Source organism: Parasteatoda tepidariorum, chromosome 4 (assembly GCF_982258835.1).
Source record: "Parasteatoda tepidariorum strain Cologne lab strain chromosome 4, Ptep-v5.0, whole genome shotgun sequence".
In the NCBI taxonomy this organism is placed as follows: Eukaryota; Metazoa; Arthropoda; class Arachnida; order Araneae; family Theridiidae; genus Parasteatoda; species Parasteatoda tepidariorum.
Genome location: NC_141758.1, coordinates 3,926,866 through 3,998,954, shown reverse-complemented (window position 1 = coordinate 3,998,954; position 72,089 = coordinate 3,926,866). Strand labels below are relative to the sequence as shown.

Sequence of the window (72,089 nt, the reverse complement as noted above, 5' to 3'; positions counted from 1 at the left end):
GCATCTGATTTTGTTACTAAATTTAATCGTCTAAAATCTATACAAAATCTATTTCTTTTTCACTCATCTTTTCTAGTAACCATCGTTACAGGGGCTGAATAGGGGCTATGTGAAGGCTTAATAATATCATTTTCTAACAACTTTTTAATTTGTGTCTCAATCTCTATATTATCTTGAGGAGAGCAACGATATGGATGTAAAGATATTGGCAATTCAGAAGTAAGAATAACCTTCTGAGGCTCTAATCTTATGAGTCCAGCATCATATCTATCCTCACTAAAAATATCATTATACTTTTCTCTTAATATAAGGACAGTCTCTTATCTACTATTTCCTGTGGTGAATAACGATCCGCAGATTCAAGTGATTTAGAATATTTGCTCGTTGGTGATGCGCAAAGACTATCCTTAACTACACTGAGACACAAACATTTTGACTGAGTTATAATATTTTTAGAGCATTTGAGTTCATTTTCACCTTGAATAACAATTCTTTTATCAAAATCTATTTTAGTAATAAATATGTACATGTCAGGCAGTGATAGCAAACAATAATTCAAATCCGTATTAATACTATACATTTTAATTTTATTTGTCAATTTACCGATACAAACATCTATTTCAATTAAATAAAATTGTGCCTTGTGTTTGTTGCAATGGCACTTTATATTTTTCTTCAATTTTTCTATATTTGATATTTTTTAATAATTTTGATGTAATGTCTTTCTCGTAAACTCTTGAGCCGTGGCGGTTAATTTATCATTATATTGCATTTCGTAGAATTTGCAGTCATATTTTAATTTTTTTTTAAATATCCTTTTCTATAAGGATGACAACATGATGAATTTTCTATGCTTTTATTGAGTAAAGAATAAGGAATCTACTTACAATTTATATACAAACGGAGCAAAAGCTCCGGGACGTATCTTTACTGTTTCATTTCCAAAATATAAGTGTACACTTTTTTAACGTAACATATGTTCACGTCATGTGTTCCATAGAATCCATCCAGACCTTTTTGTTTATATCTTCTTTGTTAGAAGAGACACGCCGTGAGATCTGAAGACCAGATGGAAATGAACTAATATCTCAACATGGTCTTGATTTTAATGGGAATTCGGCTTCGTTACGATATTTTACTGCGAGGTGTGGATTCATTTTACAAATAAAGATTTCATCGCTATTCAACGGAACTTACTATATACGCGAAGGGCTAAGTTAAGTACGTGAAAGAGAAACTTAATATTCTCAGAAACCAGATAAGCTTATATGCAGATAGATATAATTCTTTTTGAGTTTAGTCTCAAAAGATCCTTTTAATTTTATTAAGGTTGCATTTTAGATATTACACACACACACGCATATATATATATGTGTGTGTGTGTGTGCGTGTGTGTGTGTGTGTGTGTGCGTGTGTGTATACACATATATATACACACATATATACACACATATATATGTATATGTGTGTGTGACATCAAGTCACAAGTTTAATTTCATTTTGGTATAATTTCGTTAATTCATGATACAAATCCTTATTTGCTGATCTAATTCTTCTCGCCCCTTAATCTGTAGTGCAATGGGGACTTTCTCCCCCTGACTTTACGTTCACATTCCTTTAGCCCTACCTCTTTTTTTTCCTTAGAAAGACACATGTTTGCCGGTATCTTTGATGTCAGCGTGTCTTACAAAATCTGAGATGTGTTCCTTAACCGTAACGCTGGTACAATAATAGTGATAACATTTCAACTTTTTGAAAATAAGTAATTTAACTTTAACTTTAAGCAAGAGGATAAAAGGGAGAGCGCGAAAGGTGATCGCGGATTCGATTTTTTTGATCGTCAAACAATTTGCAGACCTCCGCTTAACGGAGTTTTATATTTTTGCACCCTCCTCCCTGAGGTGGAGAACTTTTTAGGAAGAATGACTTCCTTGCGCCATCTTTATTTTTTTGCAAAATGGATTTTGGAATTCTCTATGTTAGTCATTTTAACAACCAGTTTGTGAGCTACCATGCTATGACTTGGTCTACAAAATGTTTTTTTTATGCTTAATCATGCATCTATTTTAATGTGGAAAATTTGAACTTAATTGTAAATAGAATTATTTTGGACTGACCATGGATTTGCGACGACCATATGCAAGGATTAACTTAATTGTAAATAGAATTATTTTGAACTGACCATGGATTTGCGACGACCATATGCAAGTATTAAAATGAGGCCACGCCGGCTAACTTTTCTTGAGCTGATCTGATATCCATCCACTCTTGTGTTTTGCTTGGGGCTTGCTCAGTCTGAATGGAAACCACGAAACTCCCAATCACTCCTGACCACTTCACTATCCATCCGCTGTACCGCCTGTTATTTTGTTTTTTGATGCCGCCACTAAGCTAAATATTCAATAAAACGAACTTTATTCATCAACACATGACTCTTTTTTTAGTGAACTCTTAGTTTCTTTAGATAAATGGGCCTACTCTCTCGATCAACATCTTAATAGGAATGTGTCTTCTTTTTTGTTTTTATTCAGTGTTGTTTGGTTAAACACCTCCTCTTAATATGTACTTCCACTGTCAGATCATGTGCCATATTTACAGTTTACTTTTGTCAAGTATTTTTTTAAGTCAACCCTTTTTTTTTTTGGTTTTCTTGTCAAATAAAAATTCCTTAGTACTTTTTCAATACCCAACCTTCAACAGTGCAATATATATATATATATATATATATATATATATATATATATATATATATATATATATATATATATATATATATATATATATATATATATATATATATATATATATATATATATATATATATATATATATATATATATATATATATATATATATATATATATATATATATATATATATATATATATATATATATATATATATGTATATATATATATATATATATATATATATATATATATATATATATATATAGAGAGAGAGAGAGAGAGAGTACACTCTTGATTATCCGGTTTGCGGATTATCCGTGCTCATTCCGGAGTCACACAAAAAATATAAAGAGAAACATTTTCAAGATTAAAAATATTTGATTCATGAAGTTATAACACTACTAAATTTTTGGAAGCAATATTCGTTATTGGATTGCAGTATATGGAATATTAGCAGCATGGTCAAAGGAAAATCGTCTACTTTATCACGATCTTGGAGAAAGATCATACCGCTTGATGAACAATCCTCTTCAGATGTTCAAGAAAAATATGATGATAGTATTCTCGAACAAGCAAAAGAAATCGAAGGTTTCGAAATTCTTGATGAAGAAAATTTAGAAGATTGTTTTCAAAGTGATGCACGTGAGCCTGGCTTCCAGTATTTGACTGATGAAGACATCGTTATGTTGTTAAATTAAATAGTGATGATAGTAACTGATGCAGAAGATGTAGTAAATGAGGGAAATACAATTTCTCATTCTGCTGCTCTGTGGAAACTTTATTAGATTATATGGGAGGATTTGATTACAGTGACATTACTGCTGTTCTTAAAATATGTGTATCGATATATGGCGAAGACGCATTACACATTTTTTAATAAGAAAAATTTCTAGTTTGATGTTATGCATGCAAATGTCAGTAATTTTTTGTACTGATATTGAATTTTTCTTTAATAAAAGGAGTTTTCGGTTTATCCGTGTTTTTCGATTGTCCGTGCGACCTGTCCCTTTGATTAACCCGGATAATCGGGAGTGCACTGTATATATATATATATATATATATATATATATATATATATATATATATATGTATTGTAATAATCACGTTACTATGAAAAAGCATTTCAAGGACTTAATAATTATGATCCATAAAACTGGTAACCGTGAGTTCGATCCTGGCTGCAGACAACACAACTGGCGTGTGCATACTCACCAGAGTGTACTACGTTAAATCTGTCGTGGTTGAAAGTGCCTCTCGTTGGTCGTAGAGTGGTTGGAGAGAGGGATATCAGTTCAGCCACTGTCCAAACTGTCTGACCAGTGTTAATATGATTCGGCATTCCTACCATCCCTTAAGAGATAGAGCTCTAAAAATGGAGCTAGATTATGATTGGATGAGGTTGTGTGATAGATCGAATATATGGGAGCATTTTTCAATTTAGAAAGCATTAGCGATAACAACAGCCAATTCTGAATTCGATTGATGTAATATCCACTAAATACTCACTACATATGCCAAACATTTTTCTTTTTAAATAAAATTAACTATACAATCACTCCCTACATAGAACATTAGATTATTTTAAATAAATTAATGGGAAAAAATATGGGCGTGGCGTAAATAATATTTTTTAAACAATCCTCGTTTCACGAGTTAAAAACTGGCCTTATGTCGCAAAAGTATTTCTTACAATATTAATTAAGAAAATGTTAAAAATATTGGAAAATTTATTTTAAGGATGCATAAAAAAATAAGTTTAAAGAACTTGCTTCAGTTTAATATCTGTTAAAACAATAACGTAATCCCTTACTTTAAAATTTTGGACATGCATCTAAACTCTTAATTGATTTTTCTGTATGGAAAGTAACTTATTTCCGTCGTTAAAGAAATTACTATGTAAAAATTCTACTTATTTATGCTTTTGATTTGATTAGTAAACTTTCGCTCAGATTGGCTCTTTTAATAGGAAAAAAAATATTTTAAAGGTATTTAATAGAAAGTTTTTGCAATAATTTGTGTCAACTTTTGTCACTAGACAGAATTATAGATTTCATCTTAATTAGGGATTTGGGTACTTGCACTTCAAGAAGAAGATCATAATACCCACCTATGACGTCAGCTCCAGCTGATCGCCTATAAGCAAAATAGCAAGTTAGTTATGAGCTAAGTTTCTCCACGTGAGTCAGAATTGTAATTAATGTAAAGTTTATTAAGTACGAAAATAATAATATCCTTGACTTAAGTAAAATTCATTTTACTTGATTTAGATTCATTATTTGTTTATGTGTTTTATTGTATCCGTGATATATTTTTGTTTCACGTACCCGCAACTTTGACGCATAATTAGTTTATGTTCTACATGGTTTCATGCCTGCCTTTGTGTTAATTGAAAAAAATTGAAATCATTATGAAGGAATCTTTGTGTAAGAATATAGAATGTGTCACTTATGAGAAATTATACTTGACGGGCTTACTCGAAATAGAATGGAAAGAACATCTGCAAACCTAAGCAAATGCCACATTTCAATAACCCACCATGATAGATATACACACACTACGTCACTTGCAGGTATCCCATTATCGTCAGAACATTCAATTGCAGCTTTGTTTAATGTTCTTACATTTTCAGTGTTGCCAATAGCTGAAACAGCTTAGTATTGTAATTGCAGATTCTATTCCAAAAATATTCTAATGAGACATTTATATATTTTCAGATCATCCCAATGCCTATATCCCTAATTGCTATCCCAATGGTGAATATAAACCGCAGCAGTGCGAGAAAAAGGACGGAACATTGTTCTGTTTCTGTGTGAACAAAGCAGGAGAACGTCAAACTCCATCCAAACAGGGACACCGACGTGACTGCCATTAGATGTCTTGCTTAAGAAGAAAGAAATCATCCAAATAAACATTGATTTTCTAAAACAAATCGTTGTCTCGGATTATTTTAGGGGGAAAATTTATTTATTTTTTACATATTTTAGATACTATCGCATCGCTGATTTCAAATCTGCAATCGGTTTCTCTCCACAAGCTACTGTTTTTATACAATTCGATAATATATTCATAACCAGGATTTTTCAAAATTCTCTCGAGTGTCATTCTGTCATTACTTCTCTAACACGTAGGAAGAAGTAAGATTCAGTTTATGATGCAATACATTAAGCTCATATGTTTTTAATGTTGTCTTAAATGTTTTCAAAGGCGCAGGCAAGTATATATCTATGTATACAACTCATACGTTCTTTATATACTTGAAAAGTGCGTATAAAATCACCCTGAATAACCATCGTTCTAATGATCAGATTTTCACGTACTATGTAATCTTAATGGCTCCTAAGCTGACTTTAAGTATGTTTATTAACAAATGCTAACTATTAATTAAATTACGAAATCAAGCACAAAAATGCATATTCTCTAAATAAAAATATATATTTTTTACACATTGGGAGTCCTGACTCTCAAGGTACGTTGGCAAAATCTTTGAAAAACTGGAGAGAAAATTTGGGTGCCAAGAAGATAAATATATATGGCGTTGAGACCATGAACTATCGCCATAGAAGGAGGAGAATTTTAATATAACCCTAGTCTAACCAAAGAATATATAATGTGAATGAACACTTATATATTCTTTGGTCTAACTGCGCAATCTATAAAAGAGAGAAATACTCCATTGCTAGTAACCAATCTGTAAGAATAAAAAAAGAAACAAATAAAAAACTGATTCCATTCATAGTTTTGTGTTATCTCGGGTCGGAAACGTGTGTTGCAGAATGATTCAGTGGTGAATGGTTGTATTAAATAACCCATTGGAGGTTCAGCAAATGGACAAAATTGGATGAAGGTTTCTTTCTTACGCACTATTTCCCAATGTAACTACATCGCAAAACCGGTTTTGCTATGCAGAGAAAACTGCATGTCAAAATACGACTTCTTACTTGCAGAACCGTCAGTCGGTTAAAGAAGCCATATTTAATAACAAACAAATTTAATAAACGAATAAAACAATATGATACGAAAAGGGGCTCGCCAATGACTCATCCAGTTCAATCCATTGCCTGCCACATAAGTAATTAGAGAATTATTGTGAGTGATTACAACGCCCTCTTCTGATCAGGCAGAAATTCGTAACACACTCCCCACCTGAACTCTTTTTGAGTTCATTCACCATAAATTTGTATAACAAAATGTTTTCAAGAACAAAATTAGTTGAAATATGAAATCAAAAATTTATCCTTAGCAGTAATTTACAATCATAATAAATAAATGATTGTACAATAATTAAGATAACAATCTAAAACAATCAATTATAACTTGTGCATATTATCAAAATATTTTTCTTACACTTTACAGACTACAATGAACATTTTTGTTTAAGGGTTAATTTCTAAATTACTTACAAATTGAACTGAGCGTCTTATATCTCTTTTAGGGGTTTCTATCAAAAGAGAACGAATGTTCCCATCTCGTCCCTGATACACTTCCAAAAATCTTCCCAGCATCCACATACTATTTCTGGGATAAAGTTCATCATTGATTAAAACAATATTATTTACCTTAAATGATGCTATCTTACCTGGTGGAGAGGTATGCAGATCTTAGAAGCAGTAAAAATTCCTTCCTCCACCGATTCCAGAAATGATGCAAAAGTGTTTGTTAATATTTTTACCTTTTAGTTAATGAATCTCTATTTACAATGAAATCATTAGGTTTATACTTAACAACAATTAAAGACATCAATCTTTTACCATTTAAAAAATGAGTAGGTGTAAGTGGAGAAGATTCCGAGGGTTCGTAATATAGATGCGTAATAGGTCAAGAAGTTATCATGGCTTCGATTTCCAAAAAGACAGTTTCTGATTCTTTAAGATTTGGAAAAGATTTATCAATAATTTTCTTTAAATAAATTTTTCTGTACGTATCTGTCGCTCCCAGAAACCTCCCAAACATGGACTTTTTTGTGGAGTAAATTCCAAACGATATTTTTAGATGCAAACATATTTTTTACCTGAAGATCATTAATTTGTTTCCACTATTTTTTTAGTTCGCTATCTGCCTTTTTAAAGGCTCTTGCATTATCTGAATACAAAATTGAACACAGTCCTCTACGATAACAAATCTTCTAAAGCCCTATAAAAAAGAATCAGTATTCATATTAATAGCCAGTTCAGAATGCACAGCTCTAGTGACTACACAGGTAAAGATTGACAAATAACACTTATTACTAGAGTCAGTAAAAAAAAAAGGTCCAGCAAAATCTACACCAGAAACATCAAAAGGAGGTTGTTCTCTAATTCGGTCAGGCGGTAACGAAGCTACCACTTGAGCACCTGGTTTTACCTTATAACGTCTGCATCTTAAAAAGTTTTTCAAAACGTTTTTGACAAATTGTTTACCTTTGATTATCCAATACTGTTCCCTTAAGTGAGTTAAAGTAGAATCTACACCTAAATGACCCATTTTAACAGGAGCCTCTAATATAAGTAATTCAACAAATTTATCATTAGAAGAAAGCAGTTCAACACCTCCTAGCAAGCAGTCCAGGCCTCAGCACGGGTTACCATAAATATCCTTTAGTAGTCCAAACGTAATGAGATATTTCGTATTTTCAACCACTGCGCAGCTTAGTACCCCGAACGTAATGACATCTTTCTTATTTTTCATCTACTGCGCAGTTAACTTCGTCACATCGGACTACTAAATTGATCCGTGCTGAGGACTTCCTTTTTCTAGGAGATGTTGAGCAGTTTCGGATGTTTTGTTTTAACATCATCACTTGAGAACTGCATTTGTGAGAGAAATGGCAGAAGTCTTGTTTTGAGTCCCAGTGCTCACCGCAACAGCTCGTTGTTCGTTCTTCCCCAGTTCACTATAATTGTCATCAGGATGGTTGCTAAAATTTACTACAGACCACAATTCGACCGGATGGGTCAGCCAAACTGGTCCAGACCACCACAGGGACACGATTTTAACTGCAGATTCTCTCTTCTAGTGATAAAATCAGCAGGATTTTCCGCACCACTGCAATGGTTCCAGCACTCTGGGAGGAGCGTAAGTGTCTGCACTTCAGCCACTCGATTAGACACAAATGTTTTACTTCCAAAGTTTTGGAGATCCTTTCACTCAATGAAGAACAATTTTAGAGTAACTCCAACAGTATATTTGTTGAATGAAATTAGAAAAAACACGCTGTAAATATTTCCCTAATCTAGCATCGACGAGAGCTGCCATTAGTACCAATCTGGCCAAAGTTTTTAATAGAGCAACCTTGCGTTTAGAAATTATGAATTTAACTTCGATATGTCCTTCCATTGTGGTAGAATGAAGGTATGCCGCAGCTCCATAAGCCTTCGGACTTGCGTGTACAAATATGTGAAGAAAAACATCAATAATATCCGTCGTTGAACATAGTTTTCGTTCTATTATAACATAATTGTCCAAATCATTAATTTCAGAACACCAATTTTCCATTTTTTTACTAAATCACTAGGAAGTTTTCGTCCCACTTTAGACCTCGTTCCCAAATTTCCTGCATAATTATTTTAGCTCTAACTACAAATGGACTAATGAATCCGCATGGATCAAAAATTTTAGAAATTATTCTCAACACCTGTCTTTTGGTGTTTCCTGATTCCAAGAATATCTTAAATAATTTAAATCTAATTTAATTTTATCCTCAATAGGATCTCACTTTACTGCTAAAAAACCAGTTCTTTTCCTAAAATCAGTGTTTTTCTCATATCCGATTTTACGCCAATGCTCATTAAGTTATACAAAATTAGTTTTTAATTTACTTAAATTAAATCCAGCGACGCGTAATATTTCAATTGCCGATTAAGATAACTGAAAGGTATCCTGAACAGTTTTAGCACCGTAATACAAATCATCTACATATAGAGAATTCAATATTTCATAACAATTCGGTTAATCTTCTTTTATTTTCCTAAAATGAAATTTTAATACACAAGCAAGAACAAATGATGACGTAATAAATCCGAAAGGAAGGCAATTAAATTGAAGTATTATTTTTAAATTATCTGTTACATCAGAAAACCATAAACATTTTAGATAATTTCTATCCCGTTCCGAAATTTCTATCACGAGATAGGCTTTTTCCAAATCTCCGCAAAATGCGACTTGATTTTCTCGAAATTTAAGAATTATATCCAATAAATTTGGACAACGATTAATTCCCGATTCAAGCGAATCATTCAAAGATTTTTTTATTTTCATTTGCTTTACTACTACAATTGTCAACATTGCGAATGCGACTTGTTTCTTTATCATTCCTAATTACTGCACGATGAGGCATAAACTATCCTGAATTTAAATTTTCATTTACACTATTCCCAACAATGTTACATTTTATTTGTTCCGATACAATTTGCTTATACTGGTCTAAAATCTCTGGATTTTTATTTAATTTATTCTCTAACGAATCAAAACGCTTTTTCACAACTTCATAATTAGAGTCCATTTCCAAATGGGGTCCCAAATTTTCCTTCCACATTAATTTGCATACGTAACGCTCGCCATTAAATCGCAAGGAATCCTCGAAATTTTTTATTAATTGATTATCTTTTTCAGAAAGACATATTTTCTCATTCGGAAACTCTTCTATTTCCGAAAAATAAAGATCAATAAAATAGAAGATGAGTTAGTTAAGCATACATTCTCACAACTTTCGGCTAAGTCATGACCCAATTTATTATACCCAGATAGTAACCATCCAAAATGGGTATTAAGTAAGCATACATCTTCGTTTAATTTCATCCTTTCATTGTAAACAATTTTTCAAAAAATGTCACTCCCTATCAATAAATCGCAAACCGTGGTTTCAAATGAGTCAAGCCAGTTCATATCCTTTAGTTTTTAACTCATTCATTATGAGCGCATCTGGCTCATATCCTTTAGTTTTTAACTCATTCATTATGAGCGCATCTGGCTTATTCAAGGTTAAATTCGAAATAAAATGTGTTACTGAACATTTGATTTCGATCCACTTAGAGCTATCACTTTTATTTATGAGTTTCAAAGAAAAAACAGGATAATCTTTTTCACATGTTTTGGTTTGATCAAAAGAATAAATTGCTTATTTTTCATAGCGTACGGGTTTTAATTTTAATTCCTTAGTTAATTTAGAACTTAAAAAATTCCTGTGAGATGCATTGTCAAGAATGGCGTTCGCCAAAATCGAATTTTTATCCGAACTAGCTAATACAGAACATGTTTGAAAGCTTTATCTTTGCAAAATGTATTATTGGCTGAAACAGAAATATTTTCCACATTTATTTTTGAGTTAGACTGAGTGATTCGAGATCTTCTGAATCTTTCGTTTCATTAGCTCTATTTATATAATTTGGGGGTTTAATTGTTTACCTACAAACCGATTCGTGATGTTATTTAGAATTACATATTTTACATACAATACCAGATCTACATAATTTACTGAAGTGGTTCCTTTTGCAACAAACCCAACATCGTCCGTCAGACATAAGTTCGCGAAATTTTGTGTCAGCATCCAATTTTTTGCAATCAACAGAATCATGCGAATTTATCAAACCACAAAAAATACAAATATTTTTTGACTGAGTATACAAAGTTGAAGCTGTGACTACGTTTTTGGGTTTAGAGTAATTCTTTTGACAAGTGTGTCCGCTTCGATAATTTTGAAAAGGGGTGCGTTTAGTATTGTAATTTTTGGGGTTACTCATTATGGATTCACAAATTTCTCTAGACTCGACCTCGTTTTTTAAAAATGTCATTATTTCCGAAACTTCACAATTTTTATTTTTATCACGTTTCCGATGAAATTCTAAAACAAAATCTTGGGGCAAGAATTTCAATAACAATGGGTTTAATAAATGACCATACTATCCTTCGGTAACATTTAAAGCACGTAAATTTCTTATGTTTACCTCGATTTCATCATATAGCTTACGCAAACCTCTAACATAAAGATGAGTTTCTAACCGGCTCCAAATTTAGTGATTTAGTCATAGATAACTTTATAATGAAATCAGTTCTACCATAACGCTCTTTTAATAGTTCAATACAAGAATCGTAATTTTTATCATTCAATTCAAATCCATCAACAACATTATAGGCGGGGGGAGAAAAAAGGGATATTAGGTACTGAAATTTTTCAATTTTAGAAAGGGAATCATTTGTACCTATCGCGGTATTAAAGTAGTTAAGGAATTGCGTGAAATTGGAATCACTAGAAAAAAGGAGAGTTTTTAATTTAGGTAATTTAAGGGCCGAAAAGCTGTGTTCTGAAGTTTCAGTAGAAGTGTTGTGATTTAACTCATGATTACATGTTACATGATTTATTTTCTTATTCATTTCTTTGATTTTACTTTTCAGCTTTATTTTAGAAGTAAAATTTTTTTCCTCGTACTCTTCTGATATGTACTTTAATTTCAATTTCAAAATTTCAGGATCAATAATGAGGTCTTCAATATCAGAATCGTGTTTTTCGAGAATTCGTTCGTTTGTTTCTAAAAGTTCGAGCAATTCTTAAAGTGGTGTATCAGTTTCTGCTTGCTCGTCCACAGAATTTATTCTCTTAATTAATTTTGTTATACCGCTTCTTACACCGCTTCGTTTTTCTATAAGTTTATTAATTTTATCCATTTTCAAAATAATAACAATATAAGTGCTCTCCTACCTTGCAAATCCAAATGACTGTACCAAAATCAATAAACCGATATTATAATTCATCATTGTTCGAACAGCCTTTTGTTGTAAAGTTCCTTTTAAATGAGCGATATTCACGGCCGGTATGTTGCAGAATGATTCAGTGGTGAATGGGTATATTAATTAAAGATACCATATTTAATAACAAACAAATTTAATAAACAAATAAAACAATATGATATGAAAAGGGGCTCGCCAATGAGCCATCCAGTTCAATCCATTGCCTGCCACATAAGTGGTTGCAACGCCCTCTTCTGATCAGGCAGAAATTCGCAACAGCGTGTTTTATTTTAAATAGTTAATGGAAAATTTTCTTTTTCTAAGCTACAGATTTGTATTTACTTGATTTCTACCCAAAATGCAAAGATTGCTTTCATTTTCATCCACTTTAAAAATAAATAAAGTTTAAATCCATTTATAAATTATTCATAATTTTCCAAGATTTTAGTGTATTTGAATACATGATTTTTCGTAAGGCATTATTTGTATTTTTTAAGTTGTTTTTAACTTTTTCAAATATGAAGATTTTATACTAAAACCAAAATTACATTATTTTAGTTATATACAGAGCAAATCACGAAAAAGATACCGTAAAAATGTAAAATATCTGGAAGAGATTATAATGCACATTCACAAGATCTTATACAATACTATATTTCTTTTTTGTATAATTGAAGAAATTAGTGAATGTTAAGTGACGTTTTAAAAAGATTGAAATATGTTAAAGTATGTCGTATGATTCATTTCTTAAGAAATCGTTTTATTCTTCCAAATATGTGACTTACGTGACTAATTTTCGATGTTAATTTGTTATTAGATTTTTTTTAAAGTAATAACGGAATTTTTAAAGCCATTTGCAGTATAATTTTCATAAATTAAAATTTATTTGCGATTCTAGTATCGCCTAATTAAGATTATTATTGTAAATAGTAGGCTTACTCAATTTTTTGTAAAATTAGAATTTGAAAATTTATATATATACTACATACATAATAACAGGGCAAAAACCCCGTTATTTTTGGTAGTGTTTTTAATTCACCTTCGTAGGAATGGTAAGCTGATAGATTTTCACTGGCTTTATTTATTGGAGTATGGTGTAAACAGAGGTCTCACCCAGTCTCCCAGCTGGAGGGGGGGGTGGACTTATATCAAGACAGTAGCGGCGAAACTTAGGTTGGCAACATCGTACAGCAAAAGTCACACAAAAACTATTGCTCCTGCATAATATACTAACGGAAAATGAGGTAAGAAGGCTCAAAGCGTGCATACCTTGTAACTCTACGCATCATCGATAATCATTTAATGCTTTCTAATATGGAAGTGAAAGAGGGCAAGATTTTAAAAATAACTCCTGCTTTGAAATATAAATCTAATTATAATTCATTGGTATGTTTTCAGCCTTGAAGTCCCAAAATAGAATATTTCTACACCTATTCTTTACCAAAGACATTTTATGAAAACGAAAGAGTTTTAATGCTTTTATTAATACAAAAGTATTTTTAAAGCATTAAAGCCAAAAGTGTGCACATTTTTTGAAAGTTTCATGTTTTTCAAATTTGTGTGCTTGTAGAATATATTGATTTTCACTTAAATACGAACGTTTACATATCAAATTGAAGGTAATTTAACGTAGAATTTAATAATAAATACAGTATTACAATATCTGTATTACAAAAAAAGTTATGCAACTAATAGTAAGATCTATCTTAGATTTGCATTTTTTTAAAGTGATACTTACACAATCAATACTTAGTAGGATAACCCTTATTTTTTAAGACAGCTTCAAAGCGTCTTTTCATCGAGTGAACGAGTGTTTGGAGATCATCTTTCGTAATCACATGGTGCCAAGAATCAATTATAGCTTCAATATGTTGTCCTTTATTGGAAGGACCACAAATTTTCAATTGGATTCAGATCAGGGCTGTTTCCTGGTCATGGTAATATATCTATGCCTTTATTTTGAAACCATGCATTTGCATACTTTTGCTGTGTGGCATGGAGCTGAATCCTGCTGAAAAACAAATGGTGCGTTGTTGGGGAAGAGATCCCTGATGGAAGGTATCGATTTTGGTTTATGATTTCAGGACAGTTTCGATGTATTTTTTGGCATTCAGGATGCCATCAATTACTTGAATTCGATCCATACCATCTGCAGACATACATGCCCAAATCAAGACATTTGTTGGGTTTTTTGTAGTTGCTTCAATGTAATCAGGATGTGGTGCTTCACCTACTCTACGTCTTACGTATTTTCTACCATCACTACCAAATACCAAAGAGCGATATTTTACTCTCATCGCTCCGATTACTTGCTTCCATTGATTTTCTGACCATTTAATGTGTTCTTTTGCCCACCTAACTCGTTTTTCGTGTTGCTTTTGATTTAAATATGGTTTTTTCCTTGGAATGCTAGCTTGTAGCCCAAATCCTGATAATCTTCGTCTTATTGTTCTTGAACTTACTGCAATACCCGCTGCTTTTATTTCACATTTAAGGGCATCTGATGAAGGCACAGCCGTTTAATTTTTCAATCGGCAGTGGCACTTGTGCATTTTTTTTCGGCCAGATTTGGCTTTATTTTCCACTGATTTAATTTTTTCATAACGTAAACAGAACTTTCGTACACCAGAACAAGTCACTGAACTACCAACTTGTCTTGCAATTTCATCATAAGAGAGGCCATTTTCTCTCAATATGACAATTCGGCTTCTTTTTGTAGATGTCCAATTAGTTCTTCTTGTTGATGACATTGTTTAAAATTAGTTAAATTAAAAAAAGGACTTTAAATATTCTTGTACAAAATTCTTGTATGAAAAAAACGTCCATCCAATAAAAGACAACTTATTGAAGCTATAATTGATTCTTGGCACCATGTGATTACGAATGAACTCCAAACACTCGCTCACTCGATAAAAAGACGCTGTAAAGCTGTCTTAAAAAATAAGGGTTATCCTACTAAGTATTGATTGTGTAAGTATCACTTAAAAAAAATGCAAATCTAAGATAGATCTTACTATTAGTTGCATAATTTTTTTTTCTAATACAGATATTGTAATATTGTATTTATTATTAAATTCTACATTAAATTACCTTCAATTTGATATATAAACGTTTGTATTTAATTGAAAATTAATATATTCTACAAGCACACAAAGTTGAAAAACATAAAACTTTCAAAAAATGTCCATACTTTTGGCCACCACTGTATGTATATATATATATATATATATATATATATATATATATATATATATATATATATATATATATATATATATATATATATATATATATATATATATATATATATATATATATATATATATATATATATATATAGATATATATATAGATATATATATATATATATATATATATATATATATATATATATATATATATATATATATACATGTGTGTATGTATGTTCTTTATAGACTCTTAAACCATCCGACAGAACAACAGAAAGCTATGAAACTTGGCATACTGATTGTTCAAAGCACGAGGAAGGTCACTGTCGACATTAGAACATTCTACGACAAACCGTTTGAAAGAGATGAGCGAAAAAAATGAAATTTTCTGATTGGTTAAGCGTTAGCCATTGTTTTAAATTTAACGATTCAATTTATCACGTATTTTAAAGATAACATGAGTGATAATTGCTAGCTTATAGCTCTATTTGAAGAAAAAATAGTTTATTGCGCAAATTTAATTATTTTATTTATATTCGCTATGTCAGATAAATTCAATGAACATTACGTAGTAGCACGCACGATTTAGGTCACCGAATTTATATTTTATCTGATACAACGCGCTTTTATTTTATTTATATTAATTCTTTCAAACGGGTTTCTAAAACATTACTTATTTAAAATCAGCGGTAATGGAATAGAAAAAAAATATTTATGCATTCAAAGGCAAAATTAATGGGAAAGGGGTACTAATTCGTTTTAGGAGAAACATTCAAAATCGACAACAATGAGGCTTAATTAAGGCAATGATGCTTAATTAATCAAGGTAATATATGCATATTGTACTAGAAAGCAAAAGTAATGGAGTAAAGGTATTTATTTTTCTAGAAGAAATATTGGAAATCATAATACTATCATTGATGACAAAAATGCTTAATAAATGTTGATAATATGTATTCATTGAAGAAAAAGAACTAATTTGTGAACTAAAAATCAAAAATAGAGAGAAAAGATACTTATTAGCGTTTTGGGTAACCATAAAAAATATGCATATTATTAAGGACGCTAATGCTCAATTAATATTGATAATGTGTATTAATTGAATTAAAATAAAATAATGTGCTAAAAAGCCAATCTCATGGAGGAAAAATTAAAATCGCCATTCACAGATGACGTTTACCTAATTCATATATATCACTGACGGTAATATGTACAGTCTGCAAAAAAAAAAAAAGATATCACCCTGAATAACTTTCGTTCTAATGATCCGATTTTCACGAACTAAGTGTCAATCTTAATGGTTCCTGGGGGTGACCTAAAATATGCTAATTAATTAGTGCTAACTATTATATAAGTTACGAAATCAGACACAAAAACGTACTTTCTTTGAATAAACATATATTTTTTTTACATATTTGGAATCTAGACACTTGAATTAGGGGGGGTAGACAAAATTTTAAAACAAATGGGTCGTAAATTGGGTTGCAATAAAGGTTTATATATTTGGCGATAGTCCAGAAAACCGCCAAAAAAGTCGCCTGCGCAAATAAATATTTTAAGATAACCCATTGACTGATTCAAAAGAGAAACGCTTAATTTTACTAGGTTGCTAGGCAACCAATTTCTGACTGTAAAAAAATTGAAATAATGTTTTGTGATTGCTCTGAGAGGTTTAATTAATAGTTAATAGAAAACATCTCGAAGTTTCTAGGCAATAACAATTTTTAAGTTCATTTATGTCCAAAAAGCAGAAAAAAAAAATTATTTTATTCTCCTTTGAAAAGAAAATTTGAATCGATTTATAAGTTTTTAGAATTTAAATACATGAACTATTTATCTGATATTATTTAGATTATGCTATTTTTGCTATGTTTATTCGAGGATTTCATACTAAAATCAAATTAACATAACTTATAAAAAATTTTAGCTATATACAAAATTAGCTATATACAAAATTTTAGGGATAATGATTTTTACAGCTTTAATCGAGTCTTCTAGGCATGAAAGTTTGAAGAAAAAAAAAGTGCTTGAAAAATAAAATGTAGATTGTATAGTAATTCTAATGCACATTCACAAGGTTTTCTATAATTTACGATATTTCTTTTTTCTATAACTCAATGAATTGCTGAAAGTTTAGTGACATTTTAAGAACATTGAAATATTTTATGTTTAAGAATAAGATATTGAAATAATTTGTTGCATATTGTATGATTCATTGTTTAAAAAACTGCTTCATTTTGCTAGATATTTACGTTACATGGTTTTCTTTGGATAAAGATGATTAGCAAATAGCATCCACATGTTTCGATACATTCTGAAACTTACGTTCGCAAATTCACCATAAAATGTCGCACAGCATATTCTTCAATTACGATAAGTTACATTTACCACCAAATACTGCTACTATAATTATTTTTGTTTTCTTACATATATATATATATATATATATATATATATATATATATATATATATATATATATATATATATATATATATATATATATATATATATATATATATATATATATATATATATATATATATATATATATATATATATATATATATATATATATATATATATATATAATATATATTATATATATATATATATATATATATATATATATATATATATATATATATATATATATATATATATATTATATATATATATATCTGATATGATATGATATGATACTCTCTTTTTTTTAAACAGAGCTCGTAAGGCCCTTAAGATACTGAAATGGGGGCACGAAAACTTAAAAGATTTTTTTTTCCTAATGCCCGCCTGTGTTAACATCCGTCAATTCAGGCATCTACAGGGCGACAGATATCTGTGTGGCCTAAGGATTCCTAACGAGCATCAAACATTCTCAAAATTAAGTGTTCATTCACTGGAAAATTTAGTGTTTATTCAATTTAAGAACTGTTCCTTCACTTGGTTATCTTACTACTTATTATTTAAACCACCTAAAGCTTAAAACAATATTATGTAAGTTATCTAAATTTTTTTTACATAATTTGCATTTAATAAGAAATATGTCGACATGCATTTAATAACAAATACGTCATTTAGCTAAAACTACAAATTTTGAAATTTTTATGATTTTTTTTTAAAGACAAGCTAAGCTTAAGTATTCCATCACTAGTTAGTTTACCCTATAAGATTTTGAGAAATTTGCGATGTTGTGAGAGATGCTTAAAAATGTTGACTACGTATTTTTATTAATATTTATAAAATATATATTCGAGAAATTGATGAATATTTCATTCCAAATTTATTCATTCGTATGTATATTATTGAAATTTTATCAGTTATTGAGAAAAAAAAACTAAAAAATAAAAAATAATCACATTAAAGAAGCACAATCTGTTGTATAATCATATTCTATCAGAAGCATGCATTTATAAAACTCCACATTCTCTGAATAAAATGTATTTTATTCAATAAAATGTTTTTTCAAATTTCTTTACTAAATTGCAAATAGAATTTTAGACGACTAGAAAAGAAACATCGTATTTTATAGCTTAAAAAAATAAAAATGAAAAGATAAGCAAACGATTATTAGCGAAAAAAATATGAATGAAATTTTATGCAAAGCGCGCGAAGTCAAGATCCTCGCAAGTTTATCACATTTTAATATTAATCGCCTCATTTAATCATTTCTTCATTGTCGCCAAATTATTTTTTTAAAAATAATTAATTTTAATTTTTCTCAGCTTCTAATAAATAAAAACAGTTGAAACTTTAGGTTTTTCCGTTTTTCAATTAAAAAATATGTAGATTAATATGGTATAAAAAAATTCATACCTTATAATTCAAAAATTTTTCATCCTTAATTTAATTAAATAATAAAAAATAATTAACAATTATTAAAAATTACATTTTTCGCGAAATTATCTTTGGGTAAATGAGTTTTATGACTGGGTGAAATTTTCTTCGAATTGCCTTATTAGTTTTTAAAATATGGCTAAAAACGTAAAAAGTGAAATTAACATTAAGGGGTACGAACTTTGGATCGCTCTCCTGACCAAACTATGGGGACCATATTTCCCAGATTGCGGCTACCCCCTATATTTTGAAGGTTAAAAATCCAAATATGTAAGAAAAAATATATGTTTATTCAGAGAAAGTACGTTTTTGTGTCTGATTTCGTAACTTAATTAATAGTTAGCACTAATTAATTAGCATATTTGAGGTCACCCCCAAGAACCATTAAGATTGACACTTAGTTCGTGAAAATCCGATCATTAGAACGAAAGTTATTCAGGGTGATCTTTTTTTTTTTGCGGACTGTACATCTGGTACTATGGTAATTTGGTGAATTGGTCGTTTGAAAAAATTCTACAACGGGTTTTACCAGAGTTTCAGAAAATATTTTTTCCAGTGGTAGCTAATATAGTGTAATAATATTTTAATGAATTAGAATTAACTTTTTTTTCACCACTACTTATAAATATTGTAACAGTAAATTATAGGTCAGATAGACAAAGGGTCATGCTCCAAAATCCTTATGAAGTTCTACAATTTTTTAATGAAGGGATATGTAATAAGTACCAAATATACTAATATTGGTATAAAATATTACATTGATACATTTGGTGATTATTAAAACTGCACCAATACTAAGCAATTTTACTATCGATACTTTGGAATTAAGTTCTTTACGGCCTCTCGAAAAGAATATGTACCCTCGAAAATAGTAGTAAATTTTAACTGTCTTGAACTGGCCGTGAGGAGTAGCCAAGTGATGCTAAATACATTTTATCTCTGTTCCAATGGTATGAATTACAAACAACGAGCTTTGTTTACATCAATAACGTAAAGGCACCGAAGATTACAACGTATATTGTTAAATGAAAAAAGAAATGAAATTATTTTACCTATATAGATTGAAAAACTTAGTGGAAGAACCAGGTAAGTGACATTTTCAAAACGAAAAAAGAAAATGAATGCGAATTATTTTATTACCAATTTATTGAAGGTGGAACTAATAAATCTTTACTTTATTTTACTTACCAGTGCCTAATTTGAAAATACAATAATGCAAGCATATTTAAAAGTAATATGGATTAGTTATGTTAAGATAAAAGTTGAAGCAAAAACAGCTATGTTACATTAAACATACCCATATTGATGCAACCACTTTTTGTTTTCTTTAATTCATTAATTCCCCTAAAAATGTCATTCACCTGGTTCTTCCGCCAAATTCTTTAATTTTGCTTTTCAGTTCTGAGCATGATTGATCAGTACTGATTAATTGATTTCTTTTTTATTCTCCCCGTGCGACGAACTGGTATTCAGCTACTCTATATGTATAAAAGTAAGTTTGATCCTGGCAGTCGACAAAATAACAAGCGCGTATACGTTAAATCTGCCGTGGCTGAAAGTCCTCTCGTTGGTTGTGGATGGTGTGTATGATCAATTGAAAAATTTAGTGGAGGAACCAGGTAAATGACATTTTAAGAACGAAAAAAGAAGAGGAATCCGAATTATTTTATTACCAATTTATTAGAAGGTGGTACTAAAATAATTCTTTGCTTTATTATATTTACCACTGTCTAATTTGAAATAAAAATCATGCAAGCATACAAAAAACTAATTTGAATTAGCTATGTTAAGATCAATTCTATTGTATTAAACATATTGACGCAACCGTTTTACGTTATTTTCTCTAATTCATTAATTCCTCTAAAAAAATGGAATAAAACCATGTGAATAACTAAATAGAATAGAAAATATGCAAGTACTACAAGATTTATGCAATGGAAGTCTCTAAAACAAAACACTCGATCAAAAAATTTTCAGAATATTATAGGAAAATATTGGTTTACCCAACCATACATATTGTGAAATTTGCACTTGTGAAAATAGGATAGATAAGAATTATAACATACTACATTGCTTTGCACTATACATTTTATTGTTTTGCACTATACTTACTCTTTATATGTATATATTTCTAGAAACAAATATATTTTTGATTCTATTATGATTATTACAAGAGTCAAAAGGTGTCATTAAAATCTGGGTCTTAGTCATGATATTTTATAAACATGTGAAGTCAGGGCCGGATTAACCTATAGGCACACTAGGCACGTGCCTAGGGCCTACGAAATTCAGGGGCCCACGAAAAACTTGGGAGAAAAAAATTTGTTGACAAAAATAATTTAGCTTTAAAAACAACAAGTGTATTTTGCGCAAAATTATAAAGATACAAATAAAAAAATATTTTTCGGTAATAAATTATTTTGCAGAATCTTATGATCTAATATATTACTTTTTTGCGATTTTTGGATTCAACGAAATTATGTATTATGCTTGTTTTTGTGATCACTCTAATCCAGTGTTTCCCAAACTTATGACTTCTGTGTACCCCTTCTAAATTTTTCGTAACACTGTGTACCACTCATAAAAAAATGACTGTATTTTTAACTATAAGAAATTGCACAAAAGTTAAAAGTCACAACTAGCTGTTGACATCACTAAATATTAACTGTTAACTCTGCAAAAAATAGCCAATAGAAATATACGTAATCGTAAATTTTCATGGCTAGCTTTGTTTTTGAATAAAAGTTTTTAAAACTTTCGTTGGTTGCAAGATATTTCTCATAAGAACGCGTACCCCCTTTAAACTGTTCCCGTACCCCTGGGGGTACGCGTACCACACCTTGGGAAACACTGCTCTAATCGATAGCTCAAATATGTATTTTTGGTAAATAACAACACTGGTTTGGACTGTAGGACACTTTATTTTTAAAAGCTCACGGACTACGTCCGCCATTCATGAAGTTCTCAAGGTATATAAAAGGTCTCTCACAAAGGGGTGGCGCGGCAGTCGCACATGCGCGAACAATGCTGTCGAATTCCAAATCGATATCAACTGCAATATCGGCAGTGTGTCGGTATTGCAGATAAAGTTCGATAAACAAATTTGTAAATTAAAATCCATATTAATAAAAATGTAAAAAAAAATAGGCAAGAAAATTTTAGCATACATTTTGAAAAGAGGGGAGGAGTGGGGGAAGGAGGGGAGGGCCCAAAAACGGCTATGCCTAGGGCCTACGAAAGGTATAATCCGGCTCTGTGTGAAGTGCAAAACAATAAAAAGCAAATAAAATTCCTCTTGCCTTCCTTATTTGATTGAATGTGAGTCTATTAGAAAATATTTTAAAATCTAAAGTAGAAAGAATTTTTTGAAAATGGAGCAGCTCACTAACGCATAGACCTTATGTGTTTGAATTATTGATTTGACATCAGATTTTTTTTATATCGAAATTTGAAAACCAATAAATACATTCAAATATCTTTGTAATTTCCACGCGGAGGATTTTTTCCTGAATAACCGTACAAGTTGACAGCAATGCTATTTAAGGTATCCGACTACCTTCAGGACAAAATTTTTGAAAAATAAATATTTTCCACAACATTATTGCAATTTATATTGTATATTAATTTAAATAAACATATTTAATAGAGAAAATTTAAATATATAGGGAATTTTTTTTAAAGAGTATTTTTTAGATAATTTTAATGAAAATAACTTATTAACGGAAAACACTCTACACAAAAAACTATTGTACATACAGCTATCAAACTTTTTGAGCCGTTTCGTATAACCCTCTGAAGTGTTATGAACCTCAACTTAAATGATATCATGAAATTAAAAAAATTTATGGAGTGTTAAGCATATTTTTCCATTTTTTTCACATTTTCTTCACATTATCTACTGCAAAATATCTTATAAAACAAAAATTAATACAGTTATCTGAATTCTGGAGGTCTGTTATATAACCACCAATACAAGAAACAATCTCTGAAAGTTTGAAGACAAATTTATAATAATTAGTTGAGTTATCTTGTTTTCGGTAGACGAAAAACAGCAAAATTTTCATTTTGAGATAAACACAATTAAAGTTTATAATTACATTTTTTCTAAAAACTATGAATGTTTGTCAGTAGGAAGTTATTATATTTTATAGGGGGTACATTCCTTCACACATTTTCATAGTTTTATTTAACGTATTTAGCGATATTTAACGAAGCGATATTTTAACGTATTATTTAGCGATATTTTAAAGTATTTAGTGAATAACATCAAAAGTCTACTACTTATAAAGCATTTAACAAAGGAACAATTTTTTATTAAACAACCATCTTACTGTATTTTCACACTTTAATATATATGTCTAAATATAGTTTTTATTAATAATTAGAAGTAAAAAATATTTTTATAATATTTATAATAGCCCAAATCTAGAATTTTCTTCAAAATGCAATTTGTTATCATAGCAAACCGGACAACATAATGAAGCTAATATCATCATCAGGATCTCAATATCAATTATTCGATTGCTACACAGATTGTTTTTATCCAAAAGGATCAGTTCTTTATTGACATCCATAGAAATCGATAATTTTGAAGATCTTGAAGTAATAGATTCATCTGCTTTACACAATTTTGAAGAAATGGTATCAAATCTTTACTCAAATCATCCCTTTTGTTGGCATGTTGATTACCGTAATTTTACCGTATATTTACGCTTCTTAGATCGAAAAGTACGTCCTTTACCCAACTCAATAAATTTATCAAAATAAATAACAAATTTTTTTGAAAGAAATCAATAAATTTCTTCAAAACAAATCAAAATCAAGATATAGAAAGTACGCTTCAAATGTAAACAAACTATCAGAAAATATGCTAACTTTTCATGCTACCCACAAACAGTAAACACGAAACGTAAAATCTAATTAAAATATAATTCAGATTATTAGCCGAGAGTTTAAGAGCTTTTAAAAATTAAATATCTCAGAAAAATAAACACACAAATAGAAATAGAACCGAAACTATTACCTACTACCGGTTTCATTTTTGTAATTTCCGGTAAGTTAGACAGCTGTCGTCTGTTACTAAAATAGCTATAACTAAAGTTCTGCTTGACGTGCATTCAAAAACAAAACAGTTTTGAAAACTAGAAAAATTGAACATTATTATAAAGCAATAAAATAAAAAAGTGATTTTTTGCGAAAATCCTCGTTTTTAAGGTAGTCGGATACCTTAAATAGTCACTCTTTATCACAACTAAACTACCTACTTTCGGTACTTGGAAGTATTAAGGTGGGGGGGGGGGAGATACTTTTCGGTTAGCGATAGATGTCTTCCTATAGGAGTTCCACACCTTTTGAAAGGTGGAGAATGTTGGGGATTGAATGTCAGCTTTTTTCCAGAAACGGTTTCAATTTCAGAATCTGAATCATTATCAAAATGCATTTAAAAGAATTTCGAGGCTTCGAGTTCGCCCAAGTTAGTATTAATTTTTATTATATGCTTAATTCATTTTTCTTCAGTTGTTTGGATAAATTTTTTCCCCGGGAGTGGCAACGTATTTCACACAATTTCGGTTAAAAAAAATGACATTGTAGGAAATACCGGGCAATGACCCTTACACTGTTCGAGAGGCCGGGAAAGTGTTTATTAAGAACTTCACCTGAAAAAAAAAAAACGTCAATGATGAGAATACGTGGTATTTCCTACCTTTCAAAACCTACCAAAAAGGGCAACAATTCGTTTACCGAAGGTAGGTAACCTGGAATTGAAGGAGTAGCTCTATTTGCTTATTAATTTGTAATCTTGCAGCCATGCGCGAGTAAATTATAAATTCTTATTTATTTATTTTTAACATGAAGTAAAACGGTAGTAGTAGTAGTATTTTATTTACGTCGCACTAAATCTGCACAATGGGCTATTTAATATATATATTTTAATACCGTCGTTGAACAACAGACCCAAGTTTTGGTTTACGACTATTACTGTTCAACTCCGTAGCCTCGTAATTTTGAACCAATCCAGAAGACAAGGAAAGTCCTGGATCAATACCCCCAGAGGTATGATTTGTTATAGGAACATGGAGGACTTTGTGACTCGACAGATTTAATTTGCGTCAGTCACCATTTACTACACGGGGAATCTTCGACCGGTGGGATCGAAACCACGACCTCCTGGACATGGGCCCAGTGCCCTACCAACCAGGCTATCCCGGATCACAATGGGCATTTTTGAGCGGTCCGGGAAATATCCCTGAGGATGATTCGAAGACGCAATTTTGATCGTCTGCTAAAGAGAAGGCTCCCCTGCTTTGGTAGCCCGACGGTCAGCGCATGTAGTCGATCACTTTACGACAAAACTGTTTAATGAGGACCGATACCGAGCACCCTCGGTTCCTACCCAGGCTACTCATAGCGGTTCACTGTCAGTTGCCGCAGCAAGTAATGCCTTTACTCTGGTTTTCTACAGATAATCGTGTTTTCACGATCTGTTCATTTCAGGAACAAAACGAAATACATGTTCTTTCCATAAAAATAAAAAAATTAATGATAAATAAATGAATGAAAAATTTTTAAATCATTTCCGTTTTGTTAACCGTTGAAGTACCAAAAAAAAAATTTCTCAAACTAGCAATTCTGTAAAGAGAAAAATGGTTTTCTTTTTTTTTTTCCAATCCAAGTTCGATTACGGCACGCAAAAAATGTATACCACCAAACGTTGGCGATATTTCGCCAAGTCAATTCTCGCGCGGCATCAGAACAAAAGCGAGAATTAAAATTTATTTGATTAGCCGAATAGAGTTGTTGATAGCTGGATGATTAAACGAGTAGTTGAGTTTCAGTTAAATAAATGACAAAGTAAAAAAAAAAATGATGTCTTAGCAGTTCAGTAAGTACATAAGTTCTTTATTTTTAGAACAAGACGGACTGTAGCCCTGATTTTCCTGAGTGTATAAATTCTTTTTTTTTGTATTTTGATTTGCTTGTTGGTGCAATTCTTAACATGACGGTTTAGCTTGTGTTACTGTCTCCTCAATGCTTCAATTTATGTATTTCAGTAAATAATTTTTCTTCTTTTTTTAAATGCTTTCTTTTTGATTTATTTTCACTTCAATACATTTGTTCAAGTTAGAACTATAATTTTTTATCGATAGCGTTAGTTTTAAACTTTAATTTAACAGAACAGAAACGAATTTCTTTTTTCGTTCATTACATTATTGTTTTTAAAATGTTTGACTACAATAATCTAACTTACTAACGTCACTCAAATTTATTATTCTGAATAATGTTATTTCGTTACTTGTTTCGCGTTCTTAGCTTTTAAGATACTAAATAATGTAAACATTGTTGGTTAATTAAAGTTAACAATTATGTGCTATTTGTATTGATTGATGTTTATTGCCTAATATTAAAATGCAGGTAAACTTAACATTCTATCAGAATTAAATATGATAAAATTGTCTAGAACTAGAATCTGACTGTTTGTTCATTATAAAAGTGTATTCCAGACATGTAACGTAAAATTATGTTCCAAATTTATTTTAGAACTATGACTATTTTTAGATCAATTCGTTATTCCAAAAATACCACGAAGAGCCATATTTTAGTCAAAATTTCACATTTTAACCTGAGAAAAAGAATGCAATAATTTGAGAGATTTTTTTTTCGTTAATTTTTCTTTTGTAAAAAAGTGAAGTACACCAAAACTTTTTTTAAGTAATAAAAACATATTGCTAACAATACTTTAAGTAATTAAATAAAATTTTCCGAGCCATATGCAGCACAATTTTCATAAAGTAAAATTTATTTGCGATTGTAACATTGTCTAGTTGTAAATAGTAAACTTACCAAGTTTTTAGTAAAATTAGAATATGCAAATAGTAGATAAGCATAAAATACAAGAAAAATATGCAAGTACTACAAGATTTATACAATAAATGACTCTAAAACGCAACAATCTAAAACTTTTTCAGAATATGTTGGCTTACCCAATCGTACATATAGTGAAATTTGCACTTATAAAAATAGGATAGATAAAAATTATAAACAAAAATTTATACTTTTAAAATCTAATTTAAAACTCACACTATAATACTTAATAAAAAAAATGAAATAAATTCATTCTTAAAGTATTCGATTAGATTATTTTAAATATAAAACTAAACCAGAAAATCAGATAATACTTATAATTAAAAAAGAAGGGAATTTGTGTGTGTCTTTATATTGTTGGTGAAAGACGTAGGGAACAATAGATTTTGTGGGGGGGGGGAGGCAAATTGCAAAATTAGCCAACTCTAATTCGCTTTAAAACTAACTATAGGTCAATTTTAAAAACTCTGATCTTTTTATTTTTTTCATAATTTATATATAATAAGTATTTTTTCTTAACTCATTTTAAACGATGTTGATAATTAAAAAATATCTGATTTGAAACCCTTGTAATCACTAAAAAACTTCGAACATTTTTGTATAAAAATAATGCAATTAACAGCAAATGATCTTAAATAAATCGTATCTTTGGTAAAAAAAATACTTTGTATTTTCAATAAATCAATGATTTGAAGAATTAAAGTTAAATGAGTGGAAATGCTGTTTTTTATACCTTTTATTCAAATTAATTTATTGATGAATTTTTATTTGCTTCCTTTATAAAGCAGTCTAATTCTTGGTGAAGTCGTTTACATTCAAATCGTCTACAACAGTGGTTCCAAATTTTTTTTCCGGATATGAAACCCTAATGGATCGATTTTTTTAGGCTCTAATCAAATATATATTTCATTAGCAATTATCAGCATATTAATCAAAGAAGTACTACTAATTATTTTAAAAATATTTAATGATTTCAATTTCATTATTTTGAAAATATTTAATGAATGTATGAAGTATGAAATTTTTTTATCATATCATTTTATAAATGCTAGTTTTAATTTAATTTTTTTATGGCTGAGATTTGAGTTTACAGGTCTGGATCTAATGTAGTTCATAATTTGATTTAGTGTGTTCAAAAAACTGAAGTTGGAAAAAAAATGCAGAGAATGGTTATTATACTTCTTAATTCTTAGAAACATACTTCTTAATTGTTATTTTCATTTGATGCAAAATACAAAGATGATGCAATTTCTCATAAATGCTTTTCATTATTCATTCAATATATTGTTATAAGAAAAAAAAAGTTTTAATTTTACTTTCACAAGCATATCAATTAAATAATTTCATAAAAAGCGGGGATAATAAATTAATTATGGATAATTAATTAAATATAAATTTAATCAACCCTTTTTACTCTTGGGTTACCTGGAACACCACTTGGGAACCGCTAATCTAAAACATCTTTTTCTGAGGAGAGAAGAATTAATTTTTTTTCCATTATTTTGTAATTTTTTCAAGGTTTTCTCTACTTTTTGAACTTAATATTCTTATGAATTTTTATTATATTTTGCTTTTTTTAATACTAATTTTAGTATTGAAAAGAAATATCTGCAAAAAATATTGTCTAGAAAAATTAGAATTGCTACTTTGAAATCTTTTATAAATTTTTTAGGTAAATATTCTTTAAACAACATACTCATTTTTTTAAAAAGTATTTTTCGTCTTTTTAATTTTTTTTTCTCTGCTCATCTAACTACGTGGAAGTTTTTAAAAGTTGAATTATTAAAATTGTTTTTCTAATTATTTTTTTTATTTCCTTTTTTAGTAACTAATATTAAATTTTTTAAATTTTCATTATTTTTTTAACTTTTAAATTTTACATTATTTAACTTTTACTAATTACATGCAAAGTACTTTAAAATCAAGAGAATTATTTTCGAAAAGAAAAAAAAATCTTCTAAAAATATTGAGTTTCAAAAATTCAGATTAATAAAAGTTTAATTCTCTCAAAAATATGCATGTGTATGCTGCCTCCCAGAAAAAGGAAAAAAAAAACGGTCGTAACTTCTTCCATCTCAATTCAGTTTTAGTGACTTTTTCTGTATAAATACTGTCAGAACAAAAAAAAAAAAAAAAAAAAGAACTTGATTACTGAAATAGATTCTTTTAAAACGAAGTGCATAAAAAGTTAATTTTAGAAATAACATGAATTATACCTAGTTTCATTAAAATATCTTTAATGTGTAAGTATAACGACTTCTTTTGAGAGAATTGGCGAATTTCTAATAGATTTCAAGAATTTTAGCAGGATTCTAAAGTACACTAAAATACAGCAATGCAAATCTCATTGTGTAATCCCTTGTAATGATTTGGTTACTTTGTTCAAGATTAACTAAATCACTCTTATTAAAAACAAATCTTTTTAATATAATTTTTCAGATTAAAATTATATGTACAAGGCTTAGTTACAAATATTTACACAGTTCTACACAGATTATATTCGCTTTTTACCGAACACTAGATTAATAAAAACAAAGAGAGTTTTTAAGATTTGTAGCATTCGAAAAATAACGAGTAGCCCAAATTCGATTTTCAGTAGCGGGGACATTTAAAAGTAGCCCAATCCGCTACTTGTAGCCCAATCTGGCAACACTGCGCTCATCATCTTTCGTCTCTCCAGGACTGCTCTGACCTCTTCTGTCGGTATTTCTCCCCTTCAACACGTGTTTGGATTTCTCAGAATTTTCTAGGAGACACCAGAGGGAAATGAAGTCAGCTGTCCATGATGTTACTTTTTTGGAGTTCTTCCTCCCTCTCTGCAACTGACCATCATTTAATAACAGATGTATTCTTTGGGGGCCTGTCTGTTTCGAGAAGTGCAATAGCTATCTTTTGGAAGATATGGGTTAATGGCATAGCTTAGCTATATGAAGAGAAAACAGGGTTCCCATGGTCCTTAAAAACTGCTTAATTTTTATTTTGGAAAATAAGGGCCCTTAGAAGTACGTAATTTTGGTAAGGGCTTTTAAAAGTGCTAAATTTTTCAGCGTCACTGTAGTTGACAGGAGCAATTTTTCGGTCTTACAAAAATATTTAAAACTAAAAGTTGTTCTTTTATCACCTAGAATTTGACCATGCATCGAGAGTAGAGCATTTTAGAGAGACTAGAAGGAAAGTGTGTGAGGGTGCTACAAGCAAGAAAATATGTCCTTTCATTAATATATTATTATATATTAATATATATTATTCCTTTTTGCCTAGAATGATACTCCATGACAGTGCTTCCCAAAGTGGTCCATATGGACTCCCAGGGTTCCGTGGTACCATTCAGGGGGTCCGTGAAAAATAAAAACTGATTTAGGGGTCCCTGAACAACGTCAGGGGGTCCGCGTGAGGTTTAATGTAAAATAATAAAATTGTGATTGGCTTTTATTATTATGGAAATTAAGATAAATAAAATAGTAGTGATTTTTACGTCCTAAGTAAACTATGAATCAAGGTTGGTGCTTATAATTATTAACAGTGGTTTGTTACAAATTAAACAGTTGATTTACAAATTTTCATATATCTTTTGTTCCCTTTTTAAGAGATAACAGTATGAATGAGTCGAAGAAAAAATGCCGAAAATACAGTGTTGATTATTTGAAGTATGTCTTTATTTCTTCACCAGGAAATTGTACTTTACCTATGTGTCTTCGATGTAATAAAACTGTAACAAGTGATTCAATGAAACATTCAATTGATAAAAATCCATAGTGATAAAAAGGATAAAGATTTAACTATTTTTCAAACAATCAAGGAAAAATATCTGAAAACACCGTCACTGCAATAACTTATAGAGACAACATTTGTTGTTGTTGTTTCTAATGCCACTTGCCACACGGACAAGCCTGTTCGCTGAAACCGAGCAAATTTAAGGCAGAGTGTGTGCTTCTTGTTTTTCAGTGGCGCCATCCAATGGCCAAGAATTCGACTTCAGCCACACACACGTCACAGCCCGTTTTATAGATCGGACCCATTCACACATCCATTCATTCATCCTCAGATCGTAATTTTGACCTGAATCAGAGAACGATCGATCTCCAATCCAGTACCCCCAGAGGTATTGATTTGTTATGGGAACATCGAGGACTTTGCGACTCGACATATTTAACGTGCATCAGTCACCATTTTATTACACAGGGAGTCTTTGGCCGGCGGGGTTTGAACTCGCGGACATGGGCCCAGCGCCCTACCGACCTGGCTATCCCGGCCGGGACAACATCGAACCGAGGTGGCGTTGGATTGAATGTTTCTGTATATAACATGATTGCAAAGCCCGGAAAGCCTCATACTATTGAAGAACTTATTTTACTAGCTGTAAGTGAGATAATACTCACCGGGTTGCATAAACCAGCTTTTAACATTGTAAAAAGAATTCCACGGAGTAATAATAATGTACAAAGAATGATTGACAAAATATCTCAGTGCGTAGAAAATTCTTTATGTGAGTACTTAAAAATATCTAAATTTTCTATACAGCTTGACGAGTACACTTATCCAGGAAACGAAGCTTTTACTTTTAGCTTATGTAAGATTTGTAAAAAATAAAGTTTTTACAAGGATTGTTATTTGCTAAATGTTTGGAAAGCGATGCGAAAGGTGAAACGCTATTGACTGAATTAAAAGCTATACCCTTGATTAATATCATTTCTGTAGCTACTGACGGTGCTCCGGCAATGGTAGGAAGATACCGAGGTTTTCTGGCTAATTTAAAACAAGCTGCAGCGAATGTATTTTCAGTGCATTTGCCAAACTTAACGAAACTAATTTGAAACTACGAGATGAACAATTAAATTTAATCAAAACTAAAATCGTAAAACTGCGTTTGTTGCAAAACTTTTTCTGTATAAACAAAATTTGGGAAGAGGATATATTGTTCTCTCAGTTTCTGTGCCGTAATAAACCTCATCACAAAAAAAAAAAAAAAAAAAAAAAATTAGAAATTAGTGCTCGCAAGCATTGGACCGGACTTAAATACACTCTTTAAATCTCATCACGTACATCCAAGTCATTAATTTTTTTATTTTATTTTAAACAAAAGATATAATTTCAATAAATAGTTCTTCAACAAAATGTTTTTTTTTTTTTTTTTTTTTTTTTTTTTTTTTTTAAATTTTTATACCGTACATATATGCAGTTTTTCACTTGGGGGTCCGTGGGCTAGTTTTGACAATACAAAGGGGTCCATGGGTCAAAAAAGTTTGGGAACCACTCTATGAGGAGAGTGGAGCATTCCAAAATAATAGTGTGTGGACAAGGGGGATACTGCACATGGAATCATGCCATCTTCTGTGGGGGGGGGGGGGTTGTTAGTTCTAAGTAGAACAACAGCTAACTAAGTGGAACCCACATTAACCTTTAAAATCAACAGAATTCAAGAAATTCGGTTTTACTGATAGCGCGCGTGCTTATAAGAACAACATAAAGCCCTAAGATAAGAAGTATCAGAAAAAATGTTTGAACTAGAATCCATAACGAAAACTAATCAGATTGTTACATAAAAATTTAAATCTACTCAATTAAAAGATTCCAAACTTTTTGTTATTAATGTCTATTAAATTAAAATTGAAATTTAGATTTTTTTAATCATTTTGTTCAATTAACATTGCAACTTAATATACTTTTTTTTTTCAATTCTTCCAATTTTTGGTTGCTTTAAAATTAGTCCATGTTTCTTGCTAGGTTGTTTAGTAATATTATGTAAAGTTCTTAATTTCTTACAAACAGCTTTGGCTCGAAATTTTTTTATGTAAAGCTCATAATAAAAGTAAATATAAAACATTTGCTGTTTAGTAATAATTTTAAAATGGTTAAGTTTATACTGTTTTCAATATGTTTGTCCAAACTTTTCAATATTGTTTTTATAAACATTACCTGATAAGGTGATATTACCGGATTACTTTATAATAAAAGAATACCACTTTCAGTTTTAAACTGTTAATTTAGGATAAAAATAAAATAACAAATCATAATAATAATAGAGAATAATATTAAGAATGATAGACGATGATAAAGAAATATTACAAATAAATATATCTGCAAATGATGAAAAAATAAATAATTTATCAGTATTTGGTAATTAAGAAACCTTACCAATTTTCTGGCCATAGGAATGTGTTGATGACTTTGAAAAATCATTTTGACCTTTTTATTTATATATTCCACCGAAAACTAATATAAAAAGCATATAGGTTTAAAAATTATAAATCTTCCCAAGCATAATTGTATTTTTATTCTATAAATTTTTTTTATAAAATATTGATTACAATGAATTTAAAAGCCTAATGGAAAAATATTGGAATGATTTAAGGTGCTTAGATATTAGTAGGGCCTGTATTTATTTGAAATAGGACTTAATTATACATGGCATAGTTAAGAAAACTACTTTCATGCTTAACTCTAATTGAACTTTTTAGTATTAAATCTTTTAATTTATACCCATGTAACATTCTATTAATAGAAAATAAATAATTTTTTTGGCATAACGGAATATTAAGCAAAATTGCCCACAACTGAAATTGTGATGCAGTAAAATATAAAAACTTGTTCTAATAATTTTTTCAATTCTTTTTCCAAATTTCTTTTTTTTTTCATATACAAAAAAAAAAAAAAAATTTGAATCTGTTTTTTATAATTTTTATTGAATATAAATATAATTTTTTATAACTTTTTAAATATTTTTTTGAGAACGGTAAATAATTGAAATTGTCACTGATTGCATATGTATATTCGATGATAAACAATCATACTATTTTTAAGGTCCTTAATTTTTCAAAAAAGTCCTTAATTTTTTCAAAAAAAATTTCTTAATTTTTGCTTTGTTAAAAGAGTGGGAACCCTGGAAAACAGCTATATCACGTCAAAAAAAAAATATTAAGGGTGTCTTGGAGTATCGAAAAAATTCGATAAAACCCTCTGACTAACATAACGAGGTGTTCTTTCCTCCAAGTACTAAGTCTAGGGGAGATGGGAAACCCACTAACACACCTGTAGTTTTGGCGAGATTTACAATGAGCCATACCCCAATATTTTGCCTAAATGTAAATTTTTCGGTAGTTGATTGCATATTATGAAAAAAAAAATTTTTTTTTTTAACAGCTGAACAAAATTTAAGTTTGTATAATTAAAAATTTGATTTTTGGCACTCGCAAAAGAAATAAGTCCTTTTTAAAATTTGAAATTTTTTTTTCATTTTTTAAAAGGTTGCATTAAGGTAAGTGAAATACTTTTTTTTTTTTAAGATGCAGAAAAAATGTTTATTTAAATTGTATTAACTACATTAATGTCTAGTAATGAAACATAATTTTATGTTACAAATTTATCCTTACTTTTTTTAACTAGTCGTTTTTTACGTCTGGATGAAACATTAGTTAATAGATGCTTTGAATTCAGAAGTTGAATCAAAACAAAAGAGTACATAAATATTGATAATAATCGAATAACCTCTTCTGATGAAATAAAATACTTCTCTTTCAATATAATAAATATCACCCTAATAAATAATTTATTTATATTAACTACGTATTTGAAAGTTAAAGTTTCTATGAGAGAAACTCATTACCATACAATCGAGAGCAATAAAAACGTATAATAAACTATGAATATTTATAATTTAATTTTAAACTGTCACTAATCTGTGTGACCACTTGTTTGAAATAAAATAAAGTGAAAAACACTTAAGTGTTCCTCGTAATTGCTATTTCACTTTTTTTTGTGATTATGGTTTTGTTGATTCGACATTTTTTTTCCTTTGGCTGTTTATTTTCCGTCTTATAAAGTTTATATTTATTCATGTAGTGCACACCTTAAATATTAAATCGTTCATTTAAAATTGTGTTACGGAAATACTATTTTGAGCACGATTCTATAATTAAATTGTCCAACGTGGCAATGACTTTCATTTTTTACCCTTATATACCCGTCCAAGCATGTAAATATTCACCAATATCGTAAAATATAGATTAACCTCAAATTTTAAAGAAATTCCTGAAAGGGGCGAATCAAAGGCACCGAAGGAAATAAAAAAAAAAATAGTGCGTGGAATCCCTCCGCACGGAAGAAGTTAAACTTCGCAAACCTGCGACGTTAATAGTAGAAGAATCAGCAGTCGTACAAGGATCACTAGTTCTGTTCAACGACTCTTTTTCCTGCTCCGCTCGCTTCCGTGCTCTGTAATCACAGTAATATTGTGCATTTTTCCCTCGTGGACCTCTTGAACCAGTGGAAGTGCTTGTGGTTGCCCTGGAAAATGTATTTGTATTAATAATGTATGTGAATGCGTCATAATGTAATTTCAGAAGAGAAAACCTAACAATCAATTGATATTCACGAGAGACGTACCTTGACATAACCTTAAATCCGTCGCATTGTCCGTGGGATTGTTTTCACTCATTTTTTACAATTGTTATCCACTAAATTTGAAAATAAAAAATACTACCCTATTAAATTATATGTGTATCAAAACAAACTAAAAAAATATTTATAGAAAAACAATACTTTTATTATTTTTATGCTAGTGAGAACCAAAACAATATGGAAATGAATGAGGGAAAACTGGATCCTACCACGTGATTTCCCGGCCAATAAAAATGTAGCGTTAAACGTTTAACGCAACCTTGTTGGAAGTCGCATAAGAAGTATAACTTCAGATAACAAAATGGATTACATTTCATAAAACTTAAGTATTATTGAATTTAATTATCTAAATAAGAATTTATTAAGCAAAGTTTAATTTTTTTTCTGTAGTAATGCTTATTTTTAATTTTAAAAAAAATTATAGTTACATTATTTATACACACATTTTGTGCCTTGTGTTAAAGTATTTAACAATTTTTTGAATAATTTGATACTTATGCACGTAAATATCAGTTGTCATAATTGTCTAAAAATTAGAGTAAATGATTGTCTTCTTTTTTATATTTATTTTTAAATAAATACTTTCGTTTCAAAATGCCCTACAGAAAAAGTAAAAAAATAAAGTTTCCTTCTTTTCGAAACTATATAAGTCCATAGAGTTTCCCTATAATATGCAACAAACTGTGTTTTCAAATCTATTTTTCGCTTCAAATCATGTTTTTGCTAGTATTTATTTCACTTGTTTTCCTATTAATGCAACGAAATATGACTTAAAGAAGGGTTTATTTTATTTTTTCGGAAATATCTATATTTTTTTCTATTTTATGAAGGAAATTTAGAAGCGCTCTTAATGGCAGTTAAATTTGCAATTAACAAAAATTATACGTTTTATAACAATAAGACTAATACTATTTCATCTCTAATTTCTCTAGTTATTTTTTGAGCTGATAAAGACAAAAAGCGCAGTTTTGCTTGAATAGAGCTTCAATACAAAAAAAAGTACTAAAGGGAGAAATTTTTAAAATTTAATGGGGCAGAAATCTGCAAATATTTTAATTTACATTAAGGATGAGGATATAAAGGATTATCAAAAAATAAAAGAAACTATTCTTATAGAGTTTGAACCAACACCGTTAGCGCGTTTGCTAAATTTTCAAGGAGCAAAGCGTTTACCGAATGAAACTCATGTTTAATTTGCTTCACGGTTTTGAGCAATATGGTAAATTGCGAAACGTTTCTGATTTTGAAACATTAAAAGAACTAATAGTTAGTGACAAATTATATCAATCACTCAATCAGGAAACCGCGACGCACATAAAACAGGAAAGAAATTTTTTTAAGCCTTTGGTTTTGGGTATAGAGTGTGATTTATATTTTGCATAAAAAAATAAATCTTTTTTGAAGTGCACTCACCTAAATCTAGATTTATCACAAACGAATATAACTCCTGATAGGAAAAGATATATATTTACCCTCAAAAACGTAAATAAGAATTGAAATTAAGAGAAAAATAAGAAGTTATATTTGTGATGAAAACCACATGACCCTAAAGTGTAATAAAAGAAAGCTCAATAAAAAATAAGTCTTCACCCATTAAAAAGAAGGATAATAAACGAGCAGAGATCGCCTAATTGATTCTGCTTGTCAATTATTTGTAATTAATTAGAATATTTTCAATAACTGAGTAGGTTAACATCTGCCTATGGAGAAATCGATTATAACTTCGATCTCATTAGGAATAGTTGATACCTCATTAAATCACCGATAAATTATGTCTCTCTATGAGTCATCATGCGAAATATCTATCGTATAATAATGAAAATAAGTAAAAGCGAGCTTTTTCAGAAGAGAAGGAGGCCCGTAGACGAAACAACGTTATCTGCGGGAGAGAATGATTCCATTTCTACCGAAGAATGTTTTATTGCCTCTGCAAGAACAAATAGTGTTCTTCTTAAGAAAATGTTCGGCAAGTTTTAAAATTAAATAAAGGAAATTTTATTTTATTTGAGAATTTAATTTATCGTAAGGATAAAAATTCTTAACGAGCCTGTAACTCAATTAGTATTACTACGTAAAAGAATGGAAAAAGTGATGAAACTCGCTAACAAATCTGTTTTCGGAGGTTATTTCGGAGTTGAGAAAACTAAAGAACGAATATAGTTTCTATTGGCCTAATATGAGAAGCGATATTTCGAAATTCATATTAACATGTGGGGGTTGTTAATCGAGGAGAAAAGAAAAAATGAGTGATCCAATTATGCTTGTTCTTCTACCAGAAGTTCCATTTGAAGTTGTGAACGTAGATTTGATAGGCCCAATTAAATCTCCATCTGGTCGTGGGCATAAGTATATATTGTGTTTAATGGACCAAATGTCTCGTTGTCCCGTTGACCCTTTCGGTCACTTTCCGCAAAAGTGACTTGTGATGCGCTTTTAAATATATTTATTAGTTTATAAAAAGAATTGGATCAAATCCTATATTTTCTTATCCTGGATATTCTGCCAGCAACGGTTTGGTAGAACGCTGGAATGAAGTTTTAAAAGACATGTCGCATCATATCTTTACAGAAGATCCTCGAAATTGGAATCGACAGCACCCATTTTTACTTTCTGCTTACCGTGAAGTCCCAAACACAGCGGTTGGTGTGTCAAATTACTGTGTGCTCGACTTCGCGCGCAGGTCGTCGGGCTACCGAAGCGGGGGTGCCATCCCTTCCGCAGAGGATCAAAATTGTGATGGCATGTCTTCGGATCATCCTCCGGGATGTTTCCCAGACCGTCGCCAATAGCCCATTGTGCAGCTCTAGTGCGACGTAAATTAACAACAACAACAACAAATTACTGTATGGCAGAGAAGCAAGAGGACCACTTGCCATTCTTAAATCCTCTTGTGCAGGGGAGATTTTTCCACCCACAGAGGTCACCTAATCAGCTGTAGATTACTTGCAAGAAATGAAAATAAAACTAGAACTAGCAGCTGAAAATGCCTCATTAGTAGCAGCTGATAAGCAAAAATCTTACGGTGACTATTTCAATGAAAGATCTTCAGTTAGAAAATTTTCCAAAGGAGAGAGATCAAATCGTGCTATTAATTCCGGATTTCAATAACAAAATGTATGCAAGATGGACTGGTCCGAGGGTGATAGTTCAGCAACATCATCCCCATTCATGCAAAGAGAAACTATCTGATGCAAGTGTGAAACATGTTCACGTGAATAAAATTCGGAAGTATCATCCTCAATCTCTGTTTGTGGGAGTTATTTTTGAAGAGGACTTATGTCAATTTAAAAAAAAAAATTATAAATTTAAGAATTGTTAAAGTTTACTTGATGTTAAAGTTTATACTCACATTAGAAGTGATACATAACTGAGTTGTGTTATTTAAAATATGTCAATTGATATTATTTAATATGTGAGTGATTTTGTATCCATTATTCGTCCGAAATGAATATTTTGTGTTGTTCAGTATAGGCTAAATACCAAATATTTGTATGTTGCATCTCTAATTTAGTAGCAGCCATAGCTGTTTATTTTTGAAAATTTAATTTTTTTTTTCATTATAATTTTATAATGTTGAGCATGATCTTGTATCCATTTACAATTTAAAAACTCCTTGAAAAGATTTTTTGCCATAACGGGACCCTATTTGCGCAAATTCACAAAACAGGACCCTGGTTGAAAGAATGTGACTTAACGCGTATTTTATATTCACAAATTACGAGTAATTTTTTTACAATTTTACAAAAACCGGACCTTTCACAAAATGTCTGGACAGACCCATGACTCTAGACTTGCTGAAGGCTTATTAAGCAGTGTCCATCGACCCAAAGTGCAAAGAACTTACTTCTTTTAAAACTCATAGGCATCATTATCAGTTTAAGGTCACGAGTTTTGGTCTTAAAAATGCATCAGCAACCTTTCAGAGAGAAGTGAATAGAGTCTTAAATCAGCACCAAGCTTTTTCACGCCCCTACATTGACGAAATTGCCATATTTTCGGGAATTTGGAACGAGCACATGATTCATCTGAGAATCATTTTGTCTAAGTTACGAGAACTCAACTTCAAGGTGAACTTGAAAAAGTGCTCTTTCGCGAAGACTCAGATTAAATATTTGAGTCACATAATATGTTCAGACCGACATCAGCCTGATCCAGAGAAAATCAGTGTGATTGAGAACTTGCCACATCTAAAAACCAAAAAAGATCTACACAGTGCTCTTGGTTTGTGCAACTATTATCGTGACAACATATTCAGCGCTTGTGTTTCCATTAACTGAACTTACAAAGAAGAAAGTTGCAGATAATACTCCTTGGACACAGTGATGGGCATCATTCACGAAAATTTTATTCATGACTAAATTTATTCAGAATAAATTTATTCTGAATGATTATTCATATGAAAATTTAGTCATTATTCATCATTCATTATGCAAATGTATAAAAAATTTTGAATAATGATTGATGAATAAACTCATTAGTCATGACTAATTTTTCTGAATAAAATTTGAATAACCAGCAAAAAATGCAATCGATATGTCATTGTCTATAACGAGATGCAAAACATCGTTTGCTCTTAAACGTCTTATTTTAGGAATTTAACTATAAAACTAAGACAAGTATGACTATTTATTTTTATGTTATTTTAACTTACTCCAGCTTAACATACTTAGTTGTGTTAAAAAGTAGGTTTATAACAGTTTAGTTACTTAAGTTCATTTTGAAATTTTGTTCTAAAATCTATAGAACGCAATTTTTTATAGTTTTTGAATGCAAACGATAATATTATTTTAAATTTTTAAATAAAATTTTAATTTAAAAAATTAAACCCTTCTTTGCCATGTAACCATTTCTCAAAAGTATGCATTATGTTAGACAAAAGTAAATTTTCTCAAACATAATATAAATATACTTGAAAAGGATTAACGTTTTATTTGTAGTTGTCATAATCGTAGTCAATTAGAGAATTCCGTGCCCATTTTTGTTGACGAGTGAAATTATTCAGTTATTCTTGGCTAATGAATAAAGGATACTGAATAACGAATAATGAATGATTTATTCTTTATTCAAAATATTTCTGACTAATGAATAAATCTTTATTCATCATTCATTATTCAGATTTTGAATAATTATTCATCATTCTTTATTAATTATTCTGAATGACAAATGCCCATCTCTGCTTGGACACAAGAACATGATGCGGCTTTTCTTCATCTGGAAAGAACTTTGGTTGAAGCTCCTTCTTTATTCACTCCGATTTGTAACTTACCTTTCATTATTCATGCCGATGCATCCCAGATTGCGGTTGCTGCGTGTTTGTCACGAAAAGTAATACACCCTATGGCATATACCAGCCAGAAATTAAGTGCTAGTCAGTAGTCATGGTCTACTATTGAGAGAGAAGCATATGCCATAGTGTGGAGTTTGAAAATTTTGGGTTCAAAAAAAGAGTTCTATACGGATCACAACCCTCTACCATTTCTAACCAAAAGTGCACCGCAATCTGAACGACTCCAAAAATAGGCATTCGCTTTACAAAGATATGACATTACTTCCAGACATTGCCCTGGAGCTAAAATACGTGCAGATGTTCTAACACGTCTATTTTATTGTTTTTACATAATTAATTTTTTTAGCTAGCATAAGAAACAATTTTAGTGCTTAAAAAACATTCATTTGTTTTTTTGTTTTCTCATTAAGTTATTCGTAAACATTATCTTTACTCTTTTAAATATATTAATTTTGGTTCATGATTAAAATATATAGCATATAAAGTAACATAGTATATAAGTATAGTATATATACTAATTTTATATTAATATTTGGTAAGCTTGTTTTAATATTTGTAATTTTTTGTGTAAATATATAATTGTTGTTTTAATAGTGGATAATTATTATTTTCATGTGGTTAATTGCAAGCTTACTTTTATATATTTTATAAGCTACATATTTTATAGAAATATTCAGTGCTTATTTTATTCTTATATATCAGATTGAAAATAAAAGTATTATTTCAATCTTGGTTGGGGGGTGTAGTGATTGGCTCACCGCTAGAGGGCGAGTTAATCACAAACCTAATTAAAGAATTAAGAGAGTGTCTTTCCTCCATTAGATTATGGTACATTTTTATGTTTCTGTATTTTGGCCGCTGAGGGCCCTTATAATTTAATAATTGTTTAGTTTATTGTTTTGAATGTTAACTAATAAATATTTTTATTGCTGTTACATTATTGGATTTATTTCAAACGCAATAATGCTCGTCATACAGCAAATACTGAATATAGAAAATTGTAATACGATTCCAAAACCGTGCTATTTTTAGAATCATCATCTCAAAAATTGTTCTTGTTCTAACTTAAGAATTTCCTTAATGCTAAAATAAGTTTTATTAAGAGATTTTTGCATAACAAGTTATTTTATAGATGTGGTAAATATGTGTTGCAAATAGTTTTAATATACTTTTTTTTAGAAGTTATAGATATAAATTGTTATTTTATGTCCTCGTAGAAAAACAAGAATATCAATGTTTCTTTTTCGCTGAATTGAAACGTTACAAAGATTTAATTAACCCCAGAATTGAAATCTGTTAAGACGTAACATTTAATTACTTGAAACAGGTAGAAACAATGAAACTTATTCTTTTATTTTGTTGAGAGTGAGAGAGGAAAAGTATTGTAAAGCCCTGTTTACCAGTCATACTTCATTTAATCATATAACTTGAGTTATATGATTAAACAAAAACTAAATAAATAAAATAAAGGGTCAAATATAAATTCTATTGAAATATGTCCTTAAGTATACACTGAAGCATATTTAGAAAAGATTTTGGATCAATGAATAAAATATATATTTTCTAAAACTTCCGAATAGGGTGGTGACGTTAACTTGCTCGAAATAATTGACTTGTAACTACTTAACTTTGAATCCATGGGTCAGGGGTCATTCCATTGTTTCATTCTATTTTTGAAATTTCACTTGATGACGGAATTGTTTAACATCCTAAAAAAAATTTTTTTGAAAGCAGAAAATGAAGAGAAAAACGATTAATAATAATAATTAAAAATGCACCGCTCTGATTTTTTCGAATGTTTGATGAATTATATATTATGTTTTTTCAATCTAAGTGCCGTAACCATTATCTTACGTAAAATTAATTTTAGCGTCGTATTAAAGATTTTAAATTAATGTATTGTGTCGTTAAATGAATAATCCCCATAAAGTAAAGCAGGAAGATAAAAATTGCATTATCTTCAAAAAGTAGAAAAATGTAAATAAGGGTCAACATGTTTTGAGCACATCACGTCACGAGTCATTAACGTCTAGCGAACCCTGAGAATGGCAACGTTTGAAGCAATTGTTTAGAGCTCTCAAAAGACTGACGGACTCATTTAGAATATAGGAACACGGTATATAACTCCTTTTTCAAGATTATGCTAAAACTATTGCTGCACATTCTTCGCATCTTGGAGAAAAAAATTAATCACCCATGCCACCTTAGCTCATCTCGATACCCGGGAATCTTGTTTTGTTCATATGAATGCCAATTTTCTTCGTAACGATATTAGTTTCCCAACATCTCTCCATGAAACGTGGAAATGCATTTTGTCCTGATTTGCCTTTCCTGGCTATTGCGGTTTTTCTAGCTTTGTTTTTATTTAATTATTTATCTTCTATTTCACGCTTGGGGAACTGCGATTTTTCCATTTTTAATTTCCATTTTATTTGTGTTTTCTCGTTGCAACTTCAAATTTCTGTTTTATATTAATTTTTTCCCCTTCATTCACGTCATGCGATTCGTAAAAATAGGCGTTTATTTTCTTCATCATCTCTGCAAACATCTCTAAATTATTATTTCAGCAGAGTACATGCGGTCCTTGAAACTTTTAAAAAACAAAACTCGTGGCACATATATTCAAATAAAGAAGATTTCTTTAACTTAAGATTTCAAAACTTAAGGTTTTGGAACCAGATAATTTACGTTAAATTTTGAAATCGATTATTTAATGCTATGGTGAATATAAATGTAATTTAAAAAAAAAAAAACATTTATCTTAGTTTTGCTGCCACTATTACAGTTTCTTAAGGACCTTACGAATTCTGTATGAAAGGAGACTTTCGTATCAGATATATGTATATAATGATGATAAGAATCGTAAAATAAATTTTTAATAAAAGGAAATTTTAGTAGCAATATTGGTGATCGTAACTGTTGAACATGTTGAACAACATTTTAGGGTGATTTTACGAAAATCCGTTTCAGAATGTATAAAAACATAAGGGTGTTAATTTTTGAAATTATCTTTATCTACAGAAAGCCACTTAACTCACATATTTAGTAGAATGAAACTGTCTTTTTAAAATGTCACGTAATATTCATCAATTTCTTCAATTATTAAAAAATATATATCGTCGTAAAAAAATGAAAAAAAATTTGAAGAAAATAAATATCTATAAAACCTTGTGAATGTGCTCCAATTTTTTCCAGTTACAATTTTTAAGGGATTTTTTTCGTGATTTGTCCTACAACTTTGTATGTAATTAAAATAATCCAAATTTGGTTTTAGTATAAAATCTTCCTCTTTAAAGAAGTTAAAAACAACTTAAATGCAAATAATGCATGTAAAAAGTTCATGTGTTCAAATACTAAAATCTTGGAAAATTATAAATTATTTATAAATCTATTCAAATTTTAATTTTAAAAAAGATGAAAACAAAAGCACCTCTTTTGCTTCTTGAGCAGTAATCAACTGAAAACTTTAAGATATTTTTCTATTAACTATTTAAAAAAAATCTGACTGGAGCTAACGCAAAAACGAAGAATTCGCGATCGCAACACTCGAGTAACTTTTCATTTAGTTCCATCAAAATCATTGATAGAATCAGACGCCATTTTTTAGCAGCAAATAAGAAGCAAAATTTCCTTAAGGAAAAGGCCGAAGAACTTGAAAAAACTCTCCTGAATTTTGGTAAATCTTTCAGAACCCGCCAAACATTTGAAGAAAAATTCCTCAATAATTTAACTTCTATATTATCAACAAACTTGCAACTGATAACTTCCGATTTCGCAATCTCATACTGTTACAGATGTGTGTATTACGTTTAAATACATTTTTTTCTGTCTTCAATTCATTACAAATCAAAGTGAAGTCAACATTGCTTTCTTCATTCCAATGAAATAAATCAATAAAAAATCATCCCAATTACTTGAAATTGTGCTGATTATTTATAAATTTTGATCGTTTTCTTGGTAAGTATTTTTTAGTATTGAAGGAATAATTTCAACTAGAATTCAGCTATTCTGTTTTTGAGCTACATATTTAAATTCATATCGAGATCTTACAATTATAAAATTTTGATGTGTGGTATGTTATCTAAAAGTAATGAAGGGATAATCTTTGTATATATTATTTGAAACTAAAATTTTCAAACGAAGAACATTTCATTTGGAATTCTCCGAATTCTTAAAGAAGGTGATTTTTATAATATGATTTTTATAATAAAAAATTTGCTTGTAAATAATTTTTTTTTTTACTTGATGATAGTTCTCAACAGAATGGTTTTTACGCCTGATTAAGAACTATAAGAATATAAAAAAAGAAACAAAATGACAGTTTTTTATTTCAAAATGATGAATTTTTAAAATCGTTTTTTTATCCCAAGAATTTTTTGTTTTGCATTTTTTAGTTTATGATTTTTAGATAAAAATTGTTGTCAAAATGCTTTTTTTGAAAAATTAAATGGTATAACATTATGTGTTTTTGTATACTTCTTGCATATTCTAATGTTTGAAGTAATATGATTCAGAAAAGTATGGAATAAAAATTCGATACTTATGTATTAACGCCACCGCAGCTACAGATTTGGCGGTTTTTTAAGTGCCGCCATTCTACACCTAAAATTTTTGGGACAAATCATAAAATGAAATACTTTATTTAAAATCAAAGTAGTCAATCGGATTTCGGTTAAAAATGGGCCGAAATAGAGTTTAACATAGATTCAAAACAATCTCTATTTTCTTTCACCTGACGCTGTCGCCATATTAACTCTAATAAATAAAATTCCAAATGAAATAACATTTCCAAAACGGATGTTTACCAAGATAAAGTTTCATGTCATGGGAATAGGTAAATTTTCGTTTTTTTGCTAAAATATTTCTCTCCTGAAAAAATAAAATTGCATCTGTTTTGTTTTTGGCAAATCCCAAAGACGAATTGTTGTAGCACTAAAAAATGGCGTCAAAAAAGAATTTTTTTTGTTTTGTTTCGTAAGCATTCTTTATTTTACGTTTTTTAGTCTCTAAATAATGATTTTTATTGAAACTTGAAATTTTTTTATGTTGTTGTTGTTGTTGCTGGCCCTCACGGTTAGCGGAGCTAAACCAAGTCCATGACTCCAGAGACTCTGAGCAAGTCTGTAACAAAAAGTGGATCTGAAAAGAGGTCCACTTTAGAGATATTTAGGCATTGAAGTATATGTTCAGGAGTAGCTTGTTGGTCGTTACACTTAGTGCAAACAGGGAAAACTCTTGAACCATTACTGAACAACATAGTTCTTAGGTGACCGCTTCGAAATCTTGATATAACCGTCTGATCCCTCCTGCTGCACTGAAGGGTCAGGCTGCCACCTGGGCGGTTGCACTGTTACCAATGATGAACTGGAGGGGCCACAGGATCACAAAGCCTGTTAAAACGGGAGTGGAGCTCCCGTTTTAATAGGAATTTAACTTCCCGTTTTCGGAAAACAATTTTTTTATAAAAATTGTTGTCTAAATTTTTTTTTTACAAAATTAAATTTTTATGTAAACTTTTTGCTCGTTTTAATTTTTAAAGTAATAAACTGTTGTTTGTAGAAAATGCAACACCATGAAAGAATCATCAGAATCAAATGAAATTTAATGCAGAAACGACTTGTACTGATACAAATAAATGATGAAATTTTCAAAACAAAAGAAACAAATTAAGCGTCCGAAATCAGTATTTGGTGCAGCCACCACGCGCTGCAATAAGTGCTGCTATACGACGTGGCATGGAGTCAAACAGATGTTGAATATCTGCTTGAGGAAGAGAATTCCATATCGCTTGTATGCGCAACCAAAGTTCGTCTTTGGAAACTGCAGGACGCGGATCACGAGTGAGACGCCGACCAACCATATCCCACACGTGCTCAATAGGCGACATATCCGGCGAATAAGCAGGCCAAGGAAGAAGTTGCATGCGTTGTGCTGAACAGAAGTCTCTAACAGTCCGCGCAACATGTGGGCGTGCATTATCCTGCTGAAAGATAGCTCCAGGGATGCCTTGAAGGAAAGGAACGACTTCGGGCTGTAGCACTTCACGGACGTATCTGTTGCTATTGAGATTACCCTCAATTCGTATCAAATTGGATCGTCCATGATACGAAATCGCACCCCAGACCATAACTCCGGGTGTTCGACCACTATGTCGTTCAATAATACACTCAGGAAGGCAGCGTTGACCGGCATAACGTCTAACACGAACACGGCCATCATGGGTCCACAAATTGAAGCGTGATTCATCTGAAAAGACAACTTGGTGCCAATCAGCTCGCCAGTCTCTGTGCTCAAGAGCCCACTGCCGACGCAGCCGTCGATGATCCGCCGTGAGGGGAATCCTGTATAATGGCACCCTTGCACGCAATCCACGGCGCAGCAGACGACGACGAATTGACGAAGCCGACAATTGTACACCTGTAGCAGTAGACCAATGTGCTGCCAGCTGCCTGGAGGAAGCTGTGCGATCATTCACCGCCATGCGGAGCAGGTGTCGATCATCGCGCTCTGACGTCACCTTCTGTCGTCCAGTGCCTGTTTTTCGAGTTGTTCGGTGCTCGTCGGTCCACTGCTTCCAAACTCGCATCACTGTGGAACTGTTCCGCTGCATACGAGCTGCTATTGCGCGATAGGAAAATCCTCCTTCTCGAAGGCCGATTATCCTCCCTCGTTCAAACTCCGTAAGTTGCTTGAATTTCTTATTCTTCCGTCGTGGAGGCATACTCAGGTCTCACTAAACGTTTGCCACTAACAAATAATCATAGACTATTTTCAACGTCCCGCTACAGCACTTTATTTATACGCTTTCAGCATCAATTCAGAGGGCGCTGCGCGCGCCACGCACGCGCGATGGCTCTGAAACTTTATTAATTTGCATAATATCCTATAATTGACATTTGCTGCGAATTTCATTTGATTCTGATGATTCCTTCATGGTGTTGCATTTTCTACAAACAGCAGTTTATGATTCTTAAAACTATGGAATGTGAAGTTTAAATAGGCCATTCATGTTACATCATTAAATTTAGTAAAACTATTTCTCGGGCAACTGTTATAAGAGTATACATATTTTTTTCTGTTTATGTACAAATATTTTTCCGATGTGTTTTGGATGTTCCTTCTCTAAAAAGAAGAAATACCATTTTGTTTGCATAAGAAAGAATATCAAACATATTTATTTTTTAAATTTAATAAGCCACAATAAAGAAGAAAAGTTGCAGTGCTACACGCTATATTAAAGACGTCTCTAGAGCAGTGTTTCCCAAAGTGTGGTACGCGTACCCCCAGGGGTACGCTTTCTTTTACGAAATATCTTGCAACAAACGAAAACTTCAAAAAATCGAATTTAAAAACAAAGCTAGCCATGAAAATTAACGATTACGTTATTTTTCTATTGGCTATTTTTTGCAGAGTTAACAGTTAATAATTAGTGGTGTCAACAGCCAGTTGTGATTTTTAACTTCTGTGCAATTTTTTTATAGTAAAAAATGCATTCATTTTTTTATTAGTGATACACAGCGTCACGAAAAATTTAGAAAGGGTACGCAAAAGTCATAAGTTTGGGAAACACTGCTCTAGAGTAACTGAGTGACTGTTCATATAGAAATCGCAGGTATTCGTCTCACACAACAACGCCTTCTATAGTTCGTTGCTTAGCAACGAAGTATTTCTCTCTTGTCGATTACTTGGTTAGGATATGGTTAGATTAAATTTCTAATCCTGGTATGGTGATAATTCTTGGCTTCTTTTGGGAATGACGCCAAGTATTTAAAACTTCCTAGCGCCCTAAATTTTGAAGCAATTTTTTTCAAAATTTTGTCAACCCTCCCAATTTTGAGGGTCAACAATCCAAATATTTAAAAAAAAAATTTTTTTTTTTATTCAGAGAAAGTGCGTTTTTGTGTTTGATATCGCAACTTAATTAATAGTTAGTGCTAATTAATTAGCATGTTTGAAGTCACCCCAGAAACCATTAGGATTGACACAGTTTTTTTTTACGTGTGGCTTTTCTCGAAAGTGCTAATTTGTAACATACCCCCTTTAACCTTGACCGCTTCAATTTCTCTGACCTAATAATTCTATAAATGACGTATTACCAAAATTCTTTAAAGAACGAAACAGTTCTCATATAAATGAAATTGTAGAATAATTCTAAATCTTTAAAATTCTTTAAATTGTGAATTTCGTTTTATAAACTAAAAAAATTCTTAACTTGAATGTAAGAGTGATTGTTTTATCTCTTAAGATGAAAGTTGCATCAGATATTTTTTGAAGCAGAATTTTTTTTAAAATTTTTATCATCTCTTTTTTATATAATTGTAATGGTTTCATTCCCTTGAAAGTGAGCTCATCCATTGAATCTTATTTCTTTCTTTTAGGAAAAAAAAATAGTAGCGTGTAACATAATGGAGTATATGTTGAAGCAAATCGAACCAGGCAATGATAACCCCATAATAATTCCGCTTCACCAAAATGAAGTGATTATTGGAAGACGGAAGAATGCCGACTTGAGAAACTATCAACAAGTATCGAGACAGCACGCGGCCATCCACAGAATTCAAGGAATATATTATATTCGAGATCTCAGTACTTATAACAACCTCTATGTCAACAGAACCAGTGTTGGTAAAGACATGCGCCGATTAGAAGTGGGAGATCTTATTGCCTTCGGGACGCCATCTCCTCAGAATGGAAGTGGTGGTTTTTTATGCATGTTCTGTATGCGTATGCGTGTAAAAAAAGAACCGGAATCTGATGACGATGATGTAATGATTATAGAAAATGTAAAAGAAGAGATTATGGAAACTGTTCCCCCAGTTCCTTCCAGCGAACCTGTCATTGCTGAAGTTTATTCGGTTGGCGAAAATTCTAATCAAAGCCTAGAAATAATTTCTGCCAGTTTGGAGCCTAGTCGTGTAAATGAAAATTCTAGTCAAAGCCTTGGCGATTGTAAAACAAGTGGTAAACCATTAGTGAAAGAAAAAGAAAGTTTCACTATCGAGTCGTCCACCCCAGTCGAGCATTTTGAATCGGTTGAACAAAAGAGAATACTTTCCTTTCAAAATCGAAGCGAGGTGGCGACTGACACATTAAATGGGATGGAAGTTTGCGAAATGTCTGAAAGAAACAGCCGAATCGTAGATGAATTAAGAGAAAGAAACGGAGAAAAGGTAAAATTAAGAAACCAAAAGGAAAACAGCCAAGATTGTGTCATTCTGGAAGAGAGGAAAGGAGGTGACAAAGTTGCAGTTGAAGAGAAAGCAAATGACAAGGTCAAAGTGAAAGAAAACAACCAAGAAATTGGCCCAATAAACATAACTGGATCCGTAGAGAACTCACTTTCTGCTTCGAGTATTAGCGTTCAATATTCTAACAGCGTAACAGGCAGCAATATTCAAGTTTTCTCTGGGAAAACCGATCCTCCTAAACTGTTTACAATTGCAAAAGATATCAAAACTGAGCTGAGGGATGAAGAGAAAATTCCAACTTTATTAAATAGCCTGGAGAATGGGTTTCTCTCTCCTAGATCGAACTTTTTGAAAACAACGCTAGGAATTCAGAAGGAAACATTAACAAGTAATTCACCTGTCCCTTGTAGTTCAAAACCTCATCAGATTAATTTTGTGGAACAGAACTATTTTAAACTAAGAGATCAAATAAGTGTGCCAAATGGTAGTGAGGGGAAAATAGAACGGGAAAAGATAAACAAAAACAGCCGCATAGAGGATGACTTGCATTCTAAAGAAACTTTTACATTAGCTGGCTTGAATTACAGCAGAAGTTTGGCAAGCAACATTTCATTGTCTAATCTAGAGCGATTGTCTACTTTTGCGGAAAGTTTTGCAATTGGACATTGTGGCAATAATCTCATCAGCAATGTAAATCAAAGTCGATTGATGAACCCTATTAGTAATGTAATAAAGAAATCGATTAATGAGAGAATTTCGAACAGCTCAAAAAGAGAGTTTATAAAGGAACCCAGTTTCTGCAGCTTAGATAACCAAAGCCAATTGTCTAGAATACAAAATAAATCGGGCTTAACTGCACAAAGTTTTTTAACTGAATGTTTTGAAAATAATCTCTTCGGCAATTCAAGTCAAAGTCGATTGATAAAGCCATTTAATGATATAATAATGAAAGTGGTCGATAATGTCGCTTCGAATCTGTCTAAAAAAGAGTTTGTTAAAGAAAATAAAAACGAGTTGTTTAGAATGAAAAATGAATCAAGAAATCTAGAATGTAGCTTGACTGAGCAGGCAAACTTTTCTGCTGACTCTTGCTTGCCAAATGTACCCGAAAACCGATTCTCATCCCGCCCATCTTGTGACATGAAAGAAAAGTGTTATTCTGATTATTCTCGGACCGCTTACTCTTTAGAAAGGAAGCACAGTTTTTCAGAAGAACCTAATTCTGGAAGTGCGTCTCAATCACTAGAAAATAAACAATGTTATCTTCCAGAATACATTTACAACGACTGCTCTTCAGAAAAACATAATTTTGACATTCCTTGCCCTAGAAATAGATGTTTTTCATCAGAATCAAAATCTGAGAACCGCTTTTCTGATGCTGTCAGTGATACCTCATGCCCACCTAATGATCGCCACACCTCTTTTGAATCAAACAATCGACTCAACAGTTTAAGAATGTCTCGTATTCCTGTTTTTTCAACGCTACCTGATAGTCTTTTAGAGACAAAGAACTCTACCAGCTGTTTAGATAAGCCGCGTCCTGTTTCTTATTTCTCAAAGCTAACCGAGTGTTCTTTCGAATCAAACAACATGCACAGATTTTTAGAAACTGCTCATCTTAATTTCCCAAGAGATTCAGGAAGTCGACAGCTTCCTTTAGAATTAAACAACGGTCACACTGATGCAGAAAAACCTTTTTCTATCATCCCTGATTTACCAGACAATTATCGTTTTCCATTTGAAGAAACTTATGAAAATATATCTTCTGGGAATTTAACTAGACTCGTTGTAGAATCCATTTGTGATGTAGATATCCTTGAAGATTGTCGCGTACTCTTGGAACGCTGTGACAGTGAACACTTTTGTTTACCCCCCGATGTGAGATGGACTAACAAAGTAATAGACATAAAGCTTTTGAAGAAGAGGAGAGAGACTAGCCAAAAGCAGAACACCAATGGAGCTCCGCGTTTTAGGTCTCACACATTAAAACCAATTAGGAATAAACTTAGCAGTTCAGATGTAGATCAAAAATCTTTAAAGAAGAAGAAATTCGAATCGATTAAAATAATAAGTGATAGTGAAACATTTTATTCTACTGATCCTCTTAGCAGTGAGAGTGGGGAAAAGTATTCATCTGATGAAAATGAAGAAAACTGCAGCGAACTTCTGTATCCTAGTCACATCAAATCACAACAAAAAATAAAAAAAACGGCTGAACTTCACGAAAATACTTATGAACCAAGTCCTTCAACATTCGAAGATGATAAGGTGTCAAAATCGAGCATAAATTTTTCCTCTCATCAACTTAGGGAAACTAACGGTGTTGTGAAGATATCTGAAATGGCAAGCGATAAACCTAATATCGGCTTCCACATAACTGAAGAGAGCGATTCTAATAAAAATCAATACTTTCCCTGTATAAAGCAACATCTGAATGTGAAATCAATGAATAAAGATCAAATTCCGAGACAAAAAACGAGTAATTTACAGATACAGACAACCGCTCTAAAACGATTAAAGACTTGTATTGAAACGGAAGAAAATGTAGAAGGAAAGAAAAAAATCCGAAAGGCGTTGTTGACTGAACCTAAACCCATGGAGAAAAGACCAAAATATGCGAGGGGGCGCGAAGAATGGTTCGAAGAGAGAATAAGTGAATCGCCATTGGTGTCTTCGACTCCTGTTGAAGAAACGCCAAAACCACCAAAAAAACATGTAAATCCTCCTTCCTCGCTGATAAAAAGTAAAAACTCGAATTGCGCGTCAAGAATGATTGCCGAAAGATCACTTATAGGATTCAGGATTCCAAAACGTAGTAAGGATGATTCCAAAGAAGCCCAGTCTTCCGTCAAACAGAAAAAAACGACTAAAGTTCCCCGCAGGTCCGAAAAGTGCAGTTCGAGAATGGGATTTTTAACAGATGTTTTGAAGGTGAAGCCCGTATCGAGGAGCAATGTTGTGAACAAACATCCCGTAGAAGAAGTGGAGAAATCGAACTCGAGGGAGAAGAAGCAAACACATGAGCATAGAGCTAAGCGTGGTCTTGAAATTTTGTCAACCATTTGCAGTGGTGGTAAAGCGGCTGAAAAGTGTGGTCCTTCTGAAACCTTAAGACATTCGACTGTGAAGAAAGTTCGTTTTAGCGATACTGAAAAGACTTATTTCGAGAGAAGCACGCCTCGAGTGAGGCCTTCCATCAGTTTGAAGAGGAGAAATGTTGCAGTCATTGAACCCTTTGTAGCCCGGAAGGAAATGGACGAATGCCAAATACATCTCAGTCAATGTTTCCCCATTGTTAAAATGTTGATAAAATGGAACCCGAAATGGTTGAAGGAACAAAAAGAAAGAACTAAGCCCCCTCCTCTTGTGCCTGACATATCCAATGCTTCTCTTTGTTTCGAAAATTATGATACCTACTTCTCTCAGATGCAGTCGCTGATTATTTTAAATGCCTGGGATTCGTTGTATGAAAATTCCAAGCATCTGTTCCCAGACATGAGCTGGAAGAGCTTTCATTGCATCATTAAATCTCAAGTTGAAAAACATGGTATGGTGGAGATAAAGTGCGAAGCTGCTGTCGGGGGAAATGTGTCCTATTTTCCATCCAACGGCGATGTTATTCTATTAAACACTGAGAATGAAGAACGTACAATTGAACATTTTTTGTTCGGATTCATTACTTTCCATAAACCTGTCACTTTAAAAGAAGTTTCGAGTGCATCTGAATGGCATGCGATTCCTCAGACTTGGCTAGACAGCGCTAAATTTCATATTTTTACCGCTTATATTAAAAAACGGAAGACACTTTGTTCGCCTTCCTTGCTACTTGCCAACGGCGTTTGTAACATACAGCTGAAATTGCACGCGATGGAATATCTTTTTAAGTTCCAGTTCGCACCACTAGTTAAATCTTTCTTGCAACCAAAGAAACTCTACTTGAAATCAGATTTTACACCACTAAGGAGAACCAAAGAAAGTTTCATTCAAACTATGTGTACCGAAATAACAGAAAACAATGAGCCAAAAATTTTCCTCGTGCAAGGAACAGTAGCAACAGGCAAAACATGTGTCGTATTGGAGTTAATTGAGAAGCTGTTGTATAACAGTTTGTCGAAAGTGTTTGTTTGCACTCCATCTCATTCTGCTGCAGATGAAATCGGTTTGAAACTTGTTGATTTGGTTGAGCGAAGCACTTGGCGAGGGAAACCTGTGAAATTAGTGAGACTGGGTACCGCGAGTAAAATTAATCCAAAAATGCAACATTATCACCTTGACGTACTAGCTGAAAAAAGTTCTCGCAGTCGTAAGCGCAAAGAACTTGCTCTCGATGAGCGAATTAAGAACTTAGAGCATTGTATAGAAATAGAGTTGGTAAGAAACTGTGGAGGGAAACTCAAGGATTTAACAGATCAATTAACAGAAACAAAGACACAGTTAAGGCAAATGACAGAATTCGCAAAAAATTGGAAGCTTAAAGTCCTGGAGGAGTCTGATGTGATCATTTCGACGGTCATTGATTTTCGAGAGTACAATACCAATATCCCATCCAATCCATTTTTTCAGACCACTGCATGCTGCATTGTAGATGATGCTTGCCAGTGTAGCGAGCCTGAACTTCTGCACTGCCTTACTTGCGGTGTCGGCAATTTGGTATTAGTCGGCGACTCCAAGCAGTATGTGACGGGAGTGAGTCGCACGTCGCTGACTTCTCGCAGCCATCAGTCCCTGTTCGACAGACTCTATGCCGTCTACACGGAACTTCCTCATTCTCCTATGCTTATCCTGAAAGAACAGCATCGAATGCATTCGGAAATATGCCGTTTTCCTTCTTATTATTTCTACAAAAACAAACTTAAATCTCACTCAGAAGTGGATGAAAAGCTCCGTTTATTTCCTCTGAAACCGTACGTGGTGATGGACATTACACCGAACGGCGACGTGAAAAAAAAGGTGCTCTTTGAGATGGCTCGTTTCCTCACTGAAACTGCTCCGGGTGCAACCATCGGAGTGATAACGCGAGAAACTGATGTGGCCATTCACAGGGAAGCTTTATCTCGTTATGACGATGTCGAAGTAGACTCGGTGCAGGGCTTTCAAGGTCGAGAAAAGGATGTAATAATCGTGTCGGTGACAAACAATTCTCATCTGGACGATTTCGTGACGAACGAAGACAGCCTCTGCACGTCTCTGACTCGATCGCGCAAGACTTTGATAATTTACGGACATATCTCGAGTCTTAAAAATGTCAAACACTGGAATTCTTTGCTGAAAAATGCGAAAATTCGTGGTGTTTACGTTTCTGTAGCATCCTTAGGGGAGAAAGATGTAACGAAGACTTTAATCGAGTTTATAATCAAACCATTTTAAAAATATGTGACACATATTGATTTCTTAAACATATAAAGGTTATGAGATCTTTACCTTCCTTTAAAAGGATCTTTACCTTGTAAGTACAAATTGAAAAAAATTATAACAAGAAAAGGTTGGACAATTCTTAATGCACATTCATGTGACAAAGCTTAAATCTATCCTTCCAGAGTTCTGGTTTTAGTTTAAAAATTTTTCAGCAGATGGCGCTATGGTGTATAAATAAAAAAAAAATCACCTTTTTTTAATCAAAATTTTTGAAAACCATCTGTTCTGTCTAATTTAGAGCATTATATACAGAAAACTTACATTTTATTTTTCTTGAGGGCAAGTTAGGTTCTCATTAGGAATGTCGGATTGAGCGTGACATGCCAAAACCATGTGCCACTTTCAAATAATCGTTTTAGCTAATAATTTTCTATTGAATTGAAAATATATATATTTACAGGGGAAATGTTATACAGGCGATTTGAAACTATACATGAATGTATATTTTCATTTCTCTGATTTTAAATAAAAATATTAATTATATACCAGGATTATCTAAAGAAGTGCTGAGTACTGTTTTAACTACTGATATATGCAAGAATGACATATTTATTTTAGATTCAAAATCCCTTGGTGATGATTAATATAGAAGAAGTTAATTATTTTTAAATCTTTTTTATTAAATGTCGCTTTATTCCTCCTTTCAGTTCAAAGACTTTTTATTTAATAAATTGAAATATTTACTGAAGAATCCATTTTATAATTTTTTTTATTTACTTATAATAGTAGAATTTTTTAAGTTAAAACTAATGTATCTGCAACTTCAAAATTGTTCGAATTTCGAGTTGCAAAATAAAAAGTTACCAAACTTCTCGCAAATGCTTTGGTTTGATTTTTCATTACTATTTTAATTCTGTTACTAATACGTTATTTTTAATTTTGTTATTTTTTAAATGACGAATTTACTTAATTAATTAAAATTAGTAAGTAAATAACACTGAAGTTTTTTTGATAGCAAAATTAAGTAACTTTTTGAGTTTTTTTTATTCTACCCAAACATGCGACACAAAACTAGGCCAAATTGAAAAAGTTATAGAACAGCTTATCCACATTTTAAATTAGAAAATATAAGTTATTTTTCTTAGTTCAGCATGATTTTTTTGCTAAATATATTATTTTCAAAAGAAAAAACTTTTTTTTTTAAATTTTCGAATTCATTTTTGTAACAACTTAAATATAACTCTATAATCTTGTCAAGTATAACATATGATAAATACTTAGGATTGTGAAGATTAATTTCAAAAGAGAGAGGGAAAAGATAATTTTTCTATGATCTATATTTATAGAAAAGTTCATTTATTTAACTTTCTTACTCTGTGTATGTTTTTTCTCCCCTTGAATGATTTATAACTTAATCAATTAAGGGTTGTATACATTATTTTAATTTTATGTAACGTTTTTGTATGATTAAGTAAATTCATTTGTTTACTCACCTGTTTCTTCTAACATCTCCGTAAAAGTCTTCTTCATCCATAAGTTTTAATAGATTTTATGAAGGCTGCTTATAACATTTTATGTTATTTTATATTTTAATGTCTCATATTTGAAACATATATGAGATAGTTGTTTTTACTTACAACTTTGGTGCTATTCTTATAAGTTTGTTTTAGTTTAATATCTCAAAATTTTTTTCTGAGATATAGTTTATTTCACTTACAACTTTGCTATAAAGCTTTGTTTTAGTTTAATTTCTTAACATTTTTTTGAGATTCTTTATATATATATCTGTATACATTCGATGTTGATTTTGGTATCTTTCTCAGCAATATTTCTTTTTGTCAAATAATTTTGTATCATTGTATTATTTTAGTATGTTACTCTTGTTATTTTCATTTATTTCAATTGAAGCATTTATTGTGAAATTCATTTTGCTTACAACATTTTCCATTTTATATTTGTGGAAGTTATACTACCGTGGCAAATGCTCATTATTTTGTTTAAATCATTCGTTTTATTTTTAAGTTAATATCTTTAGTTATTTATTATTGTCTATTGGGTTGAAGTCATTTCGGTGTTTTTAGCCTGAAATAAAACTCATATTTTTATACAAATGAAATCAGTCCAACGTCTTACAATCTGTTCGAAGGCTTTTAGCCATTTATTCTGGGGGCTTTATGATCCCGAAGTTCTAGTCATTATCAGAAATGAAGGTCATTGTTATTACTGAAATTTCCAGCATTCCGAAAAATATAAAAACCGGATGGTACAAGGTCGGCACCATTTCCAATAATATGGTATGTGTTTCTAAAAATGGAACACTATTCCTTTGAGATTTGTGTTCCTCTTTTTACTCCCAATCTTTGCACCTTACGATTATAATTTATTTCGAAGTTAACTTTACAAATTGTGGAAATTCCAATATTAATAATGATTTTCCTTTGAGTTTTTTGCTGATGTGGACCGTGAAGTTCTATAATCGTGGAATCATGAAGTTACCAGAAGATGGGAAAAGGTCATCGATCAGGATTGAAGATATATTTATCTGATTAAAGTTCCTATTTCATGTTTAAAGTTCCAATTTCATGTAGAAAATATTAAGTATTTTCAAGCTAAATAAATTGAAATTACTGTTTCCAATCCAATATTTTGATGATCAAATGATGTTATTATTCTGCATTATTTTAATTTGCTGTTATTTTCCAATGTCAGTGAAACAAAATTGTATTGATTCTGAGCTTATTCCAAAAGGTGTATAAAAAAAAAACAAAAAAAATTTTTTGTTGCTCATTATAGCGTTGTTTTATTCGCTGTTACTTTTGATTATTTTTTCTATAAAGTATCAGTGCCTCGTATGTGAAACATGCCTGAAGTAGTTTATTTTACTTAACAACTACTTTATTTTTTTTACTTTTGATATTACTTTAAGATTTTTTTTTATTTCAGTTCAATTTCTCAACAATTGAGATTCCATAAATGCTTTACATTTTCTTCCAATTTGGAATTTTTCATTGTCAATGGTTTTTGCCGAAATAATGTGTAATATTTCCTTATTTTAGTTGTTATCCTTGTGGTCGTTTTTATTTCAAACATTTATAAACGAGTTCATTTGCATTAGACTTATTTATTTTGTGTGTGCATTACTTCATTATCCATTGTCACCATCCCTGGGGAATTTTTTTTCTTCCTAAAGGGTGAAATTAGCATTATTTTATTGATTCCAGTATACATTGTTTTAATTTTATGTTAATGTTTATTTTATATTTACTAGAAAGAAAGTAATTTTGGTTTCTGAATAAGAAATAATTCAATTTTTCTATTCAAAAAATGAACTTTAATCAGTTAAATATCATCAATTCTGTTCGATGACCTTTTGCCATCTTTTTTTATAGCTTCTCCTTTTTATATTTCATTTTATAACAGTCGTCAAACAGCCGATCCAATTTTGGATTTACGACTACCAATATTCAACTTCGTAGCCTTGTAATTTTGAACCCAATGAAGACAAAGGAACTCCTGGATCAAGTATCGGGGAAAATTTGTTTTCGTGGAAGACTTTGATGGAATTAACCCCCAATTTCGTTACATGGTGAGGGAAAGCACGAAACCCTTCCACGGTCAGCCTGACTGCAAGCGGACTCCAACTCATGATCCGTCTACCACTGAGCATATTTTTCATAGGCACTGTGGTCGGTGCAACCTGGGTGCGGAGTTCGTATCTACCATCTATCGCTGGGATCGAACCAAGGTCACCTCATTGGGAGACGAGCGCTCTATCCTCTGAATTGCCACGGCTCGTTAACTTCTTTCGGAAAACCTATGATAACCATAGAAATTTGTATGGCATTCATATGACAAGACACCTTCCCTATGGTAACGATAGAAAAATAGTATGATATTATATGGCGAGTGTTTGGCATAAGTGTATGGTAAAATTTTACCATATGCAAAGTCCCATAGGCATATCATTTGTCAAATTTTCCTAAGGGTCATGATCCCACGCTCATAGAACTACTGCTCCTTATCAAAAAAACCGAAAGTGATTTTAGAAAATTTTTAACCATTTAAGAATTTTTGTAAACTTCGAAATAAATGATTATCTCCGATGATCAGGTCGTGTTCCCCCACACTCAACGCGAGGCCTTGCACACCTTTAGCGACACATACGAAATTATTGGAGCATTCCCCACCTACTTAAAACTTTTCGATGTAGGGGAGAGTCGGGTAGCCCCGCCCACTGTCAATTTCATATGTATAGAATATTTTTTCAAGTCAATAGGCCATCGGACATTTATGCAGCTGTTAACATGGTAAACAATAGTTTTGAAAATATGTTGAATACAGTAGTAATTTGAATGTTATATGCATTTTTAACAACAAATGTTGTTATTAAATGATAGAATTCACTAAAAGTATATAAATATGTAATAAATAAAATAATTTTGTGATAAAAAGGATAAACGAGGTTTATCTATTGTCAATACATTGGTCATTTTAATTTACACCTGAAAAAACAGTCAAAAAACATAATTTTTGTAACTGGGCGGAGCTACTCGACACATTTTGAAAAGAGCTGAAAAACATGTTTTTTTTTAATTTCTATTTTTCTAAGTTAAACTATTCTTTTTTTGGTTTATTCTGTTTGCATTATTTAATTAGATGATAAAACAATAGAAACATACAAAAATATTGATTATTACTCAATATTATTCAGAAATATCAGCAATACTCCTTAAGTGGGCGGGGCTACCCGACTCTCCCCTATATATTTAAAACTTTTTTAATGGTAAAAATTTAAGTAAAAACTATGACCTGAAATTGCAAATTCTGAAGTAAATTTTTTTGCTGTTAAATGACCCGAAGTTCTATGAGCTTATGAAGTTATCAGAAAAGACAGCAAAAGGCCATCGAATAGAATCGAAGATATTTAACTGATTCAAGTTCATTTTTTATGTAGAAAAGGATTGAGATCTCGCACCAAGAAACAAGATCCCTTTTTTCCCAACCAAATATTCATTTTATCAAATTAGTTAGATTTAAGTTTCTAAACGGCATTATTTTAATTTAGCGCCATTCTTTCATTTCTTTGTCTTACCGCAGGGGACTGATCGTAAAGACACAGAAATCAAGCATCACTGGCTGCAGTCAGTAAGTGGGTGGATGACCTCTTTGATCAGCCTGCGTAGATACCGAGGAGGGTGCGCTGTTCTACCATAAAGTGCTCGACTTCGCGCGTTGGTCGTCGGGCTACAAAAGCAAGGGAGCCATCCCCTCTGCAGAGGATCATTCTCAGGGATGTTTCCCAGACCGTCGCCAATAGCTCATTCTCCAGCTGTTGGGCGACGTAAATAAAGTACCTACCTACCCTTTTCCACGTCCTTTCTTCATTGAAAAAAAAAATTTCTACAAAATTAACTTTTTTTTAATTTTTATTATTAACCCCTCGAATGTTTCATAGGACGCAACTTACTCAAAATTTGCATTTTTATATCCAACCTTGTTTTGTTTCCAAATAATTGTTTTACATGATTGATACTTTCGTGAAACAACACACTATGAAAATATCGCATTCTATTCATAAAAATGCTCTTCTGAAAAATAGGCATAAGCGACTTATTATTTTTTTGCCCTTCAGTCATCGACTCAACGTGTCTTAATGTTTCACAATAAGTTTTGTCTTATCGGCTCTTTGACGCACTTGCTTCGCGATGATTCTGTCATTTGCTGATTATATATTGTTTTAAAACCATTTCCACGTTTTTTTTTCTTTTAAAAAGAAAATTGATATTTTAAATATGAAACGCGAATTTCAAATTTGAGTTATCATAAGTTCACAACAATTATTATTGTCCATTTCCGCATAGTTTTTCATATATTGATGTTTTTGACACGATTTTTTATAAGGCATTTGTGTTAATATGTACGCCATATTACGTATCTGTGTGGCCCAAAGGCTGTCTAATTTGTCGGTTGAATCGATAAAATCAACTGTTACACTAAATATCAGAAATGACTATCTGAATTATGTGTAAAATACTGAAGTTAGTTAAATTTCCAAATCTTGGTCATACTTTAAGAAGGAAATACATCAATAAATCTGCAATGATCAAGAATATGTAAATGATATTTCTAATGTTTTTGGCAGTACCGATTTTAAAAATACAGTTCTACATATGATAGGATTGCTTGTTCAAATAATGGTTCTGATTATCGTTTCAATGATATTATCAAATATTTTTATTATAAAAAGCTGCACGAACTTAATAGCTCTAAAAACAAATTGCTTTCTGATGCTAGGAACAAACTAAAATCATTTAAATGATTGCAACAACAACAACAGACCTATTAGCGATCGAGATGGGCTACAGGTGGCTAAAGGCGAACTCTCTACCTATTGCAACACTTCGCGACGCGTGCTTTCACCATTAGCGTGTGGAGAGTCATAGGAGAAGGAAATACGTTAAGTTCTGTCGTGATTTTAAATAGATTAAAATTTTTTAAGTTAGGAAACTACATTGAACACAGTTCTAAAAAAAGCGTGGTGGAAATTTTAAATTTTTTTTTTTTATAGACAATTAAATACGAAAAGTATTAAGAAAGATGAAAATATCGTAGTACATTCCTATACAACTGAGAAGGGTGGAGGGCTAAGACAGGGAACTCGTCTTCTCTTCTGATGGTGTGGTCTTCGAGCGTTGCTATCACGAATGGCGATTTTAAACCATTTTCCAAGAATATTTGAAAGTATTATTTTTAAAAAAAAAATTCAGTCATTTTAAACATATCTTTACATAGTTTACTTTGTATAAGTAGAAAAAAATCTGCTTTTAAAAATAAACCCTAGCTTTTACACGGATTTTTCTGAAGCTTTCGACTCAATTGATTTTCTTAAATAAATTTTTTTTTCATGAAAACCTCGTTGAATGGTTATTTTCTTATTTATGTAATAGATCTTTATGTGTGCATTTTAGAAAAGTTATTTCTAGTAAGTTTACGAACTGTTCTGGATCACCACAAATTTTGGACCTCTGCTTTTCATTTTATTTATAAACAAACTCTGTAAAAATTCTGAATTTTTATTTTTTCGCAGATGATTTGAAAGTTTTTAAATTTATAAGTACCAATTCGGATGCAATTTGTCAGCTTATATAATTGGCGTAATACTCATCGCTTCGGTCTTAATATTGAAAAATGTTACCATAAATCTTCACTTTTCATATTCTTTTAAAATCAATAACGTTACTTTAACCAATTTAGAGTTTAAAGATCTTGGTGTTACTTTCCAACCTTATCCTAATTTATTTTTTTTAATCAGATAAATCATTTATTTTCCGAAGCTTATGTAACTTAGTTTTATAAAACGTCAAACTAAAGCAGGGCTAAAGAGAATAGAAGGGCTGGTTCACTCCTTTGAAGAAGCTCTCGCCGCTCCAAAGCACTCACTTTTACTTCAAGAACGGAGCGTTCGGCCTTACTAGCTCTAACTAATATTGGAGCATTTCTTTTTGCGAGATATTCTAAGACATTTGTTATTTTCTATAATGACTTTCCTCAGTTTTTTGCAGTGAATTTACAAGAATTTAAAACTATAATCGAAATGCCAGTTTGCGCGATTGCAACTTGAAAAAATTGTGATAGAAAAACAAAAGGAATAAATATAATTTTCCGCGTGTTCCCTAAAGTAAATGAACTACTATGTAAAGAATGGATTCCGAAATGACACAGTTAATATAAAACAGCAATACGTTTATTCTGTCGTTAAGAACTTTTATAAAAATTCATTATCTAAATAGAAACCGCCTCGTTACTTCAAAAAGAAAGGCAGGTGAAAAAAATTCAAAAATGGATAAAGTCAAAGAAAATTAAAATGTAAATAAAAAGTATAAATAAAATATATAGTATACAGTTGGAATTCTCCGAATTTCATAACATATTTTTTAATATAGTTATTCTAAATATTTGATTTTTTTTAAAAATTATATTCTTTTAAATTTAAATATCTATAAATTATATCATCGTAAATTTAAATATCGATAAACAATTGTAAAATTTCTAATGTCATATGAACCTAAATTATTATTTTGTTTCAGTAATTAGTGTTTAAGGTTGATGTTTCCTAATGATTAAGTATGAACAAATTGCTATTAACGGCATATTTTAAAATCAGGGATTCTAAATTTAACTCAACTTATTGTTATAAAAGAATATGTAGATAAAAAAAAAGTGTCGATATATGCTTTCATTTTTCTTAATAATTAAAGTTAAAACTGAACTTTTTAAAATAAAGTATTTATAGTGTCATTTTCGCCAACTAGTAAAACATTTTTATAAGTTTAAAGTGGTATTTTTTTTAATATAATGGCCAACAAAGTTTTTTTGAACATGTTTATGAACGGAAATAATGTGTTAATTACGTAAAGTTTGAAAGCTTATAACCAGAAAAAGTCTAACTTATTTTTACAAAGAGAAAAATGCAAAGTTATCATAATATCTTTGCTTGCGCTCTCCGAGATCTGTGGACACAGTGACGTCATGAGGAGGGAAATCGTAGCTTCAGCTCTAAGAGCGGAGTGAACTAGCCCTTCTATTCTCTTTAGCCCTGAAACTATGAGTCCACAAACAAATAAACCTGAAAAATTATTTATTTTACTTTTGTTTGTTTCATTTTGGAATACTGCAGTATTATTTGGGCAACCTACTATAATAATAAAAGAGTTCAAAATAAATTTTTACATTTTCTATTTATAAAACAGCTAAGCAAAATCCTTATGATTGTCCTGTTTCTGCATTGCAAAATATTTTTGATGTCCCTTCATTAGAATGTCGTAGAAATTTGTCTTTGTTACTTTTTTATAAAATTCTTAACGTAGTTGTCCTGTCCAAGTACTGTAGAGCAGTGTTTCCCAACCCGCGGACCGGTCCGTTGATCAACTGGTACCGGGCCGCCCATTCCATTGAAACGCAATTTAAATTCTTAGGTTTAAACCCCAAATTAAAAATATCTGTGTTCCATTAAAATTTTATTTATTTAAAAAAAGTGGCCCATAAATATTTGTAATGTATCATTGTCTCCGATTACCCCCAGATGGAACCGTCTCATTGCAAAGAAACAAGCTCAGGGTTCTCATTGATTTAAGGTTTTAGTAAGTTAAAATGTTAACTGACTTAATATTTTGGTGCAACTGTATTTTATTTTGATGGCATGTTTAAATACAATTAAATTAAAATAATCTAAAATGTAAACAATCAACGCCCCCCCCCCAGCGGGCCGCGGTAAAATTATTAAACGTTGGCAGGGCCGGATTAACCTAAAGGCACACTAGGCACGTGCCTAGAGCCTACGAAAAAATTGGGAGAAAAAAATTTGTTGACAAAAGTAATTTAGCTTTAAAAACAACAAGTGTATTTTGCACAAAATTATGAAGATACAAATAAAAATATAATATTCTTCGGTAATAAATTATTTTGCAGAATCTTATAATCTAATATATTACATTTTTGCGATTTTTGGATTCAACGAAATCTTGTATTATGCTGTCGAATTCCAAACTACGCAAAATGTCGTATTCAAATTAAAATCCATATTAATAAAAATGTAAAAAAAAAAAAAAATATGCAAGAAAATTTTAGCATATATTTTGAAAAGAGGGGAGGAGTGGGGGAAGGAGGGGAGGGCTCCAAAACGGCTGCCATGGGGCCCTACGAAAGGTATAATCCGGCTCTGGGTCCACGGTGATAAAAAGGTTGGGGAACACTGCTGTAGAGGAACCAAATAGCACCGAATGTGGTCAAAACAGCCAAGGATTTTTGGAGAATAGAGCAATTGATAGTTTGTGTGGTTTGGATCTAAGTTGTAGAAGGATAATAAAAAATTTACTTGGAGAGAGTTGGATTTTAAGACAGTGAGGACAGGTATTATAACTTCTTTGGCCATCAGGGGATATTTTCATTCCTTTAAAACGTCCTGTACGTAGTCTGGTTATAGTAGATGAAATTACCCAGTTGCAATTAAATTCTGGGATAAAATTCTTCCTAGGTTTTTGGGAGGTAAGTTAACGTTCAGCTGTTGCATCAATAAGGGTTAAACTATTGGAGGGAAATTTCAAGCATCTTTGGCTAAGTTATCAGCCTGCTCATTGCCTACGTGGGCCGATATCCATTACTAAGTGCTTGCTCTTTTGACTTTAACTAACAAGAGCAATAATTTTTTTGGTTTAGCTGGAAGTAGCCCCTTAGGATCGCCTGAAGAGCAGAGTCTATGAACAGTAGAATGCCACAGGAACTCTCAATTGCCCTGTAGTAGATATCCAAAGCTCTGTTTAGTTTGATAAAATTTTTCTTGTAGGAATATTATGGGATGTGTGCTGCTTGAGCAGTGCACTTGACTCCTTTGTATTAAAAGGTTGTAAAAGGCTTAGATTGATTATTACTTGTGAAGAAAGATAGACAGCGAGAAGAGGTTCCGTAATGATATCTATATTTTTGTGCTGCCTTATTTCAAGGTAGAGTGGAGGACTATTTCAGTCTAGATGTACCTCTCCGTGCCTTGAAAGTGTTGCTGGAGATGTGACTGTCGGTTAGGCATCAAATCTTGTTTATGAAGCTTATGATGGCTAATTTTCTTCTGTGATCTAAGGGGGTTAGGCCAGACTCAGTTTCTACTTTAATGTTCTTTGTCGATGAAACAGCTCCAATATTTTTTTGGACGTACTGGATATTATCTGTCCTATCTTTTGCAAAGAAGCTGGTGGCTAAATGGGAGCAGCATATTCTAGAATTTGCCTAACAGGGGAGACATATGTACTGAGAAGAGTTTTAGGGCTTGAGGCCCAAGATGCACCACACAATCTTTTCAAAATATTTAGCCTTTTTAGGGCTTTATTTGAGATTTGTGAGATGTGTTGTGAAAATCTCAGTTCTGCATTTTTTGATATATACTTTAACTAGAAAGTGCCATTTACTTTAAGCCTGGAGTTTCTTCTTCTCAGAAAGTAATTTTAATGAGTGAGTTACCTAAAATGCCCGCTCTACTGTTAATATAAAATAGTTTCTGCCTCCAGATTTTGTCAAACGCAGCAAAATTCTTAATAATACAACAGATTGTTTTGATATTTTAAATATAATTTAGTTAAATCGTCACAACCACACACAAAAAAATTATTTGTAAGCACATTTTGTAAATTTAATTGCATAAAACACTTTTCTTTGTACAGAATTTTAACAAACATGCTAAAGACTTCGATATTTTTGATATGAATTTTTTTTTTATAAATATTTTATAGTTAAAATAACATTCTTTTTCATTCTATACACCACTGTGATTGGATTTTATCTGTAATGTGTGTTTTCTCTTTAAAATAAAATAAAATTTTATGAATTCATTTAAAATATTGTGTTATTTTTTAGATTTTCGTGACCTTTTTATTACAAATTCTTGATTTTCATGATTTCCGCGGCTGGTAGACACCCTGCACTATTAAATATGCTACTACTGGCCACAGGAAATAGGAAATTAGAGTAAAAATTTTCTAATTCTGCCCTATAAAGAGAAGAATCCATTCCATCCAATGGTTATAAATTAACTGAATGAAAATAGAAGCAGAGCTTCTATTTTCATAAAATTTATGATCTTTGTGTCAACGTTATAACTTTTTTTTCATACCTTTATAAACACTTTATAAAATCTCTAAGTGCAAAACCCATAGAATAAAAGAATATTACAGTTATACCGTCATGTGGGGCTACTTTGTGCAGGATTTCGCAGTTTTTGAACTTTGACATGTAAAAAAACTTTGTTAATTCAAACTTCAGTAAAATTTATCGATATTATATTCATAACTGGATTCAGACGAGTGAATTTGATCAATATTGGCATTATTTGTATGTAATATTTACAAATAATAAGTCAAAACATACCTTGCACAAAGTAGCCCTCAGGTAGGGGCTACCTTGTGCAGCGATAGGAATTCAGTTTAATAATCATGTTTTTAGTAAAATATTGATATGAAATTGTTAAAAAAGTTAATTGTTGACATTTTTAATAACAAAAAGATCAAGATATGTAAAGATATTAGTTTGAAAATAATTTTCAGCGTTAAAAAAACATTTTTTATAAAGAATTTTTTCTTAAAAAAGAATGTTTATTTAAAAACATTTGAGTTTAAACAAAAGGAAACCATTAACATTTTTGAACATTGAAATGGATGAAATTTCAAAAATAATAATTATTACATATTCATTAACATTTATAATATTGATAAATTTGAACATAACATGCTTGAATGAACATGACAGAACTTGCTCTTCAGTTTCTGTCAAAATCACCTGATGTTCTATAAAATATATTTTTATGTCTTCAATCGTTTTATGATTAATTCATTAGAAAAATCTTTGTAGAAGAAAAATAGTAGTTTACCAACACGTTTCACGTGTTTCTTGTGAATTTTATTAGAGATAGTATTTCTGGGGATTTCGTACTTCCAAAAAGCTTCTGCAATCGACATACCACCAGCAACTGCTTGCAAACATTGTTGCAGCTTTTCTAAAGTGTAATCACAGTAGTTTCTCGTTCTAGGTATTTTTTATAACGTCTGACAATTTTTCTGTCGAAAAAAAAACAAAACGAATTAAACTTTACACAAAGTAGCCCCACAGTGCATTTTTTTTCATTTTCCGTTTATTTGTTATTAATTTTCAAATTTTTTTAAAGCTAACATGATATAATTGTTTACTAATATATAAATAAAAAATTTTGCACTTACGACAATTGTTTTATCAACGTCTTTGCATTTCACAGCTAAATTTTCCACGCACACTTTTCGACGTCCGAAGTTCTCGGAAAGTTGTTGCCATTGGATAAACAAGACACACTCTGAGATTGTTTTAAAATTCGAAATTTTTTTTGTAGAAATAGAGGAGACTTCTATCTTCAAATTCCACACATTTTTAAAGTGAAGAAAACATAATACTGAATAGCAGCACTTGAAAAATGCCAAATTCGAATTTGCACAAAGTAGCCGCCCCACATGACGGTACTTTAAAAAAACTTTTTGCCTTGTATTTTTAATAAGAAGTCATACAATAAAATGTTTTTTATGCAAGAATTATAAGAACAACATAAATCATTTAAAACTAAGTTTAAATTGTTTAGATCAATTTTAATGCTAAATATTATAAAAAAATATCATAATTTAAAAATATTAATAAAAAATAGATGTTTAACAAAAATTTATAATTCTGCTACGTAATAAAAATTTTCAGAAAATAAAAGTTAATAATGTGTAATTAAAACTAGTTACATGTTTGATAAAAAATAAAAATTAAATGTAAACTAATTAACTCAATATTAATATTATGTAAATATACATATTAATGATAAAAAAATATTAGTTTTTATAAAAAAATAAATGAAAGTAATATTATATTAATACAAACTTCTATCACTAATTAAGATTAAAAGTTAATTAAAAATAATTTCTCCTGTCCTGCAGTATATCAAATATTTTATTTAATTATTTTCAAATGTAAATATTTCATAGGAAAAATACTTTTTGTTAATACACTTAATATTATCACTTAATTAAGTGTGAACATAAAAGTAATGAGTTAGATCACTTTGCATACAAATGTTCTAGCTGAAACATTGCATAAAACTTCATTTATTAAAAGTAACTTTAAATAGCATAAAGGGGTGAAGGGCACCAAGCAACAAGTAGCGATTAAAAATTTTTTGTCTGCCACTTTTCTTCGTCAAAAACACCCCCCAGGTGCAGTTATTATTATTTTTTAAAAAAGTAAATATGGAATTATTATATATATTTTATAATGTTGTGAAAATTACTACACTTTACGCTTAAAAATTTTCTTCATTTTAGAAATGAATGTTAAAATGTAGTCAAAGGAAAATATATTATGGATAATATAGGTATACTTAAACGATGATTAAAATACCAAAAAGAATAAAATGGAGAAAAAAAAGGATATATACTAAATACCAGAGGGAAAATGAATTGAGGAAAGATCATTAAGAGGAATCTGGATCTTCAAATTCATGTTCACTAGAAGAAGGTTCTAAAGTAACATTCGATGAACCAGGTTTCTCGTCAATATCATTACAAGAAAGAGGCTTTTCTTCAGTATGAATAAGGGAATGCTTTGTTAAAGTACTTTTCTTAGTGAATGTTCTATCACAAAAAGTGCAAGGATAAACCTTGGGTTTTTCCCCAGTGTGAACCATAGAATGCCGTTTTAAATCTGCTTTTCTCGCAAACATTTTATCACAAGTAGTGCATTCATAAGGCTTCTCTCCAGTATGAATACTAGAGTGTTGAGTTAATGAGTATTTTTTATTGAACGATCTTCCACAAACAGTGCAACGATGTGGCCTCTCTCCTGTATGAATCTGTCGGTGCCTAATTAAATCAAATTCACGCTGGAATGCCTCATTACACATATCACAAGAGTAAGGCTTTTCTTTAAAGTGAATAAGAATGTGTCGAGTGAGCGAACCTTTTTTCGTGAATGATTTATCACATGAAGAACAAGAATAAATTTTTTCTGGTTTTTCTCGAGAGTGGATAGCACAATGTACGACTAAACTACTTTTCCGTGCAAAGGTTTTTTTGCACACTCCGCAAGAGTGAGGTTTTTCTTTAGTGTGCACGAGACTGTGTCGCGTCAGGGAGTCTTTTTTCGAGAAGGTTCTGTCACATATACTGCAAGAATAAACTTTTTTAGGTCTCTCTTCGGGATGGACATTATAGTGTGCAACTAAATCACTTTTACTTGTAAATGTCTCCTGACACACTTCACAAGACAGAAATTTTTTTTTACTATGCACAAGAGAGTGTTTAGTTAATGTGCTATTTTTGGTGAATATTTTATTGCATACATTGCAAGGATAAACTTTATTCGGTTTCTCCCCAGTATGTATCAGAATGTGGCGCTTTAAATCTTCTTTTCTCGCAAACATCTTATTGCATGCATCGCACGTATAAGGCTTTTCTCCAGTGTGCACATGCATATGCTGATTCAATGAGTATTTTTTTGTAAATGCCACGCCACATATGTCGCAACAATGCGGTTTCTCTCCAGTGTGAGTTAGATTGTGCCTATTTAAATCACTTTTGTGCGCAAATGATTTATCACATACATTGCAAGAATGAGGTCTTTCATTGGTGTGAATACGACAGTGTCTAATTAATACATCTTTGTTCGTGAATGCTTTGTCGCATGTAGTACAGGAATGAAGTCTTTCACCAGTGTGAATCAGGGAATGTCGATTTAAATTTTGTTTTCTATTAAATGTTTTAGCACAGACACTACACGTATGCTTCTTCTCAGAATGAATCAAAGAGTGTCGAATCAAATTTTTTTTATTTTGAAATGTTTTTCCGCACATAATGCATGGATAAACCTCATCTTCAGTGTGAATAGGTGAGTGTTCAGTTACTTGGTTTGGAACTAAATCTGAAATAATGTTAACACACAAACTGCAAGAATAAATTTGATGATGATCACAGCGATATGGAGTTATATTTTCTTCACTCTCAATCATTTTACTAGTCAGCATGCAAATATTTTTTCAGAACTGCGTTATGCAGTTTAAGTATAAGCAATTGTCTTTCAACAAGAAAAACACAGTAAAAGTGTTTGCAATTGCTTTATATCACAAGAGCAAACACTGTTAAAGTGTTCGCTACTGGTTTTTCTACAAGAATAATAAAGTAAATGTAAGTTTGGCGGATATAAAAATAAAGTTTAAAAATGTTTCATTAAAAAAAATGTTAAATCAAAGTATTGCAGAAATATTAATAAAAATATTTTTTCTTTCCTGAATAATTTTTTTAAAAAAAAGATGATTTGTTATAAACTTGTTGACAAATGAACTTAAGCTTTAGAAAGTTTGTCATCATTTGATTATTTCTAGTTTAATTATAAATATTTAAAACTCTAGTTTTTAACGAAAAGGGATCACATTTAAATTTCGATCCTTGAATTTAAATAATAATACATTTTATTCTTTTCAATTCAGTTATTTACGCTTTCGTCCCCTATCTCGCAGAGAAAGATAAAAGTGTAGCAGCTGCTTCACTCTGCTTCGTATAAGGACAAAGTTCTACTGTAAAAAAAAATTTAAATTTCAAACCAATCATTGGCAATTAATCGATCGGTAAGTTGTAACTTTTTTAATCATTGCTCTGTTTCACTGCACTTTAAAGTAGCAGAAATAAGCAATATTTACACTTTGGAGAATTATTCTTACTTGACATTGCTCTTTATTTATGGTAGTGTATAACGTGAGGATGCCTGTGAATCCTCAGGAAACAGGATGACCCTTCCAGGCATGTTTTCAAGCATGCGCAGTATACTAATCATAATGAGTAACGCCTCCTCCCTGTCCTTCTTACAGACGTCTACAGAACAGAAAATGGCGCGCTCATTTCCAGAATCAAAGCTCATTTCAAATCAAAGCTTATCAAGAAATAATAAAAGATTATTAAAAGGGTATGTAATTATATTTTATTCGAAGTATTGATTTTCTGCCTTTTTATTAGAAATATGTATTTCCTTAATTGTTGAATGAT

The 72,089-nt window shown here is 31.1% G+C and overlaps 3 protein-coding genes across 5 annotated transcripts in view; 2 read left to right on the top strand and 1 right to left on the bottom strand.

Moving 5' to 3' along the window:
- LOC107438893 (U20-hexatoxin-Hi1a-like) overlaps window positions 1–5,619 on the top strand; it is a 9,861-nt gene extending 4,242 nt beyond the window's left edge. For all 3 annotated transcript variants that reach the window (XM_087160534.1, XM_087160535.1, XM_087160536.1), the window contains exon 3: window positions 5,405–5,619. In XM_087160534.1, the coding sequence (XP_087016660.1) occupies window positions 5,405–5,562 (158 nt within the window). In that variant the 3' untranslated portion in view covers window positions 5,563–5,619. The remainder of the gene's footprint in view (window positions 1–5,404) is intronic.
- Window positions 5,620–26,133: 20,514 nt separating this feature from the next.
- Window positions 26,134–56,254, top strand: LOC107438899 (uncharacterized). The gene is made up of 2 exons (XM_016051311.4): window positions 26,134–26,299; window positions 49,342–56,254. Exon 2 carries the CDS (start codon window positions 49,369–49,371, stop codon window positions 55,516–55,518), a length of 6,150 nt encoding a protein of 2,049 aa, XP_015906797.1. The 5' UTR covers window positions 26,134–26,299; window positions 49,342–49,368; the 3' UTR covers window positions 55,519–56,254.
- A 12,884-nt stretch (window positions 56,255–69,138) lies between these two features.
- LOC107438898 (uncharacterized) lies at window positions 69,139–71,579 on the bottom strand. The gene has a single exon (XM_087160533.1). The coding sequence runs from the start codon at window positions 71,072–71,074 to the stop codon at window positions 69,527–69,529; it is 1,548 nt and encodes a 515-aa protein (XP_087016659.1). The 5' UTR covers window positions 71,075–71,579; the 3' UTR covers window positions 69,139–69,526.
- Between the last annotated feature and the right edge of the window lie 510 nt (window positions 71,580–72,089).

What these genes read in the sequence shown, in the direction of transcription:
- LOC107438899 (XM_016051311.4), top strand. Translation starts at nt 49,369, where the DNA reads ATGGAGTATATGTTGAAGCAAATCGAACCAGGCAATGATAACCCCATA.
- LOC107438898 (XM_087160533.1), bottom strand. Translation starts at nt 71,074, where the DNA reads ATGCTGACTAGTAAAATGATTGAGAGTGAAGAAAATATAACTCCATAT.